The sequence below is a fragment of the Gossypium hirsutum genome, chromosome A09, assembly GCF_007990345.1.
Source record: "Gossypium hirsutum isolate 1008001.06 chromosome A09, Gossypium_hirsutum_v2.1, whole genome shotgun sequence".
Classification (NCBI taxonomy): Eukaryota; Viridiplantae; Streptophyta; class Magnoliopsida; order Malvales; family Malvaceae; genus Gossypium; species Gossypium hirsutum.
In genome coordinates, this window is record NC_053432.1 from 64115363 (window position 1) to 64187451 (window position 72089).

At 33.5% G+C, this 72089-nt stretch overlaps 3 protein-coding genes, 2 long non-coding RNA genes and 1 other non-coding gene across 10 annotated transcripts; 1 reads left to right on the forward strand and 5 right to left on the reverse strand.

Moving 5' to 3' along the window:
• Positions 1-7223: 7223 nt before the first annotated feature.
• LOC107889053 (uncharacterized) lies at positions 7224-8954 on the reverse strand. The gene is made up of 2 exons (XR_005901098.1): positions 8170-8954; positions 7224-7854 (listed from the first exon to the last, which is right to left on the reverse strand). It is a non-coding gene; the product is annotated as an uncharacterized lncRNA (long non-coding RNA).
• An 8618-nt stretch (positions 8955-17572) lies between these two features.
• On the reverse strand, positions 17573-20096 carry LOC107889050 (vicilin-like seed storage protein At2g18540). 3 transcript variants are annotated; one of them, XM_016813348.2, is made up of 6 exons: positions 19894-20096; positions 19274-19628; positions 18711-18760; positions 18563-18615; positions 18044-18479; positions 17573-17946 (listed from the first exon to the last, which is right to left on the reverse strand). In XM_016813348.2, the coding sequence occupies exons 2-5, from the start codon at positions 19507-19509 to the stop codon at positions 18057-18059; spliced, it is 762 nt and encodes a 253-aa protein (XP_016668837.1). In that variant the 5' UTR covers positions 19510-19628; positions 19894-20096; the 3' UTR covers positions 17573-17946; positions 18044-18056. The 3 variants fall into 3 exon arrangements, with proteins under 3 accessions (XP_016668837.1, XP_016668836.1, XP_040932355.1); XM_016813347.2 differs by having other exon boundaries at positions 17573-18479; XM_041076421.1 differs by having other exon boundaries at positions 17573-18479; positions 19274-19516; positions 19894-20092.
• A 1472-nt stretch (positions 20097-21568) lies between these two features.
• Positions 21569-27725, reverse strand: LOC107889051 (DCN1-like protein 4). 3 transcript variants are annotated; one of them, XM_016813351.2, is made up of 10 exons: positions 27403-27535; positions 26536-26634; positions 26116-26200; positions 25116-25190; positions 24995-25031; positions 23570-23653; positions 23386-23446; positions 23185-23291; positions 22681-22746; positions 21569-22065 (listed from the first exon to the last, which is right to left on the reverse strand). In XM_016813351.2, exons 3-10 carry the CDS (start codon positions 26172-26174, stop codon positions 21970-21972), a joined length of 585 nt encoding a protein of 194 aa, XP_016668840.1. In that variant the 5' UTR covers positions 26175-26200; positions 26536-26634; positions 27403-27535; the 3' UTR covers positions 21569-21969. The 3 variants fall into 3 exon arrangements, with proteins under 3 accessions (XP_016668840.1, XP_016668838.1, XP_016668839.1); XM_016813349.2 differs by lacking the exon at positions 26536-26634 and having other exon boundaries at positions 27403-27725; XM_016813350.2 differs by lacking the exons at positions 21569-22065; positions 26536-26634 and adding an exon at positions 22134-22193 and having other exon boundaries at positions 27403-27717.
• A 1059-nt stretch (positions 27726-28784) lies between these two features.
• LOC121206117 (uncharacterized) lies at positions 28785-30088 on the forward strand. The gene is made up of 2 exons (XR_005901100.1): positions 28785-28922; positions 29812-30088. It is a non-coding gene; the product is annotated as an uncharacterized lncRNA (long non-coding RNA).
• Positions 30089-31959: 1871 nt separating this feature from the next.
• LOC107889049 (transcription factor TFIIIB component B'' homolog) lies at positions 31960-36601 on the reverse strand. Its single transcript, XM_041076422.1, has 11 exons — positions 36259-36601; positions 35881-36173; positions 35506-35610; positions 35350-35419; positions 34945-35264; positions 34410-34833; positions 34227-34327; positions 34042-34085; positions 33762-33954; positions 33064-33410; positions 31960-32251 (listed from the first exon to the last, which is right to left on the reverse strand). The coding sequence occupies exons 1-10, from the start codon at positions 36302-36304 to the stop codon at positions 33312-33314; spliced, it is 1695 nt and encodes a 564-aa protein (XP_040932356.1). The 5' UTR covers positions 36305-36601; the 3' UTR covers positions 31960-32251; positions 33064-33311.
• Positions 36602-64443: 27842 nt separating this feature from the next.
• Positions 64444-64550, reverse strand: LOC121207492 (small nucleolar RNA R71). The gene has a single exon (XR_005902582.1). It is a non-coding gene; the product is annotated as a small nucleolar RNA R71 (small nucleolar RNA).
• Between the last annotated feature and the right edge of the window lie 7539 nt (positions 64551-72089).

The window sequence follows — 72089 nt, forward strand, 5'->3', positions numbered from 1 at the left end:
GAAGATCACACTATCCAGATTTACTCCGATAGATTTTGTTAAACATCTTTTTAATTTATATGGCATGTATAGGGGTTGAAATGATAATGAAAATTATGAATGATTAAGTATGCAAAGTAATTTGAATGTGATGGTTGTGTTAGATAATGAAATATACATGTTTTAGCTTGAAATGGCTGGTTAGTTGGACTTTGTTGATATATAAATGTGTTTTTCTGTAGGAAGACAGTATAAGGGTGAGAAAAGTGGCCTTATATGGCCTATTTTCGTCCACACGGGCAAACACATGGGCGTGTGTTAAGGCTGTGTGTCCTCTGTATCTTAAAAATGAAAAACAAAATGTCCAGGTTTAAACACACAGCCTAACACATGGGCGTTTGGCTTGGCCGTGTGACATACAAGGGTTCTAAACATGGCCATGTGATACGGCCGTATGAAGTTTCCACCTAAAAGGTGAAATATTAATTCTCATACGGCCTAGCAACACGGGCGTGTGCTTAGTCTGTGTGACCCAAGTTTCTTCATGGATGCAAGTTAGAGAGTTACACGCCCCAGAGACACGACCATGTGGGCTACACGACCATGCCACACGGGCGTGTGACCCTTATATGTGAGAAAAAAATAAAAAAATATTGAAAATTTCCCTGATGATCCAGTTTAGTCCCAACTCGATTCTAAAGCACGTTATAGGCCGCGAGGGTCTATTTAAGGGACGTTTATAATAAATCATGGTAATTGAACAGTAAATGAGTAAAATTTCTGTAAGTGTTCCGTATTTCTCCGTAATGCCTCGTAACCCTCTTCTGACAACGGATACGGGTTAGAGGTGTTACAGAACACCTCTTTGACCCACATTGAATAATAAGTTAAAGTAACTTAATAAATTACCAACTCTCCACATAACCCGTACACAAGCTAATATTCCCTATTGGTATGCCAACTGTGTCCTAAATCTTCTACCAAGTTTACAGAGCATTTTACATAATCAACTTATAAATGTAACATTCCAAAAGTCATAAAAATTCCATAGTAAATTAAGGGCATGTTCATAAAATTGAATCTCGTAAAATCAAGTCAATAAAAAATACGTTTAACTTTCAACCATTCTTGGCATGTCAATATCAATACATAAATTTCATATACCACTTCCAAATACATATATAGTCATATTTTCATACATACACATCTACCTTTAACCTTTTTAAACTATTAATTAATTTCTTATTAATCAAACTAACACCTATAACAAGATAATTATGGTAAATTCCATGAGAAATTACCCAAAATCAACAAAAAATGGAAAACTCCCCACTTTCCACTTCAATCAACAATCTTTTTCCACTTGATTTTCTTCACCAAATATACAAAATATCATAAATATTCATAAATATACTATAATACTAACATTAAATAACCACTTAAATAGATCAACTAGCATATAGATTCTCATAAATATGAAATGGAATATCAAAATTATGTAAAATCATAAAAACTCACCTCAATATCTTCCCTTTCTCACTCCACCACAAATATTCTCTCATGAAAGCTTAAACCTTAAGTGTGGATGATAACAATGTTGGAGAAAAAAGAAGAAGAAGGCTCAAAATGATCTTCAAATGTTAGTTTTACAAGAAAAGTAAGAAAAAGTATTGAGATTTTGGAAAATTTTGGAGAAGAGAAGCTTAAGAAGGAAGAACAAGTTTATTCTTTCTTAATCTATAATGGCTGGCCAAGGATGCTAATATGTGGGGGGTTCTTTTACCCTTTTTTATTATGTGAAGATTCTAAAAATCAAGACTTTTATATGGAGTTTATCCTATGAGATTCTTTCGATAACTGCGTTTAAGGATCCTTCTAACCTCGTTGACCATTAGTGTCGAGAGGTTTATGAGATTACTTTGCATGCTTTGAGGGACTGTCATGTTTCAATACCCGCTCTTATTTTGAGGGGTAGATATAAGGCCATTATTTCTTTTAATGCCTACTCTAGTGCTAATTGGTTGGAATTTTTTATGTGAAAATTAAACAGATAGTTATGGCAAGATTTTGTATACTCCTGTGGGAGCTATGGAATGTCTATAATAATGAGGTGCTACAGGGTGGCCTCACTCTGCCTCATGTGGCATTCACTTGTCCTTGTTATTTCCATGAAGAATTCAGAGTTCACAATCTTCTAAATAAGCCTATTTTACCTAGATCACCAAGGGAGGATAGATGGTATGCACCTTGTATAGGTTCAATCAAAATCAATGTTGATGCCGTATGGGATGAGGGAACAAGGTCGCAAGGATTGGATGTTTTATGCACGATGACGATGGGCTCATCCTCTATGATACAACGTGCTTAGTGACTGGCTATTGGGATGCAACATGGGCGAAGGCCCATGCTATCTATCTGGGGCTTGAGTTTGTAAGAGATATGGGTTTTCATAATGTAATTATTAAGTTGGATTTTTTTTTGTTATTTCTAAATTTCAAGTTGTAAGACCAGGTTTAACTCATTTGGGTCATTGTCTTTGATTTCTCTTTTCCAATTCATTAGCTTTCAGTTATGTTAGTGGATTTGTCCAATAAGGTAGTCGATAAGATTAAACGTATGGTTTGTGTTGTGAACATGAAGTTTAATTTGGAATGGATTACCCCCACGAACTTCATGATCTTGTAATGATGGATGTTATTTGATTTAATGAATTTATTGAATGACCTTATCTTTTAAAAAATTTGTTGCACCGACTTTGGCATTTTTTTAAGGTAATGTTTGGAAACTAGTATTTTAGAATTTGGGTTGATTGGCTTGAGGTTAATATTTCATCTAACACTTGAGTGAAGAGTCCCCAAATCCCTTAGCCTATTGTGTTCACATTTACCTTATGGGAAATTTGGTTATGTCGGAACGCCTTGGTTTTTGACCAAAATTTACCATTAAAGAGGTTTGTTCAAAGATTGCTTGAGAGTGTTGGGAAATTTGTTGCTCTTTCTCCCTTGGTCAAATTAAAATGGCTTCCTGATTTTGTCTCTATCTCTTGGAAACCTCCCAACCATGGATGGTTTAAACTGAATACGGAGGGCTCGTTTGTAGGTAATTTGGACCAAGTGGGTGTAAGGGCCCTTTCTCAAGACCACTATGGTAATTGGATCATTGGATCATACTGTCATATCCCTAGAGCAACTAGTGTTGAAGTGAAACTTTGGGCTCTACATGATGCTATTATTTTAGCCTGATAATTTAATATCTCGAAGCTTGAAATTGAAATGGCTACTACTACTGTGATTTATTTTATGAAAAGTAGCTCTAACTATAATATTTTGCTCTCTTTTTTTATTAATAGGTGCAAGACACTCATCCGTTTTATAAGTATTAGCTCATTGATGCATGCCTTTTGTGAATGGAACAAATGCATAGATGTATTTGCTTGTATGGGGAGCAATTTTCAACCTTGTTCTCCCTCGGATAATCTTGTTGGTAATGACTTGTTTCGTTTATGCTCTAACCCACCTGGTTGCTTAATTCATCTATTGCCAAATTATGCCCAATGGACAATTATGAATTAGACTTTAATTTATTTATTTTATTAAAGATCGTTCCCTTTTCTACAAAAAGAAAAGAATTTGGATTTAGATTTTTAACATAGTGTAAATTGAGTAACAAACTATTTAGAAATGTAACATGCAAGATCATTTCTCAAATTCATGGATTTGCTAAAAGTCTATTTAGTAATGAATTTGAAATCCTTTACAATATTGTTGGATTTGACAAATTCATGTTTTTTTAATTTTCTAATTATATTGTATTGAATCTCAACTAGTTTGTCCACTTCACTCTTATGATTTTTGCAACACCCCTAACCTGAGTCTGTGGCCGGAATAGGGTTACAGAACATTACCAGAGTTTACAGAACAAATAGACAGAAATTTCAAACATTTCACATCACATAATATACATGTCAGAAACCAATAAAAAATAAACATATTGTCTCTTATACAAGCCTTTGAGGCCCAAAATACACATTAGAAACAAATCGGGACTAAATTAGAAACTCAGGAAATTTTTCAAAAACATTTAATATTTTCAACACTACAGGGGTCACACAGCCGTGTGACCAGGCCGTGTGACTCACACGGTCAAGAGACACGCCCATGTCTAAGGTTGTGTAACTCACTGACTTGCATTCTTTTTAAAAGATACAAGGGACATACGGCCATGTCACCTGGCCGTGTGTCACACATAGCTAAGACACACGCCTGTGTCTCTACCCGTGTGGACGAAAATAGGCTATTTTATAAGCCATTTTTCTCACCCAACAAGGCATGTAATTGTGCATATAAACAAGTCATATTATGGCATCCAAAACAAGTAAAATCAATCCCTAAACATGTAGTATATTCACATACATCCAATATGCCCTTAGGCACCTTAAACGACAAATACAAATATGTTTAACCATATAATCCATGTAACTAAGAAATCAACCAACTTTTATGTCTAATCGCATTAATACACAATATGTAAATCATTTACTAAAACTTACCATTTGGTACCAATTTTACCACTTATTCAATAGCATCAAATACATATACACTCACTATAGCATGGAACCAAATCACACCAAGTTATAAAACGTACCTCATATGCATTTTCAACTGCTATTTTACCTTTTTATCATTCAACCACAAACCATTCCACACATCAACATTTTAAGAAAAAATATGCACATATCAAAATACCAAAACATAAGCCTAATGAGTGGCTAAACTCAACAAAACACATATAGGCCAAAATTTAGCCAAAAATAACCTATACATGCCATTATAACTAAAATCAAAACATTCAAAAGTATCGATAGAATCAATAGATAGTGTGATATAACTGTGACAAGCTTCCAACCCAATCGAACTTTTGACAATCTAAAAAGTAAAAGAAAACAACTACGTAAGCAATAAATGCTTAGTAAGCTCGTATAAACCTTAATCATATTAATTCATTTCAAATATGAAATTTATACACATCAAGGATAATCCAATATTGATACCACAGGATTCATGAAGCTATATTCAACAATTCACAAGACGAATAAATCTACAGCATCACTTATACATATCATCCCTAGCATAGTAGGATTTTAAATAACATTAAACCTTACCACTCTTTCATGAGCTCAAGCATATTTTCATTTAAACACTTGTCATTTCAATGCAACTTATAATTAAATATATTATCATTCAACCAACATCTTGGCACTTGCCTAAGCATCAAACAACAACACTTGTTAGCATACTTGAACATATTTCATATAAATTCAACACCGGTAACCTTTTTATCTGAACATGTCTCACTTGAGTTTATTACTTGTCTCAACTTACATAATTTCCATGTATTAACATATCAAAGATATCCATATATGTACATGTCATGATACATATCATTCTCTTACCATTTCTTCATATACATATATCATCCATTTCAATATATCAATATGTCATGTACTATCATTTCCGTGTATTTCATGTATATACCAGTATTAGTTTGTATCGAACTCATATCGTCTCGTAACAGAACATTACCCGTTGAGCCATTTAGAATATTGTTGAATACATGTGTAGTACACACAAAGTGTACAAAATTTTAATCCGTCAATTCATGTACATGCGCGCTCATACAAGCATGTAAACGGGAAGCTCTTTCGAGCCATATAACAGGAAGCTCATGTGAGCTGTATATCGGGAAGCTTTTGCGAGTTAAATATCAGGAAGCTCAAGAGAGTTGTTAATCGAGAAGCTCATAAGAGCCAAGTATTGGGGAGCTCAAGAGAACTGTGGTGTGTCCACAACACATGCAGGATCACAACCAAATCGAGAACCCTAATGACATATCATTTGTATCTTCCGAATTTCTAATATTCAAATGGGACTCGATATTTGTCAGATATGCAATCGATAATTATACATGAAATTTATACAAATAACACACAATAATATTCAATTTAAAACAAATAATTGAACAATTTAGTTACACAAACTTACCTAGCTAAATTACAGAAATATCAAGATTAATGGGCATTTTGGTAATTTTTTATTTTCCTCTATTTTTCCACCTGGTCTTGATCTAAATTAATAATTTCATTCAATTTATTAATTTAGACAATAAAAAATCATTTCATGCAATTTGGTCATTTTTGAAAATTTTACAAAATTGCCCCATAAAGTTTTACTTTTATTCAATTTAGTCTCTAAGCCCAAATCATGCAAATTAACCATTTTTAATGCAAACCCATGCTAGTCTAATATTCATGACATTTAATACAGCCCATTTTTCGAATAATTTCACAACAAACCCTTGTTTTTTTACTATTTCAACAATTTATTCCCTAATCAGGAAATTCATCAAAATTACTTAACAAAATACTTTTAAATATCAACCAACATCTCAAATTCATCATTTAATAACTAAAATCATAAAGATTCATCAGAGGAAACTTCCAAAAAATTTTAACAAAATAAAAAACTAAGGTTAGGTTTAGTTAGACCTAATTGTAATAATCTCAAAAACATAAAAAATACAAAAAACGGTAAGAATTGAACTCACATAAAGCAAAAATATGCAAAACCAGTTCAAGGAGCTCTCCCTATGTCTGTTTGAATAGAATATGGGGAAAAAAATGTCTAGAAAACTTTAAAATCTAATTTGTTTATTTTTAATTTCAACTTATTTACCATTTTGCCATTGAATGGCCTTTTTTAATTATTTTTTTCTTCTTATGCCACCTCATCTTTTAATTTAGTCATAATTTTTTCTTAAGTCCTCCCTCATTTATTAATTAACCCATTTAGTCACTTAATTATTAAATTTGTAAGTTTTACATCTTTTTCAATTTAGTCTTTTTTAATTAATTAACTTTCGAAACGTTAAAAATTTTCAATAAAACTTTAATACTACCTTAATGACACTTTGTAAATATTTATAAAAATATTTATGGTTTGATTTATAGAAACGAGATCTCGATATCTTATTTTCTAAAATCACTTGACCTAAGTTTTTATCACTCAAACCTAATAAATCATTATAAAACATAAATTACCAATTCAAAAATCTTTTTAAAACTCTATTTGGCTCGTAAATATTAAATAATAAAATTTACGAGCTTACTTGTTGGATTTGGTGGCCTCAAACCACTATTTCTGGCACCACTAAAAATCGGGCTATTACAATTTTGATACATGCACGGATTGAGTAAAATTTTATTATATTTCATTCATAGAAGCTGTCAATATTCAACTTTGAAAAGTCAATAAATTTGCAATGAATTTTTAGATGACATCCAAGACTTTTTTGGGTTAAGACATCTCAATAGCATTCGAATATCTATCTCTTAGTTTCAAAACGCAATTTGAATCACTCAATTTCGAGTTCGAGAGCTCAAGTTATGACTATTTTAGTAAAGACTATGCGAGAAGAATTTTTGAACGAGATTATTATGGAAATTACGAGTTTCGAGCTTTAATTTTAGTTTAAATCATATTGGGTCAAATTTTTAGACTTAATTTTTATTATATATGAATCCAATATTGTATTTATTAGGTCTTATTATTTCATTATTTATTTATTCCAAATTTTAAATTTGTTTAAGTATTTTTAGTTTAGTTTAAAACTACTTTTTATTTAGGTTGTAGGACCCAATTTCTGCCCGGGCCTAATCAAAAAGGCCCAAAGCAGCCCAATTTCCGTAGACCTAGCCCACAACCATCTTCAGCACCACCATGCACCCACGTTCTCCACCACTGTAGCTTCCATGTGTGTGTAGCCTGCACGCTCTACACCAGCACACCCACGAACGGCTTCTCTCCACGCCATACACACCTGCACTAACAACTCATAGCAGTTGACAGCAGAAGAAAATGGCAGCAAGGAATTTGTGTTTTCTTTTTATTTATTTATTTATTTATTTCGGCTATAAAATCGACTAGAATGAAATGTACAAGGGGTTTTTTTTCCTTTTTACAAACAATAGCAAAATACAAAGAAAACATTGAAATACAGAGAAATCAAATCAATTGAGGAGGTTGAGTTTATTCATTTTCCAATTTCTCTTGCTTTTTTCCCCTTCTTTTTTGAGTGTGGTCTTGCTTTGTGATTGCAAAAAAAGTAAAAGAATAAGGAAGGGAGAAGGGGTACCAGAACACGTCCTTGAATCAGGGTCGAAAAGCCCATTTTTAGGCGCTGTTGGCCACCGAGTGTGGCGGTGTTTCGGTCTTGCGGTGGGGGAGAAGAACCAATAGGCGCATGGAGATTGGAATGAAGCCCTAGCAGAGTAGAAAGGGGGAAAACTTTTTTTTTCCCCTTTTGACTCACGACAGATAACTTTGGGGAGGGAGAGTTTTCTTTTATGCATAAACCAAAAAGGGAATTTATGTGTTAGGTCCCTCCCCATTTGCGTTGACTTTTGATTAAGCCTTGACTGCATCTTATTTATTTTTAAATCATCTCTGGAATTTATGCGCTACTTCATCTAGGTCCTCCTTTAAATGCTGCGTCTCAAGACCAGGGATATTTGCGTTTTAAATCCCTGTTTATATGAGCATATCCCTTTTTAGCCTTTGACTTTGTTTTAGTAATTTTCTTAATTCGTAAATTGTCCTTTAAATCTTATTTTGGTTTCAATTGAGTTTTTTAGTTTATGCTTTATTCTTTGTAAATTTTTTCCCTTCTAAAAAAATTGCTATATATATTATTATTATTCGTTTTTAAATTTTTTTCCCTTGATAATAGTATTTTAAAGTTATTTCATAGACCTTATGTTGTTTTAATTTGTTATTTTTTTTCCGTTTGTATAAACTTTTAAATTGTTCTATTATAAAATTTTATTTGTATTTTGAAGTTTTCTTTTATACATATCTCTTTATTTTGGAAATTCATATGATATTTATTTTAAATAATTTTATGCATTGATATGTTATACATTTTTGGGTATATATCTTTGTTTTTGTATTCTTTTGTGTATATATATTTTCTTAAATAGATCTATTTGTGTTTCGTATTTTCTATTTTTTATAATCTATATATATATAATTTACCCCTTTTTTAAAGACCCTATTTCATTATGTATTATTGTTTATTTTTAGACCTTTTATATTATTATTTCTGCATATACATATATTTTTACGATAAGTTTTTCTTCATTTTATGCAAATTATTTATTTAAGTTGGTATATTATATAGAAGGTATTCTGGTTTCCCTTTTACCTAATATTCATTTTAAAATTCATGCATGCATTACCCTTTGATATATTATTCATTTTCCTTAATTTTTTTATCTTTTTTTTCCATACTACTTGTTTTTAAATTTTTTACATGTAATTTGTTGGCTGTATATAGATGATTTCTAATTTCTTTTTCTTCACATGATTCATCCTTTATTTATTTATTTACTTGTTACATCTTGCTTGTATCATAATATTTCTTTTAAAATTGTCTTTTAAGTCATTGACCTTCGAGTATTTGTATTAGTATTTATATAGTATATGATATTGATAAACATATTAATTTACATGATTCTTGTGTTTAATTTGGTTTATTTCTGAATTGATCCCTGCTTAATTGGTGTTTTTATGATTTAATCTTGTTAGGGATGCAATTGGTCAAAAACGAGCAAAAAGGGGCCAAATTGAAAGACAAATCGTTGAATTGGGGCCAAATTAAAAAGATGGAGAAAGCCAATGATTTATCATATATTTTAACTTTGTAAAAAGCTAAAAATAGGAATATATTATGTTGTTTTATTATTTATTATTTTATTTTATTTTATTTTTATTAATTTAGGTTAAGCTATTTTTAGTAACCCCGTGTATATAAATAGGGGCTTTTAGTTCTTAGGAAATCATCCATTGTTTTTACATTCCTATTTCATTTTGGAATTGAATTACTCTCTCTCTTGTATTTCCTTCTTCAATTTGGAATTGAATAATCATTTTTTCTCTCTTTAATTTGACGTTACATTTTGTAGGCTTGTCTCCAATTTTTGTTTCTTTTCCATAATTGGGTCAATTACTCTCCAAGTCCTTTCCATTCATTTCTTCACCATAATCATCAATCTTCTTTCCAAGCTCACAAATCATAAACAATTTCATGCTTAACTAAATTCTATCTTAGCTTTAGGTCGATGTTCTTTCCGGTCGAGAATCGTGAGATTCTTACTCGCGTTTAAAATCCTTCCAATCGGTATTTACATTTTTCTTAAGTATCGGGATTGACAACTCATCCTTTAAAGACAATTCGATTTTAAGTCAAAAAGAGCTCGTTGGGTTGGAGTCGTGTTTTCTGATAGTTGGAGAAATGAATTGGTCGTGCTGTATTTGAATCTCCGAGAACAAATCAAAGAGGAGGTGATCGGGTTTAAACGACCCACGCGGTTGAGGCCGTTAATTTCAATTGGGTTCTTCAGAACGTAAGGTTACTGAAATCTTGAATCGCGAACATGTGTATCTCGGTTAGACTATCGATAAGGGTTGGTTTGCAGGACGTACCGGGACCAATTACGAAAGGAAGAATTGGTAGTCAGGACGTTCTTAATCACTATAACCAGCTTTTCGTTTGAATGAGAAGATCAATTTTCGAGGATCGATTCTCAACACGGAATTTACCGAGTCTAAGGCTAAGGCTTATTACATTTGATTGCAAATCCCAATTTAATTTCTGATTTATTTAATTATTTATCTTAACAGTTTTAATTATTTAGTTTCTAATCAATTTCAAAATCCCCGCTTAACTTATTTATTTGCTTATTTTTCAGCTGGTACGTTTTGAGTTGTGGGCACGACTCTAGCCGCGACTCTTGATACGACATTCTGTTCATAAGTCAAACATGGAAGTTTATTAGATACCAATCCTTGTGGACTCGACCCTACTACCACTCTTACTACTATTTAAAGTATTTAGTAGGAATTATTTTTGGTGGATTCGACACCCATCAAATTTTGGCGCCGTTGCCGGGGATTGGAGATATTTTCTAACTTTTGTTTGTCTACCTTATGACCAGATCAGAACCGGGAAATCTAGAGTTTGAGCCCAAAATCGATAAATTGGCCCAACAACTACGAAGAGAAGCCATACGACGTGGTAAACGGCCAAATCCCGAATTTGAAACTATATTTTACACCGAAGAAATTTTTGACGAACCAGACGAGATGACCGAACAGACAATACGCCAGCTCACAGCAGCACCAGATGAACAACAACCCTTATGTATAACCTATCCGGTAGGAGGAACGCCGTTTGAGCTAAAGTTGGGTTTGATCCACCTACTGCCTACTTTTTGTGGACTACAAAACGAAAATCCGCACACCCACCTTAAGGAGTTCCATATGGTGTGCACAAGCATGAAGCCTCAGGGAGTAACAGGAGACTAAATCAAACTTCGTGCTTTTCTGTTCTCATTAGCTGACTCTGCTAGAGAGTGGTTATTTTATTTGCCTCCGGGATCTGTCAACACATGGTCGACATGTCTCGTTTGTTTCTTGACAAGTTCTTCCCTGTAGCCCGAGCGACCTAACTAAGAAGGGACATCATAAGAATCTGTCAGAAGGACACTGAATCACTCTACGATTACTGGGAGCGATACAAAAAGTTGGGTGCTAGTTGCCCACAACATGGACTGACTGAACAGTCACTCTTGCAGTATTTTTATGAGGGATTACTCCTGATGGAGATGAAGATGATAGATGCTGCAAGTGGAAGGGCACTAGTCAATATGACTCCTCAAAGAGCGAGAGAATTGATTTCGACCATGGCTGCTAACTCTCAACAATTTTGACCGGCCACAGAACCCACGAAACGAGTTCATGGGTTAAGTTCTCTATCTCTAGAAGATAAATTTAAAATTTGACTAACATTGTTCAAAATTTGCTTACAGATAAGACGAGCCCAGCATGGTTGTGCGGAATTTGCACTAAGCCAGACCATCTGACGGACCCATGTCCGATTTTACATGAGAATTCGACAGAACAAGCGAATTCTGTCGGAAACTTTCCAAAACAGCCTTAAAGGCGATATGAACCCTTCTTGAACTCGTATAATGTAGGGTGGAAAGATCACCTGAATCTCAGTTATGGGTCGAATTCGTTGTTCAATCAACCGTTCCAACAAAAGCCACCATAGAATCAACAGATACCACCCCCAAAGTCATCTTTGGAAGCCATAGTGGAAAGGTTAGCCAACAGTACTGAGAAATTCTAACAAAAAACTGACATGCATTTGCAGGAGTTGGACAAGCAACTGAGCAAACTCGCACTCACGGTTAGCCGTTTGGAGTCCCAAGGTAAGTTGTCGTCCCAAACTGAGCCAAATCCTCGACACAATATAAGCGCTATAACGTTGAGGAACGGGAAGGTTTTGAGCCCGTACCTGGCACGAGTTGTGCCCACGACGCTGATTGAGATGAGAAGAAACTTGACACAGAGACTCCAATAGAGTCAGCACCACAAAGGTCATTTGTAGTACCAACTCCATTTCCCGAAAGACTTGCCTAATGTAAGAAGGAGCGAGACGAGAAGAAGATCATCGACACCTTCCGAAAGGTGGAAATCAACATACCTCTTCTCGATGCAATTAAGTAGATCTCACTATATACAAAATTCCTAAAAGAGTTATGCACGAGTAAAAGGAAACTTTTGGGCAATGAAAAGGTAAGTGTCGGAGAAAATGTCTCCGCCGTTTTGCAACGGAAAATACCACCCAAATGTAAGGACCAAGGTATGTTTTTCATATATTGTAAAATAGGTAGTGTCGGTATTAAAAAAGCAATGTGTGACTTAGGCACATTAATTAATGTTATGCCTTTGTCAATTTATAAACTACTTAACGCGGGTTCTTTAAAAGAAACATGTGTGATTATTCAGCTTGTAGATAGATACGTAGTGCATCCGGAAGGAGTGCTGGAGGATGTTCTTGTTAAGGTAAACGAGCTGATATTTCCTACAGACTTCTACATCATCGACATGAAGGATGACAACTCGGTCAATTCATCTGAGATGCTTCTTGGAAGACCATTCTTAAGTTCCGCACGAACGAAAATTGATGTTTGGAGTGGAACACTTACCATGGAATTTGACAATGAAGTGGTTAGGTTTAATGTCTATGAGGATATGGGACATCCCAATAATAAGTCACAAATTGTGCCTTGCAGGAATGTAGATCTCGATGTTAAGCAAGAGGAATTATCGATGATAAAAAAACCAATACGTGAAGCTGTCATGAAAGCCTCAAAATTAGAGTTGAAACCGTTTCCAGAACGTATAATGATTTCGACAGAGAAAAATGCAAACTTGAACAGAGAAGCTCAAAGGCACCTCAATCCACTAATGATAGGGGAATCCAGGAAGGGCTTCAAAGATAATGGGCAAAGGTCGAAACTTTTCTGCAAGAGCATCCAAGTGCACGAGATGGAAAAATTAAGTCTCAATGAGCCAAACGGATAACATTTAGGGTCGTTGAGCTAACAACGTTAAACAAAAGTGCTTTTTGGGAGGCAACCCAAATTTATTTTCATTTATTTAATTTTGAGTTTTAGTAAGATTTAGGTTGTAAATAAATAAATTTTTATTTAATCTAGTGAATTTGTTGTTTTCAAGAACGTAATGGAGGTTTTCCAGAAGTAGGATAATGATGGTGGCGTGGGCACGCCGTGCTAAATACTAACAATTATTTCCCAACGCCGACAACATCGATTGAAACACATGGGGAGTATTCTTAACCTTTCTCTTTGCTTGTTGTTTGAGTTACTAAACTTTATTGCATATAACACATGCTTGAGGACAAGCATAGATTAAGTAGGGGGGTTGAGTTGATAAGTAAATATGCATGACTATTGCCGCATGTCTCTTTTTTGCATGTGTTCAATCTTACGTTGAATTCATTCGATAGTTTATTTGACATTGAACCTTTACTCTCATACTTAGTTAATTTGGACAATTGGGCAAATTTTTTATTTTAAAAGTTCAAGTATATAGAATAGTCGACATTTATGTTTTAAAGTTGATATATGTAGCTGAATTTTTCGTATAAATTGACTGTTTGAAAAAAAATTATATTTGCTTGTGCATGAATAAATAAATAAATAAAATAACTAAAGGTTCAAGTTATGAGTGAAGTTTCGAAAACGTGACCGGATTGAGTAACCGAGGTAAGGTGCTTGGGTTGTTATCTTATCTCGCGTAAAAAAGTTCGAATGACAAGTCGATAGCTTACAAACATTCCGCTAATTGAGGTTTCAAAAAAAATTTAATAAATAAATAAAGACTGTTTGAACTGAGTAACCGGGATAAGGTGCTTAGGTTGTCATCCTAGTTCGCGTAAAAAGGTTTGACCACATCAATAATTTTATTTTTTCTAATGCGTAGTTAATTAATAATGCCTTGCAAATTAATTGGATTCAAACTCAATTTAATGAAATTATTTAGTTCACATATTTCAAAAAAAAGTTACACTTGTTGATCAAACTATATATTTTGAGCATTTATTTATTTATTTTTCTAAGTTGTTTACATTGATTATGTATGCGGAAAAGAGGCTCGATTTTTAATAAATTGTAGAATCAATTTCAATGTTTGAAAGGATAACATGCTTGAGGGCAAGCATGAGCTAAGTAGGGGGAGTTGATAAACATATTAATTTACATGATTCTTTTGTTTAATTTGGTTTATTTCTGAATTGATCCCTGCTTAATTGGTGTTTTTATGATTTAATCTTGTCAGTGATGCAATTGGTTAAAAACGAGCAAAAAGGGGACAAATTGAAAGACAAATCGTTGAATTGGGGCCAAATTAAAAGGATGGAGAAAGCCAATGATTTATCATAATTTTGACTTTGTAAAAAGCTAAAAATAGGAATATATTATATTATTTTATTTTATTATTTATTATTTATTTTATTTGTTGCCATTGCATGAACCCTAATTTGTTCCTTTGTATTTCCTTATTACTTTTGATTATTCATGTAATATTATTGCCATGTATTTTTATTTCATGCTCCATATTATGCTTGATGATTATTTTTATATCAAAATTTAAATTCCAAATTTTCACCCAACATCGATTGCTTTTTACCCTTAAGTAAACCAAACGAATATATTTTGAGCCGATTTTATAATTGCTTATTTGGAAACTCCTCAAAACAAGGCAATGTTTCGTGTTTGGAAATTCGCGAAATCGTGCCTTAACGTTCTGGGTTTCGATTTACCGTTTGACCAAATAACTGAGTACCCTTTTAAAAATTCATATGTGAGATTTGGAAACCATGAGGTGATTTTGATTTCGAGGGTTTAAGTTGTCGCATCCAAACGTGCTGGATGTGATATTCTATTCCTTCGGAACAAAGGAATCTTAAAAGTCCAATTCGAGTTATTCAAATGTTTTAAAAGAAATTCCATTTCAAAATATCTTTTAAATTTTAGACATAAGGACATTGTTTAATCAATTTTGTACCAATTCTGGGCGTAACGAGGGTGCTAATCCTTCCTCGTACGTAACCGACTCCCGAACCCATTTTCTCAAACACGTAGGCCAAAATAGATATTTTAATAAAATAAAATATTTTATTAGATGATCCGATCGCACCTAAACAAAAAGGATTGGTGGCGACTCCAAACTTTCATTTTAAAAAGTCGATTCCCGTTTTTTGGAAAATGGTTTCGACATAGGTTAAATAGCTTAATTATCTTTTCAAATTGTGAAGATTATCTTCAAGCTTTTTCTTGCAATATTTTCTTTGTTGGAGGAAAAATTAGAGACGTTTAAAAGGGGTTGTGGATTCATCTGGTTTCCAAAGTTCCTTGAGATTTCTGCACTCCACTTTCCATCTTTTTCATCTATCTTGTTTCGTTTCTTTGTTATTTTATTTTTACTTAATTGTTTCTAATATTTGATTTGGATTCCTTATTCTTTTTCTATCTTAATTATTTGTTTTAATTGCTACCTTTTTAATTCTTAAATCTAACTTGAATTTGTTTGCATTTCAAGTTGTTTTGAACTTCGAGTTCTCCTTCATTCATCTACAGCACTGGACCAAATTCACGACTTGGACAAATTTACAATCCTATTTCTTGCGCATCCTTATCACATTTACATTATTATTGAAATCTAAATCCAAAATTTCAAATCTATGGTACTAAGCATAAACGATTTTTTAACATTTGCGACATTGACTCTCCTCATATGTCAAGTATCATATTTTGACTCATCCAAAAACAGATTTGCATTAACGAATGCTTGAGGTGTGAAGTAGTTCAAAGAGATTTCGTATTGATCTCCAGTCCTTAGCCAAGGCAATTAGTCTAAGTTGATACAAGAAGATGTGCTGCTAACATAGATAACCGAATGTAGACATCATCTGACACCCTTTTAACTTTTATTTAGAAGAATCGAATTACACATACCAACCACTAAAAGGTTATGTTGAAAATGACTTTTGGCTCTTCCAAAAATTGAGGATCATGACAAGTTGTTAAATTCCCCTCACCATCGACGAATATAATCATTCATGAATTAAGCATTTTTCAATTGAAATAGATTATATTGCCAACTTAATTGGAAATGAAGAGGTCAGATAATTACCACTGCTTATTAGAATTAAAGATAAACTACGCAAATGATCACTCAATTATACTTGTATTTTTGTTTTGATTATCTAATTTTAAAAAAATTTTAATTTAGACACTAACATTTAAATCCATTCCTGTTTTGGTCACCTACCATTAAATTAATATAATAACACATTTAATCCCCAACACTTACATAATCTATCAATTTTATCCTAATTCTAAATAATTTAATAAATTTAACCATTCTCATTTACAAAATCTATTAATTTAATTCTCAAATTTCCTAACCAAAACTTTCAATTTTTAAAATAAAGGTACCTCACACCTATAAATTTGTAAAACCCAAAAAAGAACAAAAAAACATATGTCAACTAACAAGCCATTTTTCGAGTCAATTTTTAATTATTTATTTTTTCTAGAGAAAAAAATAGATTCATCCCACATTTATAAGTTTTTAATTATTTTCTTTTAATTTTTAGATCCACGATAAACAATACAAATCAATCATAATTTGATTTAATTTTAAATTATTTACCAAATTAATTAAAATTACATTAGTCAAAGTGAAAATTTATTTTTTAAAAATATTAAATTATTTATATAATTTTATTACATTTTCTGTTTTTAAAATTTATATAATCTATTACTTTTAATGATGTTTAATTAATTTTTCTAGCACTAACTTCATAAAAAAAATATAAACAAAAAGAGTTAAAAATAATTTCAACTATAAATAAAATAATTAATAGATGTGAAATACCTCAATTCTAAATGTTGAAAGCTTTAGTTAAAAAGTTTAAGGATCAAATTGATAGTATTTGTAAATGTGAAAAATTTATTAAACTATTTAAAATTATAATCAAATTGATTAAATATGTAAGTACTGGTGAGTTATTATACAAGAACAAATTTATGCGTTTGCCTAAATTGAAAATTTTTAAAGTTGAATGACCAAAACAGGAACTTAGGTGATAGTTTACACTAGAATTAATAAAACAATGCCCCAACTCTAACAAATGGAATTCCTTTGGAAAAAAGCACACGACATTCAAGCTATACCAGGAAAACAGAGTAAATGCAATCTATGCACATCGACATCCCTTACAAGCAATGCAAACGGATAACCTATCTTCATCACCTGTGCCACTAGAGAGAAGTAAAGCACACACTATATCCTAGGGTCAATAAACTTTGGCGCAAGTGCTGTATGCTTTTCTTAAAAAGAGAAAGAACGAAAGTTTTGTTTGTATACCACAAAAGGCTCTGCATCATCTTTTGGCATCTTGAGAAGGTCCTCCAATCCGGTTCTCACCCTTTGATCCTTCCGGGAATCAGAATCTGGTGACACACTTCTTGCATTGCTAGGATCAGCATTTGGTATTTGTCCCAATAGACTTTGTCAAAGTGCTGTATGCTTTTCTTAAAAAGCGAAAAAGAATAGAAGTTTTGTTTGTATACCACAAAAGGCTCGTCATCTTTTGGCATCTTGAGAAGGTCCTCCAATCTGGTTCTCACCCTTTTGATCCTTCCGGGAAGCATCAGAATCTGGTGATAAACTTCTTGCATTGCTAGGATCAGCGTTCGGTATTTGTTCGATAGATTTTTGTTTAATAGCCTTGTCTTGCACCACAGCGGAACTGCTAGACTCTGATTTACTTTTGTCTTCACCCGGTTCACTAGCATTTTGCTGAGTTTTAGTTATTCTAACTGCCGATTGTTTCTTTGACTCAACAGCGATTTCCTTTACTGCCTCCTCTAGCTTACCTAGTCTCCTTTTTACCTCGAAAAGCTCTGGATTAGGCGCAATTTGGTACACCTCTTTATCTTTCTCCTCTTCTTCTTGCTTCCTTTTCATTTCTTCTTCTTCATCGTGCTTCTTTTTCTCCTCTAGCTCCTAAGGTGAATGAAACAGTTTTAGGTGAAAGAAAATGAGCTTACAGATAGAAAGAGACACAGCAAAAAGGAAAACTTAGTTACCGCTTCCATTTTCCTCATTTCATAGCGAGCATATTGAGCTACCAAGTACAGAGCTGTTACAGAACAAATATAATTTTTTAAACCAGCAGTAAACCATGAGATCTTCCAAATATAAAATCAACAGAGTTAAGCTTGTTAGTTGAGATACCCAATGAAGGCATGCACGCAAAGAAGAGCTGCACCAAATGGAAATCTAGCCTGAAATAAAATTAACATATGGAAGCATAAGTCCCCCAACAACTATAGAAAGATGCCAAGAAGTTAACTAAAGCACTAATTATGAGAGAAGACAATGCTTTCACTCAATAAAATCATTTTAAAAGATCTTAGCTTCTCAGATTAAAGATATGCCAGAGTTTGAGAACTTCATGAATAATGCAAGGACTGCAACTCATTCAGAGCATTGAACTGCACATAACAAGTACAGGGACAGTTTGGTTTGGATGAAAGATCTATTAAGTTACAAAGGAAGCCAAGTGGAACCCATTTGATTTTTTAATGATAACAAGTAAAATGTGGAATTGAGGAGAGCAAAAAGATACAAGGTGCAAACTGTATCATGTATATCTCATCAACTTCTCATCACATTCAATTGTATAATGAAATGCTCCATGAAGAACTTAATTACTTAAAACTATTCAATTTTAGCAGCCTTAATTTTTATTCCAACCATTGAATTAATCAAGCAAATGCTAAAACAGAGAGTAATACCCAAATTTCTTTTTCTTTGGAGGATGAGTGAAGAGGATCTTAGCAGCAGTCAAGAAGTCAAGATTGTCAAGCTGACGATACGACTCATTGAAAGTGCTCACATTTGATTCAATCTTGCCATCAACAATGTCGATATTGTTCTTCTTCTTGTTCTTGCCATCTTTGATGCTGCTGCAAAAGGGTCTTGTCTTGAAATGGGTTGAGAGTCGAGCACAAATACTTCTGGCGCGAAACATACCAATGCTAGGGACAGTAGCTTATGCAGTCAGGACCATATCATACCCATTTTTAAGCTTGAAACTTTAACTGCTAATAGCAAGTTTTTCTTAGTTCTTCAAGCTCCATAATACTTTATCTATAAAAATGATCAAAAAAAAAAGAAGTTGAAGAAATAAAAGGAAATATTTAAATGAAATGGAAAAACAAATCAATTCTTTTTGTTGGTAATGGGTTTTGTACTAAGATAGAGAACTTAGAAGAAGAAACAATCAGCAAAGGAACAAAGTTTGTTGCATAATCAGACAGCTTTGTCATGTCACAAACATTAATCTCAAAAGAAAATAAATAAATAAATAAACAAACTGTGTTGAAAAGGGAAATGAAAATGCGGTGTATAATACCATATTCAACTCTTAAACACTCTGTTCACAGTTCACACACCATGCCACCTTCGTTGCCCGGACTCGGCAATTTGGGGTGCTGTACCTGAATCGACGCGATCCGACACGGGCTACGGGTCAGATCCGGAAAAAAACCAGCGGACACGGCGGTGGGTGAGAACTGCGATGAGAAGGAAAAAAAACTGATTTGTAGAGACGAGAGAGAGGGACTATTAGGGTTAATAAATGCTGTATTTATACGGTTAAACTACTCAGTTGGTCACCCAACTTTTAGAATACTTGCACTTTGGTCATCTAAAAAATCCTTGCAATTTCGTCACTAAATTTTTAAAGCATTTTCATTTTAATCACCCAAACCTTAAATTTAATAAGGTGGTTGACTGTGCATGCTACATAATATGTTGACACTTTTATTTTGATCATCTAACTTTTAAATCATTCTTATTTTGGTTACCTAAAAAATTTATAATTTTTAAGTATTGACCAAGATAAAAATAAATTAAGGATTAAAGTAAAAAAGTTGTAGAAATTAAAGTAATGCATTATGTAGACACCTAAATTAATTTTGAACTCATTGGGCATCGATTTTATTGAATTAAAGGGTTATATTTAAAATTGACTTTTTTAAGCTAATTCAATAACTGAGTTAAATTTTAATTTGATAAACTTTGATTTTAGAATTAAGGTTAGGGGTACATACGGGCTAAGCTTAATTTCTTTTTAAATTGAGCGGATAAATTCAACTTTTGATGATTGAAATTTGACCGTTCATGGTAAGTTTTAAGTTGAGCTTTATCATTGAATAATGTTGGAAATTGATTATAATAAATAAACGTGAAATGGAGATGAGATTGAACTCTTTTCCAAATTTGAGCTTGATTTCGTTTTTGGTTCAAAATTAATAAAACTCGAATTTTTTAATGCAAAATTTCTATTTTAAAAGTCAATTATCTGAATCAATGTTATACAGAATGAAGAAGCTCAAGCTTATTGTATCAGAGAATTGGCGTAGTTAGCTAATTTATTACTCGCTGGAATTCACACAATGCCTGAACCTAATGTCCAACAGATTGCATGGCTATGCCTGAGAATGTTGTTTTTGACATAAAAATGGCAGTGCTGGCTGCTGATTACCGTCCAATATAGGTACAAAAAGATACATCTTTGAAGATGAGGATGGTCTTTGCAGCGATAGATATATGAAAGGAGTATAATTCACCAATTTGAGTGAAGAAAATAGCTTCTAAAGGAGTGGATGATCTGAGAATATTGCTACAATCCAGAGCAGGAGTCTAGTATCTAAGTTACTACAACTCTTCATTTTTCTTAAAATATCCGTGTCTGATATATACTTGGACATAAGCATGAAGATATGATACTCCAAAGACCCTCCAAGTACAGGAAAATCCTTAAAAAAAACTGAACATACCCATGTAGGACACATAACCGTGTCTAACACGCAACGATGTGCGGGGAACATAGCTTAGCATCTTAGCTCAGGCATGCCTGCAATGAAGCCAATACCTTCCAGGGAGATTTATAAAAAATGCACCTCTAGGTCAACAGGAGCTAAATTTATAAAATATGAAAAGAATCAGAATAAAATTTGAACAAATCTAAGATGCCTTAATCTGATAAATATAGTTTTGTTCATAATATAACATCACAATCCAACTGCATTGAAGATGAAGACATTTTACTATAATAAATCTAGTTAGACCACAGTTTAGAAGTATTACTGATGGGTGCTACAATTCAATATATTGAGACTCCCCAATATATTTGTAACAAGAGGTAATTTTGGAAGGTTGGTTTTGAATAAGACTTCCATGTTTTCAAAAAAAAAAAAATCCGCAATACAAACATTCCTGACAACAAATTATTCACAACAGTTTTGATTAAAGAATGGTGTGCTTGGAAAATCTTTCAAGTTGACTAATTTATGCCCTATCGGGAAAACTACATAAGGCTCTAGAAAAAGGGAGCAAAGAAAAGGGGGAGTTTAAACTATAAAGCACCAGCCTTTAGATAGATAGATGGAGGTTACAGCTGAGAAGTTGACCAAACCAAATAATTTCAGGTCTGCTTCGACTGCATCCACTCTACGAAATTATCCAGGATCAATGGCCAAGCAAGGTCCGGATTATAATTACTGAAGTCCGGGAAACTTATCTGTTAAAAACATCCAAAAAGGAAATAAGGTGAGCACTTCCTCAATTATTAACCAGTTCCTACTATTTGTATTGTTCAATTTTTTATGCCAGAGAAAGTGTAGTTGCAAGAACTGGAAATTTTAACCACTAAAGAAAAAGTATACCAAGCGGTTTAGAAATCTCATCCAGCACAAAATATAAAGAAATCTATCAATGAAAAAGAAAAAGTACTCAGAGAAAAGAGCTCTCATGAGCAGGGAATCAATTATAACCCAAAATCTGCAGAAAGAGAGGGCACCCCTTCAGTCTCCTCTCTTTTCTTAGTCTACGAATATGCCATGGAACTTCTACTGCATACTACCAAATTGCCGTTAATGTCTTCATTTTTGAATGTACTGAATATGGCATCACATTCCCAATAATCCTTAACTAAAAAGTATTCCATTTGAAAGATATTGGTAAAATTCAGTCACTCCAGATTTTTTTTCTTTCACGAAGTGATGTCTGTGTGAGCATATCTTAAGAAATGCACAGAACTATTCACTTTCCCAATATTTTCTTTTTTAAATAAGGGAACATCTACACGTGGGTAACACAATAGAAAATTCCATGACAAAGATAAACTTTGAGGTACCTCATTGCAGAACCGAAAAAAACCCATCCATTGATCCATGTTTATGACCTTATAATCACTCTGAATCTGCATTAACAACACAAGCATAGTTAAGAGGATACTTTCTCTTCCTCTAATCTGGATGGGTAAAACATAGCACCACATTAGAAATGGGCAAATTGTTTCCATAATCTAGCATATCAAGTTGTCAGATTCAATGACCATTTCAGCAACCACTTAAAGCTCAAAGATTAAATATTAAGTTAAAACAATAACCCTATTTTCCACAAGAAATTTTGATGAGCTCATCAGCATAACAATGAGATCCATATGAATATAGACTGCACAGAATCATTTAACAAAATAGATTCCAAAATCCTAGCAGCTAAAACTGAAATGAACTCACTCCCCCACAATAACAGATGAGATTGAGCACATATAAACAGTAACATCCCAGAAATCAAGAATGTGAAGCATAAACAGCTACAACTTCCAAGGTTGCATTTAACAATAGTAGCAACCCACCTTCAAATACTCAATAAAATAGTCAACTTGCGCTCGGAAATGGGATCCTAAAACAAGATCCAGCAATTGACATATACTCTCTATATCTATACTCTTTTGTTTCTCCTCTGCAGCAGTAAATTTGAGGAAGTCAGGAGGAGTGCTATCAGGAAAAAATGTATTTAAGCATCCACACTAGGTATCATAATATTATCATAATACCTGTCAGGCAATAGCAGAATGAATAGGAATAGAAATCCTCAAATTTTGATGGTCTCTTGACCTATTTAATATGAGACAGAGCATCAGCACTTTCATAGCATACCCCTCAATTATAGTTCATGTGAAACAAGCCTATTGAATATCATGCATGCTTTCAGATATCAAGTTGTTTAGAATTTTCTACCTCTTTCTCTAGCTCTGGCAGGGCCTTCCTTAATTTACTTACAGTGTCAGCTCTCAGCGCTTTCATTCCTCTTCGCCATTCCTCCTATAAAGGTAAGATTCTAATCCATTTTTGAACATATAATTTAACTAAAACCATATAAAAACACACAAATACAAATATATACTCATAGAGAGCTTGGAATTTAAGGGACAAGTATATTAATTGCGCCAAACAGAATGCATCAGCCAACATATATCCATGTTATTAAGATACTCTGAGGAATCATAACTGCATTAAGAAGAAGAAACTTCAGTCTACAAAATGCGTTTTTTGTGGAGAAACTAGACATTTTCACAACTCATAGATATAATGATTAAATCATAAAGATTAGATACTAATCAAATCAACTCAAGATTTAAACAACTAAGTTAATCGGTTGGGGGTAATATTTAAGCTAATAATAGTTAATTTATTAAGGTAAAACATATATATGAAAGCTAGGAGTCAAAAGGCTGTTAAACCATGAAAGTTAAAGGGCTAAGTGTCGTCTTAAGGAGATGACAACATTCCCCACATTGTTCATGGGGCAGCCGACTGTTGTAGGGGGTAAGGAAGTGTGAGATTATTCTAGACAATAGGAGAAAAGAAAGAAAAAGAGGTGTGAGAAGAACAAAGAAAAATTAGAGAGAAAGCTTTACAAAAGAATCAGCTAAACTAGAAGGTAAAAAGAGAGAGGCTTAAATTGTGACCTTCAATTGGTTAAATCCTTAGATTTCCATTCTTATTTGAGTGAGAAAACTATTTTAACCTTTTGCTATCGAAAGGGAGGAGAGAAAAATTGAGAGAAATCAACCATATTCAGTCAACTAGAAGGGGAAGAAGTCTAGCTTGAACCGTTGCATTTTACCTTCTTTTCATGAACCTTAACTTTAAACTTTGATGATTTTTATTATTATTAAGTTTATGTTGTGTTGTTGCCATTGAAGGGGGAGTTTCAATTAAGGATGGTGTAGGAAGAAGTCAAGGATTCATAGTCAAAACACTAAGGGAGAAAGGTAAGGGAGCTAGTTAATCAAGTTGAAGAAAAAGAAGGTGGAACAGTTTAGAAAATTTACTATCCTGTACTGGTTGAAGGCGTTGATAATCTTGAAGACAAAATCTATCAAGTAAAGTTGTCCATAAAAGCAAAGTTAGGACAGCCATTGATATGAATCATGCTTCAATTTTTACTCATGAAGAAGCTCTTCAAATTATTTATACGAATTGGGACAATCATTGATATGAATCCTTTAAGAGTCAAGCAATGGGTTTTTGGACTCACAAGGTATGACAATTAACAAAGGACAATCAACCTAATAGTAATCTTATTCAATGAAAATATAATAGATTAAACTTGCCTTTTGAAATAAAAGCAAATGAAGATGGTAAAACAAAAATTCTTACCAAGGTGAAGTATCCTTGTTTTTCTGCTTTCATTTTCCTGCCATGAAAATGTAGCATTTAACACAAAAGCTTAAACTAGAAGTTACAAATGGATCATCAGATGAATCTATCCGAAACTTACCAAGCAAGCATCAAGATCCTAACATCTGTGTGATCAACTTCCATATCAGAACATAAAGTTTCAATCCCTTCTGGGCTGTTCAAATAATGTATCATAACATTACAATGCATTTCAAAAATAGTCAAGTGTACAATGATTTCTATAATGATAACATCAATTTTTAATATCCATCACTTTAAAGATCATATATAAAAGACATAATTCATTTTTCAACATCAGCATTTTAGCTTTACACAGGAGTCTTTTGATAGTATTAAGAATTTCTAGAATAAAGTTACCGATATTATTTGTACATGACTGCCTAAACTTATTCCATTATTATTTGGGCACTTCTATTATAACTTTATAAGTTGTTCTAACTCTTCAATTTCCCAAAGAACCATACCTAATTGGCATACCTATGGAGTACTAAACTTCCAAGAAAAAACTAAGAAAAGATAACTATATCCTTGTTGTAAACACATCTACATGTAGCACTCACTACAGAGTCCAAGCTACATGGAAGCTAGTGCATAAAAAACAGTTAGCTTGAATTCTTAGATTTTGGAGCAATTTATCATCTGATAAAACCCCAAAAACACTTCTTCACACAAGAAAGTGCACTTCTTCAATTTCATAAAAAGCTCCTCTTTTTCAGCACCTCCAAAACTTGTTGCAAGTGAGATAAATGTTCTTCCTTGCTTTTGCAACTATTTATTCAGATAGAAATGTACTTGCAAAAGCCTACAAACTCAACGTGGGGCTAGCAATGAGATCCTTAAAATAGTAAAACCTATATGAATGACAAGTGAGAAAAATTCATATAGTTTAATCACTATTTAGGACCTAACTTCAATGATATTGACAGATGTTTACAAATTTTCAACATGCAAAACTATCTAGAATATGGTAATCTAATATATTAGTAATTATCAAAATCCAGAAGATACCAAAGAAATCTCTCCAAAATTACAAGGTAAGACCAATATCACAAATTGAACATGTGCTACTAAGTACTTACTCAATCATACCGAGAGACCTATTGGCATAAGAATGAAACAGGTTGTCAATCCGTTCCATCTCTTTTGAAGATGCCCTACTTGAAGCTGAGAAATACAGAACAGTGTCAATTCATTTACCACATAGCCTTACAACAACTTAGATAATAAACTTGAGCAATAAATAAATGTTAAAAGCATTCTAGCTACATCATCTACAATGAGGTCTCAAGTCTCATGCAAGGATTAAGAGCTTTATGTCATCTTTCAAGGTAGGCTCAGGTAAATTACATGTCAATGAAGTATTTAAGAACCAACTATTAAGCTTGCTATGATTGATTGGTCTCCTAGATTAGAGTGTATGCTTGGTTTAACAAATTAGTTTTTGGAACTCAAAAACACTGTATAGTTCTCATGTGAACCCCTATCGCTAAGTTCTGTACCTGTTCTTGCTCTTTGAAATTTCTAAATGCATATTTTTTTCTGAAAATCCGCTGGAGCTTCAAGCCAAATTAGTAAGCTTTTTGTTGCAACTTGCGACCCTGTTTGATGTAAGACCTCCACATGTGCTTCAGAACCAGTTCAGATTGCATATAATCTGCCGCTATTTCTCATTTCAATTAAAGAGAATTGATAACTAGTTGACTTCTACTCCTATGAGGAACTGCTAATTATTTTCTCCTGCTCTTAATTAGAATATCTGCTAGCCATAATTTGAAGTTTGATAGAATCTAAAGCTGAAATCAAACCTGTCCTTTTGTCGTCAGACAAAACAAACAGACAGAGCCGAAGAAAGGAAGATTTTCCACTATGTTTAACCCAAGCCGAGAAGCCCCATCTTGCCAACAAGTAGATTATAGATGTAATATATATTGATATCAAGACATAATTTTTATCAGTTAGGCTCAACGATTTCCTTCAGTTGCTTCAACTTCTCTAACTAAGCCATGTCAACACCAATTTCAGAGTTAACTACCCTAAGAATGAAGCTATTTTCTATCCTTAAAATTAACAGGAGTGTTGTGTTCGAAGATTAAACACGAGATTTCACCTTCCAATCCAGTAATCTAAGGATTTCTCTCGTTGATTTTCAATTCCGTTCAATCATTTTCCCGATAATTAATTTCACACCTGCACCCCCAATCTTTCTACTTACTAAACTAAATTTCATGATAGCTCATCGTATCAATCAAATCCACCAAAATTACATAATTCCTTTACCGGGCTTTCGTTTTTAATTAAATCATTTCCAAAATCAACCATAAAATTAAGAGAGAGAGAGAGAGAGAGAGAGAGAGAGAGAGAATTACCGGTGCGAAAGAGATCGGAGGGAGAAAAGTTAATGGAATTGGTTGAATTGGGCTGACCGGCTTTCTTAGATGCAGAGCGACGCATCATAAGCAATACAAGCGAAGCTTCGTCGCTCGACAAGGACGAACAAAAATACAACTTAATAATCTATCTGCCTACCGTCAATTGGGCAATTGGCCTTACTTTTATTTTACTTTTTTCATCCGCCGAGCGACACTATTCATCAAATAATTTAACTCAAATTTATTTTGGCTCGATTGAATTATAAATTTGAAGCTCCTTTAATTTTATTTGCTTAATTATTTGATAAAAATAAATTCGATTCTCATCTTCAATTTTAAACTTAATTATTTATATTTGAATTTAAGTTTACCTTCGAAAATTTTCAGTATTAGTTAAAAATAATAAGTTAAATCTGACTTGTGAGATATTTGTTCAACAAAAGAATTATCATTTTTTTTAAATTAGGGTAAACTACAAAAATAGTCACTTTTGTTTGCCTCAGGTTACACTTTAGTAACTTATGTTTGAAATGTTACGTTTTAGTCATTTATGTTATTATTTTGTTACGAAGTAATAACTCTTCCGTTAAGTTCCGTTATCTCCCTGACGGTAATCTTACGTGGCAATCCAACTAGATTTTAAGTGCCTATGTGACATTCCAACTAGATTTTAAGTGCCACCTTGGATTTCCAAATGGGATGAGAATAGATTTTTAATTAAATAAATTTAATTAATTAAAAATTTTAAACCTTAAAATATTAGTTGAAAAAACCTTCATCTCCTCTATTTTTTTTTAGCTTTCTTTTTCGTTTGACTAAAAAAAGCTATTATCATCAGAATTTTTTATTCACCTCCAAAAACAAAAGAGGATTCAATGGAGGGTCCAAGTATGTCTTCTTTATCGACAAATTTATGTTCTAAGACTTAAAATCAAGTGGTTTGTTTGTTCAATCCAATTTTTGTTTGTTTATTAGTTTGTTCTAAGACAAATGTATGTCTTCTTCACGTTCTTGAATAATTGGTTTCTCAATCTGATTTTTTCTGATCTGAACCGGCTCGTTTGTTCACAATCCTTTGTGAGTATTCCTTATTTTTCTTTCTTATTGTTGATTTTGTGGTGATATGGAACTAATATAAAAAAAAGTTACATTCTCAATCATCTGTTCTGCATCTGTTTTGGCTTTTTTTGATTAATTTCATTTTAGATGGAATTATTTCACTTATTTTGCTTTTCTTGAATGTGCGAAATCTTGTATGGAAACTCGTAATCTATCACTCTATCTTTTGTACTATCGTTGTTGTTAATATAGAATGGATTCAAGTTGTATACTTTATTGAGAAAATAAAAATCTTTCTTATTAATGAATACAAGGACAGACATCCCAGCAGCCACAATAGCATCAGCAACTGATGTCTCAGATGCAATCACAGCCTACTCAGTTGAAGCAACAGCTGGGTTTACAAAAGCAGCCCAATCAAGTACAACAAAATATGCAGCAGACACTTCAAGCATCAGGTCAAAATCAAATTCCTTGCTTCAATTGTATCAATCACAGAGTTGTTTCAAAGACATCATCAAGTATGTTTTTGAATTTTTACAGTTACATACTGTTGCTCTTTGCCTTATTTCTTTGTTGCTTTTTGATATTGTGTTATTTAGAATAGTCTGAAATTTCTAGCAGTTTGTTTGATTATGTTAGGTTGGTTCCACTCAATTCCTTTGTCCAACATTTGTATCTTTGTTCTTCCTAATAATCTAACTTTCAAGATATTCCCAACATGAAGCTCAACATGAAATATATGGTTAGTAGATTGCAGTCTTTGAAATCGGCTTGTTACTGTTTGTGCATCAAACTAGAGGGTAAACATGCTTGCAAATGTTAGGAGTCTTGTTTGGAGAAGGATGCACAAAGAATGTCCAAATAAGCAAGTAATTACAGTGAGGCATTTCTTTCCTGCATGAAATGGTCTAAAGGGCGTCAAAACTCGATTGTTTTAGTGGTGTCTTCGCTCAGTTTCACTGCTTCCGCTGAGACATGAGATTTGTGCTATAGATTTAGTTAAGTTTTATATTTGAACTGTACATCCCTTGTGTCTAATTTGTTCCACAAATCATTTTAATGCTTTAGTCTGATTCGCCCTTATTAGCTATATTATGATTCCCGCGTCTCCCTTTTTATGCTATGTGCACATTAATTTTCTTTGAGAATTGGTCATATTCTACTCAAATTTACCACTATTCCCTAAGTTATTTATTTCAATGATCTTTTAGACATGCAACAAAATCATATTGATTGATATTAAGTTTTTGAAATCTGCAATCTTCACAAGCTTGCAGATTGATATTAAGAACTGTGGTTGCTTATAAACGCTCCCTTGTCATGTTGATGATCAAGCTGCTGCAGTCCCACCTACAAATGCTTTTTTGCTTATGCATTGTGGATCCACTCCTACTAAGAGCTGGTTAGAAGAATCTAACAGGGTCGAAAAGGACGAGGAAGAAATCATGGGTGTAAATAAAATATGAACCAGACATGTAAATTTGAAATTAATTACCAAATAATATGAACAATTTCATACTATAAAAATTAGAATCTTTTGTCTCGTAGTTAACAATTATTTTCACTCAATTGGCATTGTAAAAAGGAGAGAAAGAAATAAACAGGCACTACATTACTTTGATCCTGTATTTATACATTTTTTTTTACTTCAATTGGTTGATGATTTGGTCTGCAAAATGAAAGTAATCAATTTTAATTTCACATGTGGTTGTCTTTACCATGAATACCTTACACATAATTTATGAAAATTTTACTCTATAAGTTTGCTCCACAAGATATATATTTTAGTTTATCTATATATATTAGTGTGAGGATGAACATTCCATATGGCTTGTTATAAATCCGAGTATTAATAACAACTGTAAGATATTAAAAAGTTCATTGACATATATTACAAAGGATAGTCATCCTTCCCCTAGTTGAAGAATGTAATTATAATAGTAAATCAAATGCATAATTTAGCCGGATGAAGTATGTATTAACAAATATATTCATACATCCTCCGGGTTATGAATGTAAGTTGTATAAGGAATTACATGAAAAAATGTGCAAAAGTTGAAGGCGAATTTTGGACTTTCTTGTTCCGGGTGTTTGCTTGTTATAAAATCGAGTATTAAAAATAACTTTACAATATTACCAACTTTCATTGACTATATAACCCACGAGTTTGCCTTAAATATTAATGTCGACATCGTTTATGTGTTATTAAAATAAAACAGAACTGAACATTCCATATGGCTTGTTATAAATCCGAGTATTAATAACAACTGTAAGATATTAAATAGTTTCGTTGACGTATATTACAAAGGATAGTCATCGTTCTTCCGGTTGAAGAACGTAATTATAATAGTAAATCAAATACATAATTTAGCCGGGTGAAGTATGTATTAACAGATATACTCATACGTCCTCCGGGTTACAAATGTAAATTGTATAAGGACTTAAATGCAAAACTGTGTAAATGTTGAAGGCGAATTTTGGACTTTCTTGTTCTAGGTGTTTGCTTGTTATAAAACCGAGTATTAAAAACAACTTTACGATATTACCAACTTTCATTGACTATATAATCCACGAGTTTGCCTTAAATATTAATGTCGATATCATTCATATGTTATTAAAATAAAATAGAACTGAACATTCCATATGACTTGTTATAAATCCGAGTATTAATAACAACTCTACGATAGTAAAAAAGTTTCATTGATGTATATTACAAATAATAGTCATCCTTCTCCCGATTGAAGAACGTAATTATAATTGTAAATCAAATGCATAATTTAGCCGAATGATGTATGTATTAGCCGGATGAACTTAAAATCTAGTTGGACTGCCACGTAGGATTACCGTTAGAAAGATAACGAAACTTAACGGAAGAGTGACCACTTCGTAACAAAATAATAACATAAGTGACTAAAATGTAACCTGAGGCAAATAAAATGACTATTTTGTAGTTTACCCTTTAAATTATATCTTTTTAAGCAAACTTTTTTAGGAAAATACAAGTACAATAATAATAAATATATTTCATCCAAATTACCACAAACAAAATTAACCCTATATATAATTTGTGCAAAAACCATTTAACCACATCTGCCAAAGTGTCTTTGGCTACAAATTTTATTCTTGAATTTAACCTATTCTAAAATTTTAAAATTAAAGCATATGAAATTGAAAGATTAATTCCACTAAATATTCCTCAAATTTTAAAACATTATAATTCAATCCTCAAATTGTTCATGTTATTCCAACAAATTCCTTCCGTGGATCATTTCGCTAATTTTTCATTACATAGTAACACATATCACCATTTAACTACAAAACTTGTTTGATATTTCATACTTCCCTTTTTATTATTATTATTTTTCTTTAGTGAAAATTGAAAGGAAAAAAAGAAATTGACCAAATCCAAAATTTTAATTTATTTCATTATTTTCATACTTTTATGAGATTTGTTAAATATATATTTTTAAGTTTCTTTTATAACATATAAGCTGGATCTAAATTTTAAAAGCTTAAATATACCATTAAAACTAAACATAGTTTTAAGAAAAAATCAATATGTTCACTTCTGTGATTTCTTCTAAAATTTTAAGAAAATCTACACTACCTTTCGGGGTTTGGATTCCTAAAATGCACTTTGATATGAATTTAGTATTTCATCATCATCATCCTCATCCTCATCATCCATTTCATTGGACTTCAAACTACTATGGTCTTGGGTAATATCAGCTTCTTGATCTCCAACTGCTACATCCTCATCCTGCTTGGATTTCGCTGCTTCCTCCTGCAAGTACATGAAGATGATGCAGAATTTAATCAACGAATAAGCGGTCCATCTAAGTTCCCTTATCAAATAATCATATAATAACTGTGAGATTATTTCAACCCCAATCAAAGAAAAGGAACATAAATGGAGCATGGTTGTGATTAGCAAGAAGGGAGTAACTGAGCCATAATGTGAAATACATGGAGAGATTAGACACTATCTAGATCGAATGTTTATGCTCATCTATGGGATTGAATAGTTTTCGATTTATCTATATTGCTCCGAACTCTTCATTTGTGTCCAACACATATCTGGACATGAGTATGAAGGTACGATCTTCCAAGAATCCTCAAAATACATGGTAATCTTGGAAAAGAAAAGTAAACATACCCGAGTCTGGGTAATAAGGTGTTCATCGCTAAGAAAAGTAAACATACCCGAGTCTGGGTAATAAGGTGTTCATCGCTACCTAAGTTCATTACAACTTCACAATACTAAACCCTTGCAAATGCATACAACCATTCTGTACCAACACTATCCGACACATGCATTAGTACTACGATCTTCCTACAACCCTCAAAATACATTATCAAAACATACTAGAGTACCCGAGTAACATAGGTCCTTATCACTTTCTATGTTCTCAACAATTTTGCAATGTCAAATCCTTGTAAACACGTATTACCCATTCCAATCGATTCATATTCCTCAGGTGGGACATATGAACTCCTCAACATGTTCAGCACACACTGTCTCCACATCATCATAGCATCACTGTAGATTATTATCCTATGAAAAAAATAATGATAGTCAAAGAAAAGTAAGCTTACATTATTTTCGGGAGTGACCTCTTCCTCTTCACGTGTTAAATCATTGGAAACATCTCCATGAGCCTCCGGATCTGCACCAGAAACTTGTTGCAACTGCTTGATCACCTTTGCAAAATAGGAATGATCTGCAAAATATTTTATAATATTACTACACACTATTTTGTAAGCATGCAGAGCTGACAATAATAAGATTGATGAAGAATTGATGCAAGGACAACAAAAAGGGAACTTCACCGCTGGCTCATTAATCAGTCTTCATTCTTAAATTTTAGCTTGATCTGATGACGACTTCTTCCAGGAAAAAGTTGTTGTATCAATGAAAAATCAGGTCCAAATTGCCGAATAGCCTAAAACGCGTTACACCAAATATCATGTAAAAAATCAGATTATAAGCTCATTCTTAATAGTCGTCAAAAGTATCCTGCAAACCTATGTCTCTTCATAAAACCTTAAAAACAGGATTCAAAATAACTTTACCACACTGATCCAGAGACAAGTCCTCTCGACCAATATGCCAACAATGGTCCAAATACAACTTTTCCATTGCTAAACCGAAACAAATTCGTAGCAACACAGACACACGCATAAAAAAGGAAAAACATTTTCCTTTTCTAATTTTTTTTTTTTACTTCATTGATATAAAGTTTAGTCAGTTTCTATTGGAAGCAACAAAGATGAAAAATTCTTCAAGCACATACCCCATAAAACAACTCTGTGTCTTGTTTTGACCATCTTGCTCTGGGTTCTTTTGTCATGAGAGTCTGGTAATTAAAGTAGCTGTCTGATTGGGCGCTACCATTGACTTGATCATCCATAATACCTTGGTCTTGTTCTGAAGCAATAGAGCTTTCTTCATCATGAGCATTTTCTTCATTCAATCTCTTTTGAGTACTGCACAAAAATAATATAACCAAAACCATAAATCAATGGACTGCAGACAATGTTGGAAATGATTACGAAAATGAAAAATTCATGTACCTTTGATCGGTCAAAGGTTCTTTTAATGCTTTCGCCTCTTTCTTCTGTATAACATGACAGATATAGGTCATGAATAGAACAATAGCAATGCATCAGAAAAGATAAAACACTAATATTCTAATGCTAAAAGTCTTTGCAGGGTTGGGGGAAGTATGGTATCTTTTATACAAAGACAGAATATGTACCGCTATCCGCTCCTTATAATCTGCTAATAGAATGAGATCCTTCAAGGCCACCTTTGCAAAGTCAATTTCGTCCTCTGGCGTGGTTAGTAAAGACTCATCCACTGGAAAATAAAACGGACATTAGAGTGGAAAATATATAACAAACAATGCCTCACAACTTTAATGTCTAGATGTTGTAACAACCAAATCTCCTCTTTCTACGAGTTGAATGAGAAAATTTCTTCCGCTGTTCTTTTTCTGGATTATCTGATGCTTCATTGGCTTTCTTATGCTTTTGAGCTTCATTAGCTTTCTTACGTTTTCGAGGAGGTTTTTCACTTTCCTTCACAGGTTTCTTTGACCTCTTAGAAGTTCTCCTCTTTGGAGATGCATGCTCCACATTAAATTCATCATCATCATTGTCGTCTTTATCCTCATCGATAGCATAACAACTGGGGAGTTCAGCAGCTAGGCCATCGTCATTACAAGTCCCATCCTCAAGATCATCAACAATATGTGGAGTAGTCACCTGCTCTCTCAACTGCTTTCTTGCTTCGCCCTTTCCATTCACCTCACCACCAGTGGAAGACTGTTTGGACTCTCGAGAAGGATTTGATACTAGAGAACTCTAAAAACCAACAGAGGAACATAAGCATAGCATCAGATAATGAAACTTTAAAACGAGTTTTATCCATGTCCAAATTAGATACAGGAAGAGTTGTGGGAGAAAAAAGAATACCACTTCTGTAGGCATGTCAGGAACATCTCCAGAAAGATCAACACCTGCATTAGAAGCTACTGCAAGGTTTGCCAGTTCCTCATTCACCGGACATTCAGAGGTAGAAGGATCTGGAGGAATAAAAGAACCTAAATCCACAGGAGCGCAATTGGGAACATGATCGGATGGAAAGTCAGGAATTGAGCCCTCTTCAAATGCTGTTTCAGAAGGAACAAACTGAGCAGTTGCAGGATGCATAACCCACTCAACCACAGTAGGTGGTGAGGCAGGTACACTAGTTTGTAGCCTAGGCTTGGGTTTGAATTTTCCAGTACGCCTTCCTGAACATCAACAAAGATATCAGAAAGGCACAAAAAAGTCCTGCAGAGAAGTCGCGAATAACATAGTAACCTATCTATCACATACCAGAGGCAGTTGTCATACCAAACATAATATCTTGAGTATCAACATCAGGAAAGACTCCTGCTTCCTGAAACTAAATAAATAGTCGAACTAAATTAATCCAAGGTAGTAAATACAAACAAGAAATCCTAAAACTTCTATGGAAGTACTGATCTTCACCTCTGTCCGAGTTCTTTCATGATCATTCCGATTATCTCCATCATTAGTCGAAGACTGAGTAAGTAATGGATCAAGACATTCCAAGCCAAAATATAAGTCTGTATTCTGAAAATAATGCCAATATGTTAAATATTTTTCCTTTTCCCTTCAGATGAAATCTATGTGCCAAAATCTACCAAATAATTTACACAACCTCTAAAAAAAAAAAACACACAAATTCGCCAATAGTACTATTCTATGTTACTTGAACTTGGACTTGAGTGTGAATATAGATATTGCCTCACAATTTAATGTTAATATATATATATATGAGGATCCATGGAGGGTCATATAATATAATTACTAATGAGATACAAACTATAGTTTTTCTTTTACCTCCCCAACTGTTCTTTCAAAGCTCGAATTCGTATCATTGCAACAATTCGGAACGGCAGCCTCGGCAAGCAGAGAATCTGTGACGGTTACTTGGGATGGGTTTATTAGTTGGGAGCCCTTACTGTCATATACAACGTTATCGGGCTCCACAACTTGAACTGCATTAATGGCTGTGGATGCTACCGTCGTGGCCTCATCCTTCAAGATTACAGGGGGTTTTGAAGGGATTGAGCCAGAGGTTCCATCTTTAGCTTTACATTTAAACTTGGGTTGAAACTTGGCACCGGCCCGAGCTACAAACCGATTCACAATCTAATTGAAACAACCAAAAGAAAGAAACAGAAGAACGACAAAGAATTGAAGGCTTTTTTTTCTAACCTTGGGTTACAACCGGCTCATCCTGAAAAAAATCAGACTCTTCCATTGCTTTGAACGCTGAAATTATTGCTTTCAAACATTTGTTTCAAATAAATGAAAATTGATTATGAAAATCAATTAAATCCACCAATATTACATATACCCAATTTTTCTATCTAAACAGTATTAAAAAATCTAAAAGGCAAAATCAAAAGTTTTGCAAGAAACAAGAAGTTGTCAAGAAGTTTTTTTTTTTTTCTTTATATGGAGTCGTTTTAGAAGTTTATGTTCGGAAAGAGAGGGTTTTTTTTTTCTTGGTCTTCAGAGCATCGACTCCAGATCCGAAAGAGATAAAAGCAGACCTGGAATTTTAGCCCCGCCAATTGAGGGTTTATTTATAGGTATAATTTTGAGAATAGTCCCTGTACTGTTCAGTTTGTGCAGAATTAATCCCTTTATTTTTATTGCTCAATTAATGCTTTTACTTTTCATTTTCACCATTTTAGTTTTTGGCCCAACACTTTCCATCAAGTCCGTTAAATTTAATTACACCTTGGTGGTGACGTGGCACATAATTTCTAGTAAAAAATTTTAAAATTTTAAATTATATGCAACATCAAAAGTTAAAATATTATAAATGAAATCTTTTCTTTTACATTCATAGCCACCAATGCCCAGCCCAAAGCATTTTAAGGTTTGAGTGGCTCTTTGTAGGATGTTATGATTAAAATGTGTGGGAGAATGCCTCTTAGTTTGATCAAGTACATATTCGTTTCGACGACGTGATGGTCATTTTGTCCTGACGAGCAACAAGGTTTCGTCCCAACAACTCAACGGTTTCTCATGTCTCGACGACATATTAAGTCACGCCACAACGTGACAACAAGCAGTCCAAGTTTTTAGACTTTTTTTCTCCCGTTTAAACTCTATTTTAAATTCTCACTTAAACTCTGATTAACCTAGAGTTATTCTAGTCAAATACACTACGGATTTCAGCCTATAAATAGGTCTTAGTTATCCTAGGTTATACACAACAGAAATATTTAGATTGAGAAAATTTTGTTCTTTGTTTTGAAAGGTTTTTCTTGTGGGGCTTTGGGTTTTCCTTTAATTCTCTTCATATCTTATACTCTCAATTATTATAATGAAATCTCCTTTTGCCCGTGCCTTTTTATCACCTTTTGAGGACTGATATTACTACATTAATTGATCCTGGTTCCACACATTCGTATATATGCACAAATTTAATAAATGTTAAAAATTTACTTACTGAATTCACTGAATTTGTAGTGGAAGTTTCAAATCCTTTGGGTCAATATGTAAAGGTGGATAAAGTTTGTAAAAGCTGTCCACTTATGGTAAAGGGTAAATGTTTTTTGGCTGATTTAATGCTACTGCCTTTTGATGAATTCGATGTGATATTGGGAATGGATTGGTTAACCCAACATGATACAGTGGTTAATTGTAAGCAAAAGTATATTGTGTTGAAATGTCAAGACAGTGAGTTACTTCATGTTGAATCTGACAAGCTAGATGGATTATTTAATATGATTTTAGCAATAGCAACACAGAAATGTATGAGGAAGGGATATGATGCTTATCTTAAATATGTTTTGGATACTAAGGTAATCGAGTCAAAGATTCAATCCGTGCCAGTTGTATGTGAGTTTCCAAACGTGTTTCCGGAAGAATTGCCTGGCTTACCACTTGTTAGAGAAGTGGAATTCTCTATAGATCTAATTCCGGGAACAACACCAATATCAATAGCACCTTATCGGATGGCTCATGTCGAGTTAAAAGAGTTAAAGGCGCAGTTATAAGAATTAATTGACAGGGGTTTTGCTCGACCTAGTTTCTCACCATGGGGTGCTCCGGTGTTAATTGTAAAGAAGAAAGACAAATCTTTGAGGCTGTGTATTGATTACCGGAAACTTAACAAAGTCATTATAAAGAATAAATATCCACTGCCTTGAATTGATGAATTATTTGATCAGTTGAAGGGAGCTACTGTATTTTCAAAGATTGATCTTCTTTCGGGTTATTACCAGCTCCAAGTGAAGGATTCAGATGTCCAAACGATAGCTTTCAGAAATAGATATGGTCATTACAAATTCTTACTGATGCCATTTGGATTAACAAATGCACCAGCAGTGTTTATGGATTTAATGAACAGGATTTTCAGACCGTACCTAGACAGGTTTGTTGTGGTATTCATAGATGATATTTTAGTTCATTCTCGAAGTGAAGATGAACATGCTGAACATTTGAGGATTGTGTTGAAAACTTTACGGGAAAAACAATTGTATGCCAAGTTTAGTAAATGTGAATTTTGGCTACGAGAAGTCAGCTTTCTTAGTCACATCGTATTTGCTGAAGGCATTAGGGTTGACCCGAGCAAAATTTCAGCAATTATTAATTGGAGTCCACCAAAGAACGTGTCAGAGGTCAGAATTTTTCTGGGCTTAGCCGGATATTATCGGAGGTTTGTTAAAGGATTTTCAATGATTGCTTCCCCGATAACTCTTTTTTTGCAGAAAGATGTAAAATTCCAGTGGAATGATAAATGTCAGCAGAGTTTTGATAGATTGAAGACTTTGTTAATTGAAGCACTTGTATTCATACAACCTGAATCGAGTAAGGAATTCGTAATTTATAGTGATGCATTTTTAAATGGTTTAGGTTGTGTTTTGATATAAGAAGATAAAGTAGTTGCCTATGCTTCAAGACAACTTAAACCACATGAATGAAATTACCCGATACATGATCTTGAACTGGTAGCCATAGTGTTTGTATTGAAGATATGGCGACATTATTTATATGGTGAAAAGTGTCATATTTACACTGACCATAAAAGTCTGAAGTATTTAATGACACAAAAGGCTTGAATTTGAGGCAACGCAGGTGGCTCGAGTTAATAAATGATTATGATTTGATTATTGACTATCACCCGGAAAAAGCCAATGTAGTGGTAGATGCACTGAGCAGGAAATCTTTGTTTGTCTTAAGAGCAATGAACACCCGGTTATCTTGTTCAGACGGACATTTATACAACAAATCTATGAAGCACAGAAGAGTGACAACGAGTTGCAAGTTAAACGGAAGCAATGTCAAAAGAATTCTTATTCAGAGTTTCAAATTGGGTCTAATGATTGCTTGTTGTTTAAAAACAGAATATGTGTACCGAAGAATTCAGAATTGGTACAAAAGATTTTGTATGAAGCTCATAATGGTACAATGTCAGTTCATCCTGGTTAATAAAATGTATAATGATTTTGAAAAGATGTATTGGTGGCCGGGAATGAAAAGAGATATTTCTGAATTCGTAGTCAAATGTTTAATATGTCAACAAGTGAAAGCTGAGCATCAGGTGCCTTCAGGGTTATTACAGCCAATCGATATACCAGAGTGGAAATGGGAAAAGATTACCATGGATTTTGTAATGGGATTACCTATGTCACCAAGAAAGAAAGATGCCATTTGGGTAGTTGTTGACCGGTTAACAAAGTCAGCACATTTCATACCGGTACGTACGGACTTTTCATTGGATAAATTAGCCGAATTGTATGTCTCTAAAATTATTAGATTGCATGGTGTACTGGTTTCTATTATTTCTGATAGAGATCCTCGATTTACATCTCGATTTTGTTATAAATTGTAAGAAGCACTGTGGACACAGTTGCATTTTAGTACTGCATTCCATCTTCAAACTGATGTCAATCAGAACGAGTGATCCAGATTTTAGAAGACATGTTACGGTGTTGTGTGCTTGAATTTGAAGGTAACTGGGAAAGGCACTTGCCTCTGATTGAATTTGCTTATAATAATAGCTACCAATCCAGTATTAAAATGGCACCGTATGAAGCTTTATATGGTCAAAAATGTAAAACACCATTGTACTGGACAGAGCTCAGTGAAAGGAAGATTCATAGGGTTGATCTAATTCGAGAAACTGAGGAAAAAGTAAAGGTGATACAAGACAGCTTGAAAGTAGCTTTAGACAGACAAAAGTCTTATGTTGATCTTAAAAGAAAAGAAATTGAGTTTGAGATTGGTGATAAGGTATTCTTGAAAATGTCACCTTGGAAGAAGGTTCTCCGGTTTAGCCATAAGGAAAAATTAAGTCCTCGGTTTATTGGACCATATGAGGTCATTGAAAGAATTGGATTGGTAACTTATCGGTTAGCTTTACCGCCAGAACTTGAAAGAATTCACAATGTTTTTCATGTGTCAATGTTAAGACGATATCGATCAGATCCATCTCATGTTATCTCTCCAACAGAAGTGGAAATTCAGCCCGATATGACATATAGTGAGGAACCAATTAAGATCTTAGCCCGAGAAACAAAAGAGTTGAGAAATAAAAAGATAGCATTGGTAAAGGTTCTTTGGCAGAAACATGAAATTGAAGAAGCTACTTGGAAACCTGAAGATATCATAAAAAGGCAGTACCCAAATCTCTTCACTAGTAAGATTTTCGAGGACGAAAATCCTTAAGGGGGGAGAGTTGTAATAGCCCAATTTTAGTGAAATCGGAATAGTGGTTTTGAGACTAAATTTCATAAAATGATAGGTATTATGATAGGAATATTGCATGAAAATTGTTATCGGAAAATTTTATCAATTATGTGTCTAATTGCAAAAAGGACTAAATTAAATAAAATTTCAAAGTTGAATCCTAAAAGTTATAAGAATTAAATAGTTATAGAATTAAAAGTGAGAAGTCTTTATATAGCAATTAGACCATTGATGAAAAATATGTAGATATTTTTATGAGTCATCCATGGAAAAATTGAAAAAGGTTAAGGATCAAATTGGAAATTAAATTAAATAAAGTATGATAAATGATTAAATAGAATTAAACCCATTTTATATCATCTTCTTCTTTATAAAATACATGGAAACCTTAGGAGAGAGAAAAGAAAATTTTCAAGCTTGATTTGGTAAGTTCTATGTCACGTTTTGAGTGATTTTTATATTTTTTAGATCGGGAAAGCTTACTTTCTTTATTTGGGTGATTAAATTGAAAGAAAATAAAAGTTTAGAAAATTACCCATGGATGAATATGCTGTAAATTGAAAGTCTATGATAGGAAATGAAAGGTTATTAATAGAGAAATCGTTTTTACAAGGTGATTTTTAGTGAAAGCATGTGTAGGGACTAAATTGCAAAGTAGTGAAATTCTTGAAAAAATTATAAAATTTATGAAATACATGTGCTGTAAAAATTATATTGAAATTTTGAATAAGCTTGGAATAATAAGTAAATTGCATGAATTTCAATTTCCAAGCCTAGGGACGAAATTAGAATTAATTAAAAGTTTAGGGGCAAAATGGTACTTTTTCCTAAAATGTGAAATGGGCTTGATTGAATGTAAAAATCATAGAATTGATGATTAAATTTATTTATATAAATCCGAAAGTTTCGAACAAAGAAAAAGATCGAGGGAAAGAAAAAGTCTCGAACTAGTAAATACGATTGATTGTCAAGGTAAGTTCGTATAACTAAATTAAGCATGTAAATGTATTGAATTGATTGTTGAATATTGTGTATTATGATTTGAAATTGGTATGTAGATGTAATAAATCAACTTTGATTCGCGAGGTGTAAATGATGAAATATTGCATGAATCCATTTGAATATTGATTTCCGATTGGACAGGTGATTACCGTGCAGATGAGATTCTGCATATGTTGCAGTAAAGGTTGTTCCAAAAGGAATAATCTTTTGGTCTCATTATGAAAAGGAATGTAACCCGAAAGGGTAATACTTGAAAAGGATTTGTGTACCCAAATGGTACAATTTGAAAAGGTTAGGTATATTTTGTGTATACCATATGAAAAGGAAAGGTACACTTTGTGTATACCACGTGAAAAGGAAAAGTACACTATATGTGTACATTTGAAATGGTTATGTGCACTTTGTGTGTACAAATTGAAAAAGGTATGTACACTTCGTGTGTACCACTTGAAAAGGGAATGTGCACCTCGGGTGTACAATTAGAAAATGAAAGGTCCATCAGAAATTCAAAGATTCAACGAAAATGTATTAATAAATGAAATAAGAAGAAATGACATGATGAGCTCATCTATGCAAAATAATGTTTTTGAACTAACTAATTTGGTTGAATGATTGCGTATAGGCCATATTTGCTAGTTGCTAAATTGATGGATAAATTGCCTTATGTGTGATTTACTTGTTATATATGAATGATAAGTGTAGTTTGGTTGTATGAACTTACTAAGCATTAATGCTTACTAGGTTTATATTTTTCCTGTTTTATGGTGCCCAAAGCTCGTGAAAGTTGGAATTGGGTCAGAGCTATCATCACACTATCAATCCCTTCATTTTGGTAAAATGATAAATCTATTTTGTTATAATGGCATGTATAAGCTTTTGAGGCCAAATGATGTAGTAATATGTTTGTTTACAACCTAGCCATTGGAATGGCTAGTAATATGTATTTTGAGGTAATATGGTATGTTCATGTTCTATAAGATACAAATCACCTTTCATAAAACATGATTTACAAACTAATGTAAAGGTAACCTTTAAGGTATGTTTAAAAGTTGGAAATGTTAGATTGAATGATGGAAATTGGTTAAATTGGTTGGTATATACTTGTAGGTTTTCATGCAGGAAAATGGTTAAGTTTGGGTGAGAAATAGGGCTAGGAATTGGCCTTATTTCATCCACACGGGTAAGACACACGAGCGTGTGTCTAGGCCGTGTGTGACACACGGACAGCCTACGGGCGTGTGAAAAGATTGTGTGTCCCCTATATCCTTAAATATGAAGTCAGGATAGTACACGGGCAAAAGACACGGCCGTGTGAAGGACACGGGTTTCAAGCATGTTCGTGTGTCAAAATTATGTGAAAATGGCTTAAAAATGGTGAAAAATCAATGTACCACACAGCCTAGCCACATGGGCATTTGCCCAGGCCGTGTGCCCCTTTGATACTTAAGAAATTGCAAGTCAGAATTCCACAAGGGCTAGCCACAGGGCCATGTCCCAAGCCACACGGGCGTGTGCCCCTATCTTCAAGGATAAATTTCTAAAGTTGCCAGTTTAGTCTCGAACCACTTCTAAAGCATGTATTGGGTCTCGTAGGCCCATATTAGGGACTTTTTGATGAAATTTGAAAAGTTTTGATTTGAAATACAAATTTATGACTCGGTTTTGTACAAATGCTAATGTATAAGTTCGGTAATGCCTCATAACCCTATCCGGTGACAGATTCGGGTTAGGGGTGTTACAGTCGAAGGCAGCATCACACTATCGAGCCATTACCCTTGGAGTAATTACCCTTGGAGTATTGACATGTGTATGTTAAATGTTTTCAGGTGAGTGGCATATATAGGGACTTAGTTTTTCTATAATGAATATTGTTGTGATTAGACAAATGTTTTTGCTTATATTGATTTGTTGTTTATAGCCAAGAGATGTAGCTTATAATGATTTTCGCTTGTAAGCCTATTTATCCATGATATGTGTTAATGTCTTGTAATTGTGCTAGTTTACTATGTATGAGAAGTATATGGCATATTGTAATGCCCCAAATTTCGGTAATTTTGATTTTTTGCGATTGTTGACCATGGAAATATCGAAACTTTACTTTTGATTCTTTTTGGTGTAAATGTATATGGTTAAGAGGTTATGTGCTTTGGGGTGTGTTTGAGAGGTCCCAAGTTCAAGCTTTAACTTGGGCTAAATTTTGGTTTTTATTGAATAAAGCCTGGCTTTTGGTTAATGGGCTTATAAGAATTTATTGGTAAAAACTTAACAGAATGGGCCTGCTGGTCTAATGGTTAAGAGGAGTGTCAGGCTGCTCAAGGTCCTGAGTTCGAATCTTGGCAGTGGCTTTGGAATTATTTTGCTGCAAGTCGTGGCTAAGAGTTGGGTTTCATCAGAATTCTGAGTTGGGGGTTTAGGGAAAATTAGGGTATTTTCCTTCTTTTAACAAGAGCTTTTCTAGGCTGTCTTCTCTTTTTTTCCTCAAAATCCCCCTTGCTACCTAAAATTCTCTTCTCTTTTCCTCCCTCTCCTTCGTTTTTCTTCTTTTTCGATAAGCTAAGGCGTATTGCTAGCGGTTCTTTTGATTCGGTAAGTATCATTTTTTTAAGTTGCATGATTTTCTTTGGAGATCGTTTAAGAGGGTTTTGTTTGCTGTATAGGGGATGTTTAAGGTTATGTGGGTCATTAATCGGGGTTCTAAATAGCGAGGAATCACCGTACTCATTGAAGGTAAGTAGATCTTTCTTTTAGGATTTGGTAGTTCTTAAGGAAGTCGATTTAAGTGATTGATATTGGGCTTGGTATTGTCGATTTTAGGCTTTAGAGTGCTCGTGGTTGGATTAGCAGCGAAAACAAATCAGGTGTGTACTCCAATTGCGCAGAAAACAAGTTTCGGCGAAAGCCAAAAATGGCCTGTCGACGCCATACGGTCGTGTGGTCTGCCTGTGTGGTAGCCTGCGTCGCGAGACACGGGAGTGTCACTGACGAGCCAGGCCGTACGTGCGCCATACGGACGTGACGGACACGGGCGTGTAGTGGCTTGTAGGCTGTGTGTGAGGCACGGGCTCAGGCAAATGGGCCGTATGGGCTACACGGGCGTTGGGCCACACAGGCGTGTGGGAAACTAGGCCAAGCCGTGTGATCCACACGGGCAAAGCCAATTTGGGCTATGTGACCCACATGGGCAAGGCACACAAGCGTGTGAGCTCAATTTTGTTGAAATGTTCCGTAAGGTTGCACGGGTCGCCTAAGTCGACTGTGACCTGACTGTAAGGGCGGTAAGCGTTACTTAGTCCCTATACTCTGGTTGGTTACTGAAAAGTATGTTAATATAAGCATGTGTATCTATCTGACTCTATATATCTGCTCTAACATGATGTTGATATGATCTGTTATGTGCATAATAGCATGCCATGATATTTATGATGCATTGCATTGGGTTGGGATTGTTGTGAAGAGAAGGAAGTCTGAGAGGCGATTAGCCTGTTATCTGGCAGCAATGCTGTATATATATATCTGCTATGTACTATTTTACAGTACTAGTTGGTGTGTAGGGTTGGATGGGTTGATTAAATCCCGATACTTGGTGTGTAGGGCTGGGTAGGTCGATTCTATCCCCACATAGTGTGTTAGGTTGGACGGAGATGGTGTGCAGGGTTGGTGGGCATGTGTTCTGATATCTGATCTGTTGCATGTGACATCTGTATGGCTAAGGCCGAAACATCTGTATTCTACTATCTATTTGTATGTATGCTGTTGTGGGGATGTACACATTTAGTTTGCGAAAACTCACCCCTTTGTTTATTTTATTTGTCAGGTAATCCTCAGCAGTAGATAGATCGGAGTGGCGGAGGGCTCAATTGTGACCACTGGTAGACATTTAATGGTCTTATGAGTAACACTTATTTTACCTGTTTAACTTTAAAAGTTGTTTTGGGGTTGATCATATATTCAGACTCAAACTGTTTTTGGGTTTATTTTGGGGATTTTAAATTGTTAAGTTTATTTATTTATTAATGGTGACACAATAAATGCTTTTCCAACTGATGTTTTAGCTTCCGCGATAATGAAATGTTTTCACGTAATAATTGAAATAGAGATTTCCCGACTTAAGTAAAGATAATAAACTGAACGACTTTTCACTTGATAAGGTTTCCAAAAAGGGTTTTTGAAAGTACTCTCATGTGATGCCGTCAAATTCGGCCATAACGTCTTGGCCGGGTTTGAGGGTATTTTATGGTTGTGAAACTAACTATAAATTCGACTAAGGCAAGCACACCTATCGAATAGTAGTATAGTTATGGTGAGACCGGAATATCGTATCCACGAGGACTAAAAGTACTAGTAGTTACTCTCTTTTTATTATCTAGCCTAAGAATTTAAGGGTGTTTTTAAACTAAACTAATTTCTAATTTATCAAGATCACGACAGAGGCGAAAGTTGGAAAATATTTTAGGAAAACCAATTAAGAAGACAATACCCAAGAAAAAATCCACCTAGATTTCACTTATTACCTTTGACTTAGACGATTTATTCACTTGACTTATTCCGTAGAAATCCCTAATTTATGTTAATATCTCTCTCGAGACTATAAACAACTGACTCTAGGTTGATTAATTGAGATCTCTTTCTAATTAAAACCCTTATTATCGCATTAACTCGATCTATGGATTCCCTTATTAGATTTGACTCTAATCCGGCAGATTTATGTCGTCTTATCTCTAGGATTGCATTCAACTCCGCTTAATTATGAATGATCTACTCTTAAACAGGGACTTTGCTCCACTGAATAAGCATATCAAAAACCTGGATTAATATCCTTAAATATTAAAACAAGAATTAAAACTCATAATTAAGAATAAGAACGAGTATTTATCATATAAATCAAAGCATAATAAGATTCGTCATAGGGTTCATCTCCCTTAGGTATTTAAGGATTTTAGTTCATAATATTAATAGAAAAAATCTCAAAGTTTGGAAAACAACAAAACATAAAGAAACCCAAAGAACTTCTAGGAAATTGGATGGAAATCTTCAGTCTTGACGTAGATCCTGGCTCCGAGGTGATTCCGATGGCTATTCGCGAGTATTTTCTGCCTCCAACTCTCTGTGTCCCTCTAATCCTCTTCTAGGGTGTTTATATAGGCTTTTGAGTGCTTCAAAACCCTTAATAGTGCCTTTTTTCTGAATAGAACTAGGCTTGGGCTCAATAGAGACACGACCGTGTGCCATACCCATGTGAAAGTGCTCAGGTCGTGTGCAATACTGAGTTGGTTTTTAGTTGACATGGCCATGACACACGGGCGTGTGGTCTACCCTTGTGTAACACAGGGGCGTATGGGTCACCCGTGTGGAAGTGCCTAGGCCGTGTAAAACACTGATTTAGGCCCAATTTGTCCGTTTTTGGCCCATTTCTTGCTCTTTTTGCTATCCTAAGCTCTCTGGAGTATAAAACATAAAATTAAAGGATTAGGAGCATCGAATTCACTAAAACCAAGGAGAAATCATTCATAAATATGCCAAGCATAGGTAAAAATATGTATAAATTACGGTTTATCAGTATTACACATATGTACACGATGAATGCCTTAGGACTGTTCGAGGCGGTCATGGTCATGGAATGATTGTGTGATATGGTAATAAGTTATTAGTACCCTGAACATGGATGTTGATGTATAAGTTAATAACCATAATATAATGGTATAAGTGATTAATAAGATAACAAGGTCAAAAGTATGTGTGTGCATGTGAAAATGACAAAAAGGATTGGAAATTAACCTAAGTTTTGACCACACGGGTAGAGACACAGCCGTGTGTCTGATCCGTGTAGAGGACACGGCCTCTCGCCACAGGTGTGTGCCTTGGTCATGTGCCCTTAAACGGTTGCTGATGTCACAAACAGAGAGTTACACGAGCGTGTCCCAAGCCACACGGACGTGTGTGACCATATGGCCCATCCCATACGGGCGTGTGACTCTCCAAAGCAAGAAAATTTGTTAATTTGCCCAAAGATTTTCAAAGTTCTCGGTTTTGTCCCGAACCACCCTAATGTATGTTATAGGCTTCGAAGGCTGGTATAAAGGACGATATGCATGTGTTTGAGATGTTTCAATTTTGGAGAAAAAAATTTGTGGCCCGATTTTGCATGTTATGGATGTTTAAGTCTGGTAACGCCTCGAACCTTGTCCCGGCATTGGATACGGGTGAGGGGTGTTACACATATATTTTACATACATTCTCCACATTACATACGGTATCATACAATCAGATATCATGTTTTCAAGTATTATTTAAACAATATGGACCTTACAAAGTGGCTAAATACACATCACAAATAAATACGACCCTAGGTGAAATTTCAAGAAAATAGGCCAACACGTCAATGTCACCCATACAAGCCAAAAGTTCTAACACATAGCATGACACACGCTAGTATGGCCCACACGACCCAAAAAGCCCAAACCGTATGGGCCAGGCTGTAACGACCCGATAGTGTCTTTGTTTTCGTAAAACGGATTCGTAAATATTTATTTAAAAATATTTACGAAATTAATTGTGTAGTTAATTTGGTTTTGGTTAGGTGAATTAGCTTAAATTAAGAGCAATTAGTTAAGAGGACTAAATTGTATATAAGGTGAAAGTTAAATTGTAGACTAAAGAAAAAGTAAAGGGACTAAATAAGCAATTAAGCCTTAATTAACAAGTGTATTGTAATAGTAATTACATGTGTACAAATAATATACATATGTATATAATAATATATGTATACTTAATATTTAAGTAAATATTTATTATATTATATTATATTATATTATATTATATTATATTATATTATATTAAAGAATACAACAAAATAAATAAAAGAAAAAGAAAGAACAAAGAAACGAAACAGAAAGGAAGAAGAAAAAGAGAAAGAAAAAGGAGAAAGCTAGGGTTTCAAGGGTTCAAAGCTCAATTGGTTAGTCAATTTAGTCCATTTTCTTGTAATTTTTATGTTTTTAAAATCCTGACAGGGATTTAAATAGCGGTTCGATGTCGATATAGCAGCCACTATATAGCAGTGGCGGCGCCGTTCGAAATCGCTACTGTTGAAAATAGCGGTGTAAAGCGGAGTCACACCAATAGTGGTGGATCGCGGCCGCAATTTAACAGGTAACGGCCAATTGCAGCAATAACGGGCCGCTATTCCCGTTATTTTTTCATTACACTAAAATTAAAAAAAATCCAACTCCTCTAAAAAAAATCAATAGAAATTCAATGAGACAAAAGGGAATATATTCCTCACCTGCAAAATCAGATAGTTTTCAATCAAAAAAGGTAAAAGAAGTCCAAATACAACAGAAAAAAGCAATCAAAAGCAATAGAAAAATATGAAATTCTCATATTTCAGTTTAGAGTCTAAACTCCAAACCAAACCAAACAAAATCACAACACAGCAGAGCAACCATTGAACCTGAGAAGTAAACCCTTATCACTTGTTTGTTTTTGTCTTGATTCTTGCTTGTTTTTGGTGTAAAATGCAAATATTGTTGTAAGTTCAGGAGAAGGTTTGGGAGTTTGGCTTCTTCCTTTGGTTGTCGGATGCTAGGTTTTGGAATCGTTACAGTTTCAAAAGGCACTGGTATCTCTCTTGTACAACCAATGGTTTCTCATCAGGATTCTTGATCCGACCATCTCTAATTCCCAACTTAATTGTCGCTGGTCTAGGGATGGCAGAATTCTTTTCTCATATATAATCGCCCCTTACAGCTTTCTTGCTACTCGATAGAGCCATAAACTTCTTGACCTACATGCAATATAAAAAGATAGGAGACCAGTCAAATACTAAAGCACATGAGAATCACATGATAAGATACCCGGGATGTAACATTAATTGGTAGCCTGAACCAACCTCGACAGTCGAAAGCTCCTCAAGTGCCTTTGGCCCTTTATATCTTTCTTTGCAGCTAGCTCTTTGGCTTTGTTTAAAAGAGAATGACTCTGGTAAAAGTGAGCATCTAATTTCTGAAAATAAAAAATTAAAAGTAATTAAAACGACTCCTCAACGGAAATTGTTTAAAATTTTTCATTATGGAAAACCCAGAAATACATATCACACAAGAACTCATAATGTCATCACACAATCAGGACGAAAACTGCTTTAGAGAAAACAAAGAAAAAATGATAGAACTTGTAGTGAAGGGGAAAGGTTTTGGAAGGATGGATCATGGATGCTTTGAATGGGTTTTAGTGTAACACCCCCTAACCCTTATCTGTCCCTGGAACAGGATTACGGGGCATTACCAGTCAGTACAGTTCATTTACGGTTATTAATTAAAATAATTATTTACACTTATCACAAATTTAACAAATTATCAAATAATTCAAATTTATACCAATCAAGCCAAATCCTATTATATACCATTACCAAACCTAATTCTAAATATTTCATCAATACATTGACAATTCAAAATACACACACATAAAATATCTTAGGTACATGTAAAAAAAGGTCAACAAAATCTGACCGTTGCTACATCTGTAACCAGAAGGGACATTTTTCAAAAAATTGTCCAAAGAACAAGAAACAAGCCAAGAAGATTGCACATATAGTAAAACAATTAGGAGTAAAGATTCAAGAAAATGATGATATTGAATCTGTCTTCTCCATTGAAGATGAACCATCAGACAAGACGATTTGTGCCATCCCTACTTGTGATTCTTCAGAACCAGAATCAGACTATTCCGATGTACAGATGATACAAGCCAAAGCTCAGACTATTGACAGAACCATTGACACAGTCCCAGTTCTTCATGTACCTGTCAAGATCTATTTAGACAAATATAGTAAGCCCATTACTACAATTACCTTCATAGACACCGGCGCAGCAGAAACCATCATGAACCCAGATGTTTTACCTCCAGAATGGTGGAAACCCCATATAAGGTATTTTGATTCTATTGCTGATGTTTCTTTTGCTACTCATGTGATAAGAAAACCAATTACTATCCAATTCTTCGTAGGCTGTTGTGTGAAAACCGCAGTATTGGGATCAAAAATCCCCGAAAAAGATATTGTAGTAGGCTTTGACCTCTACAAAAAAAGCCCAGCATCTTAGAATACTCCCTGAAAGAGTAAGATTCAAAAATCTTTTCCAACCCTTTGTCAGAATCCCAAAACTTTTTGTCATCCAACCTGAAAAAATCCTTCACATTATCCAGGAATTAAAAGCCCAATCTTGTGCAGAATCTCATTTTGAATTCCTGAATAAATGCTCAAACCCTTTGTGGAAAAACCCAGATTTCTTCATTAAACTCCCTTTCAAGAAAAATGAAGACATTAATCCAACAAAGGCCAGCCACCAGGGAATGAATCCAGATCATCTAATGCTAGCAGAAAAAGAAAGTAAAGAGTTACAGCATCAAGATTTGATTGAACCCTCAGATTCTCAATGGGCATGTGAAGCCTTTTATATAAATAAAAGATCTGAACAAATCAGAGGAAAGTTAAGACTGGTAATTAATTATCAGCATCTTAACCATTTCTTCCAAGATGACAAATTTCCTCTTCCAAAGAAAGACTTACTGTTCTCAAGTCTAGCCAAAGCAAGAGTTTTCTCTAAGTTTGATCTCAAGGCAGGTTTTTGGCAATTAGGAATTCATCCTGATGACAGACCAAAAACAAGATTTTGTATTCCTAATGGACATTTTCAGTGGAAAGTCATGCCGTTTGGATTAAAGACTGCTCCTTCTCTATTCCAGAAAGCAATGATAAAGATTTTTCATTCTTTGATGGAAAATGCTTTAGTATACATTGACGACATTCTACTCTACAGCAAAGATGTGGATTCTTATGCACAACTCCTTAAAGGATTCAAATCCCTTATTTTCAAATATGGGATAATACTGTCAGAAAGAAAAATGCAACTCAACAAATCAGAAATTCAGTTTCTCTGAATGGATATCAAAGAAGGAAAATATTCTTCAAGACCACACATTGCTTAAGAACTCCTCAAATTTCCTTCAAAAGATTTGTCTTTCAAGCAGGTCCAACAATTCATTGGGATTGTTAATTATCTTAGAGATTTTATACCTAAAGTTTCTAAGTATATTAATCCCCTGCAAAAGCTACTTAAAAAGACCTTCCTCCATGGTTTTCTTCTCAGACAAAAGCCCTCCGAAAATTGAAGGAAATTACCTAGGATTTGCCTCCACTTCAAATCCCCTCAGATGGTGAAAGAATTCTACAGACAGATGCCAGTGATAAATATTGGGGAGCAATCTTGCTTGAAAAAAGAAATGACAAAAGACAACTCTGTGGATACAAGAGTGGGAGATTCTCAGAAGCAGAAATTCATTACCACTCCACATTCAAAGAGATCCTTGCAGTCAAGAAAGGTATGGCAAATTTCAAATTCCATCTTCTGAGTTATCACTTTTTGGTAGAAATGGATATGTCTTCATTTCCACAAATGCTCAAATTCAAACAGAAAACTGTCCCTCACCCACAACTCTTAAGATGGGCAGAATGGTTTTCTGAATATAGTTTTGATGTCAAAAATGTACCAGGAAAGTAAAATATTCTTGCTGATCTACTTTCCAGACCCAAAGAAAATCTAGAAGTCTTCGCCTATAAAAGAATTTTTTGGCCTAGACCAATTATGATGTATCGACCCTATCCTCATCATCTACCTCTCCTACCCCTTACACTGTCACTCCTAATCTCCATCCTGAATATCCTCCAGAAGTTTTTACTCTTGTAGAAAGAAATTGTTTTCATCAGAAAGCTAGAGACATGATGTTTGAGTATCAGATTCAAGTTTTCAAGAATTTTGGGGGACTTATTCTTAAACCTTGGGGTATTCATCCAGATTATCCTTTCATACACCCAATAAGGTTTAGATTTGTTGAACAACCAAATGAATTAAAATGGTATTTATGGTACTTCACCCATCTTTACCATATTGCCATACAGTTCGACACCCCTGATCTCCTTTATTACTTGAAAAAAGCCATCAGAGGAAACATTGAACTAGAACAACAAAATTTCTTTACTTTCCTTAGTTGGTTCCATCCTCTCCCACAATGGCTTCAAATTATTAAGCAACACTGTAATCAGGCAAGAGGTAATTATGGAAGTTATATGATTATAATCTTCTATAAGGCTCAATACTTTGTCAAATGTGAAAAAGCAACCCAGCTCAATTCCTTCCCTACATCTTGGATTCATATATCTCTTGAAAATGAAGTCTTCAAAGATGATGTTCAATATCGAGAATTACAAAAGTTTCTCTGCCAGCTCAATAGGATTATTCCATTTGAGATATGGCCACCTCCAGATATTGATGCACCATAGGACACCTAGCCAAGGACACACACACCCCATCATGAAGCAGTCCTAAAAGCTCTCCGTGAATATCATGAAGGAATCCCTGACCCCACAGAATGGTCTCAAGATTACCCGTGAAAATACAGTCAAATCAGTCTTGCTAAGATAGAATTGCATGATGAAAAAGAGAAAGTAAAAGACGAAGAAATGACCTGCTGCTGTGAAGATTCCATGGATAGTACTCAGCTTCCCCATTCAAATGCAAACAGCTGAAAATCACTTGTCGGGAATCTTACTTTAACTAATTAAAGTATTTTGCTTTATGTCAAATAACGTCTAATATCAGTCCTGCTTTTACTTTATGTACTATTTACTTTATGCTTTAATGACTGATGCTTATCCAGAATACTGTTTACTATTTTGTTGTATTACATCTCCTTCAACTATAAAAGGAGGATGTATTCCCATTCTAAAAACCACGAAGAAGTTCTAAATAAAAAAAAAATCCAGTGTGTTTTCTCTACTTATGGCTTTCTAAAGATTTTTCCTTTTCTCTAAATCATCTTCCTCTTAGAAAACTTCAGATGAGTTTACAAAGAATTTACAATAAAGTATGCTCTGTGCTTGCCATATAATGGACCCTGCACATCAGAAATATTGAAATTCTGATCAACCATACTTATATTGATGTGGATAACATATGTCTCTTGAATTAAGACTTTGTTGCTAAAAGGCAGTGCCTGTTGAATAACCCGTGTGGATGAAGGGTTTAAGTTTTGGCATAGCATACTTGCAACAATTCCTTCTTTCTTGCAATCCCTGTGTCTATCCACACAAGTATATTAATAGTACATATGTATTCACTTATAATCATACATTTGTCATAATTTAATTTATTTATTACAATCTTATAATATAATTATTTAATTAATAAATACAAGTATTACAAATGTATGCATTTTTATTAATACACTTATATCAAATCATCATCACACATTTATCTTTCTTTAATTCATTTATTTATTTACTTTATTTAATTAATATACAATAATAATTTTAATATAATAATATTTACTTAAATAATAAATAAATACATACATGTATTTCAAATATATGTATAATATTTATTACACATGTATATTTTTATTACCACACATTTGTCACTATTTTAATTTATTTAATAATATAATAATTTAATATCAATTAAATAATAATAAATTAATTATTCTAAGAAATATTTTAGATTTTTCCATCCGCCTAAATTAGGACAAATGGCATAATTGCCATTTTGGTCCTTCACATTTTCTTTTAATATATAATTCGACTTTCACATTTTATTCAATTTAATCCTTATACTTATTTAGCCTCAATTTAAACTAATTCACCTTATTAAACTCTAATTAATCACTCAATTAGCTTCATAAATATTTTTAATAAATATTTATGAATCCATTTTTCAGAAACTGAGACTTTAAAATAAACTTTTCCGATAACTGTAAAATTCGGGTCGTTACATTTAAGGTTAATTTTGGGGGTTCGGGGTTCCCAATTTTTTTTTGTGTTTTTTGAATTTATTGTTGATGGTGGAGACTTGAGAGGAAAGCTAATGGCCTACCTAATGCTTGATTTTTTTCTACCAGCTGTCCAGCCATTTGTTTTTTTATATTATAAGATTTTTTTTATTTTATTTTTGGGCTTGTGGATTTCTATTTGATTTTTGCTAGATTTTATGTCTATTTTAATTTTTGTTTGGTCTCTTATGTGCTGCCCATTCTTTATATCCAACCCAACAATTAACTTCTAAAAGCACCTTAAACCATCTTACACTTCAACTAAAAATATCAATTTAAAATTAAGTTATATATTTTTATTAGAATTAAAATGTGATTTTGTATTGGCTTGTATTTTGATAGTTCTCAAAAGGATTAAATTGAAATTTTGACATTTTTTAAGAAGAAATTATAATTTTACCATATATTAACTTAAGATTTTATAATATTTTACCAATTGAAGTTAATTAGAAATAAAATAAAGTAATTGATTATTAAATTGATAGAGACAACAGGTCAACCAAATGAATTATTTTTCTTCATATTAAATTATAAAACATTCAAAATGTAGTTATGACACACGAATAAGATTTATATAAAAATATATATTTATTAAAATTTTATATGAAAATCAAATCAAATGAAATTGAAGTTTTTAAAATTATAATGTTTATGGTGAAATCAAGTAACATCTAAAACAATCACTTAAAGAATTGGAGATTTATAAGTTAGAATTGTTTGGAGAGATCTTACTGAAATAAAATTTACTTTGACGACAATCATATTATTATATTTTTTAATACGAAAGCTTCAATCTTATCAGATTTATAATTTTACTTTATATGTTATTTTTTAATTAATATTGTAATTATAATTTATAATGATAATTATTTATTATTTATTATTATTATTTTAAGATTTCATAACTTTCATTACTCAGGGTTTGTTCAGGGTTACACACAAAATTAATGAAAAATTATAGCCTCCATCACTTATGACTTGTATTATAAAAGGTAAAAAATCAAGACAAATTAATTCATCATGTTTTTCTTCATCAAATCCGATAGATGACTTCAATTCAACATTAGATAAATCTCTATTGATTTTAGTTTGCATAATATGAAAAACTTGAATTTTTAAATTTGATCCAATTTGAATTTAAATTTTATTAAGATGGAACAAAACAAACTATTTATACAAAAAACTTTGGAACCAAGTAATAATGGGTTATGGTGTATTGTTGTTTTTAAAAAAATAAATAAATTATGGATTATGCACTAAATTTAAATTTTCCATATTAATGATTTTTTTGTATTATATTATTGATAATATAAGTAATGAGTTGCTTATATTTCTAAATATAATTTTATGTTTCTTATATATAAATAAAAATAAAGTATGCCACCATGTGAAGAGTTCCCGACTAAATGATTGGAGAGTGCACCAAGTAATGATATAGGTTGGCACTTTGGAACTCCAGTGCCAAATACGAAAGGAAATGTCGTATGTAAACTTTGTGGTAAAGTTGTGAAAGCAGGAATAACATGATTTAAAGAGCACGTTGCTCATAAAACTGGCAATGTTGCACCATGCCCTAATGATAGTGGTATGTGATACTTTATTATTATTTTTAAATGTTGTTGTAAATTTATCAATAAAGATTATATATAATTGATAATAATATAAAATATGAATTATTTTTATTTTATTAACAGATGTTATTAGAGAAAGTATGATGAATATACTGAAAGAAAGCAACACAAAGAAAATAGACTAAAAGAGGAGAACAGATGAATTCTTATCTGAATTAAGAGGAGAGGAGGATGAACTCAAGGAATTCATTGTTGAGGTTTCTACTATAAGGCAAGCAACTGGAGAAAGTATCCAATTACAACACGAGTGGCACAGAAGGGAAGAATTCAGACGAAATACTGGTGGTTGGAATAACATTTATGAAGAAGGGCGATCTTCTCATGGATCAACTAGAGAATATCATTGAGAAAGAACAAGTAAATCCATCCCAAGTGAGTCTGAGTTTACCTTAAAGGGAGCTATACCTGAATTGGCTAGAAACAAAAGTCCAAAGCAACCAAAGATCAGTGACTCTTTTTTAAAGACTTTTCAAAGAAAGATAAGTGAAGCAGTGTCTAAATTTTTAATATATGAAAGACTTCCTTTTCAATTAGCAAGCTCTCCATGGTTGTATAACTTAATTCAAATGTCAACAGAAGTTGGACAATGTGTAAAGCTCCCAACATCTTATGAGGTTTTAGATGTGTATTTGGAGTCAGAGTATCAACGAGTTCGTTATTGGGCAAATGGACTAAAGACTCATTGGAAAGAATTGCGTGCAACTCTAATGTGTGATGGTTAGACCAACAGTTTGAATCAAATGCAAATCATTAATTTCCTTGTTTATTGCAGTAAAGGAACCATTTTTTGGAAATCGGTAGATGTCTCAAGTGTTCGTAGTAGAGATGCTGAATGCTACTACAGTTTGTTAGATTCAGTTGTAAAAGAAATTGGAGAAAATTACATTGTCCAAATAGTGATTGATAATGATGTAGCAATGAAAGCAGCTGGAAAAAAATTAATGTTGAAAAGAAAAAATCTATATTGGACCTCATGTGCAGCTCACTGTTTAGATTTATGCGTTGAAGATATTGGGAAAAAGCCCAGTGTAGCAAAAGTGTTAGATGAGGCAAAGAAAGTGACTTGTTTTATATACAATCACATTTGAACTGTTGAGTTGATGAATAAGTATACACAAAGGAAGCAAATAATTTGACCCGCTCTTACTTGATTTGCAACTCATTTCATTCAACTTGAAGATAAAATAAGACAAAAGCAAGGTCTGAAAGTAATGTATAATTCAAAAGTCAGTATTTTATAATTAGTTAAAATAATTACTTAAATATAGAAACCTTTTAATGATTTTATTAGTTCCAAATAATTTAAATTATATTATTTTAAAAATTTTCTTATGAATATATAGGAATTTAAAGAATCTAAATGGGGACAACAAAAGTCAGGGCCTGCTTATAAAGCCAAAAAAATTGTTCTGGAAAAAGATTTTTGGAAAAAAGCCAATAACCTCATAAAAGTTTACGAGCCCCTAATAAAAGTATTGAGACTTGTGGATAGCGATGAAAAACCAACAATGGGCTTTATTTATGAGGCTATTGATAAAGCTAAATGAGCAATTCAACAAGATTGTCGATATTTCACCGAGTACGAAAAGATTATTGACAATAGATGAAATTTTATGCATTTCGACTTGCATTCAGCTGGTAAGATAAAATGTTTCATATAATTAAGAATTATTTTTATATTTTATTATTTTAAGCTTTAGCTTATTATTATTTGATGATATTCTTATAAATTATACTTAGGTTATTTTCTCAATCCTCAATTTCAATTTGGGGTGGAGCATTCTGAGAATGTACTAATAGAAATATTAGAAAGTACACGATCAGTAATTGAAAGATTAGAACCTTCTATTGATACTCAAGTCAGAATGGTTAATCAGGTTAGATTCAAGTACTATTATTTGTAACATAGTTACATAATTTGAACTAGAATTATTTTTTTTATATTTTTACTCTATCTTTTATTTATGCAGTTGTTACTATTTAGAGATAAACATGAGACATTCGGTACTCCACAAGCACAAAGAGCTTGGAAGCAAATGAATCCGAGTAAACAATTAATTAAATTATTTAATTTAATTTATATTATTTAATTATATTGTACATTTTGAAGTTATTTTGAAATTTAAATAATATTATGTAGCTAAGTGGTGGATAATATACGGCACATTGTTCCCGAATTACAAAAATTAGTAATTAAAGTGCTTAGTCAAACAACTTCTGCATCAAATTGCGAATGAAATTATAGCACATTTAGTTATATTCACACCAAGACAAGAAATAGGTTAAAGTATAAAAAACTTGAGAAACTAGTGTTTACCTATTATAATATGAGGCTTCAGATAAGGCATAAAAAAAGAATGCGCATTGATGATATAAACGCTAGTTTTAATCCTATCAGCCTTGATAATATCTTTGAAGATGTTGATCCACTATCAGAATGGCTTCATAAGAAAAAGAATCCATTATTAGATGGTGAAAATGTCGGTGTGTTGCCAGTGGATACCTCTGATTATGAATGGATGTTGATCAATCTCAACAACAAAATTTGGCTCATTCAAGTTCTAGTTCAACGCCACGTCAGAGTGGTGATGGACCCGATGGTGGTGGTTTAAGTCCAATTGATAAGGATGATGGACATAGTGGTGATAGAGGTGAAATTAAGTCTTCTAGTCTGTATGGAGGAGAATATGGGGTTGGTACCACTAGTGGACATTTCCGTGATAGATTAGAGTTTGATGGAAATATATTTCCTGAACCTCGGAGAGATAGAAGTGAACCTAGAGCTCCATCAAAAGGAAAAGGCAAGAAACATACTTCTATAGGCTATTCATCTTGTAGGAGATCGAGTTCTAGTAACCTTGGGTATAGTGATTCATCTACTAGCACTTAAGGTTTTTATCCACTAGAACAACCTTCATATTTTCAACCTTTAAATGGTTATCCACAACTATATGGTTATTATCCACCATTTCCTAATTATGGTGTGCCATACCAACCTTAAATGCATCCTTCACCACCAATGTATCACCTACCTCCACCTCTCATGTATCCTCCTCCTCAAATATATCCTCCATATCAATTATATGAAAACCAAGGTAAAAATGTTACTTTTTTTTAATATATTTTTGGACAAAGACCAAGAGAATCAAGTCAAGAACGCTTTCAAAGTGAAGGTGAAGGATCTGATCCTCCTCGTCATTCCACTAATTGGTGAAAACTAAATCATACCACTACTATTATTTAAAAGGTATGTTTTTTTTAAAGAAAAATTTTGTTAATGTTCTTAATTTTGATGATATTGAAACATTTAAAATATATCTTTAGATAAATGAATAGAGTATTTTTTATGAAAAGATAATTAAGAATCGAAGTATGTTAAATTATATATGAAAGTAGAATGAGAGTGAGAATAAGTGGTAGGAAATATGAATAATTAATGAGAGTCTATACATTTATCTATTCCATTTTTCCTTTTGCAGCATAGAATGTTTATATCTTCACCATCTTCAAAGCTATCAAGAAATATTGAAGACATCTCTCAGGTATGAATTTTCAATTATTTTATCTATAAAAACTTTCAAACTTATTAAATATGATAAATGTTTAATATTTCTTATTTTTTTACTTTGTTATTAGTTAATATAACATTCTTAGAAAATTCGTAAATAAATATAAAAATAATTAATGATTATACAAGTTGTGTTCTCATATCATATTAATAAAAGTTTATAAGTGTTAGAAAACACTCTAAAAATCATTAAAAGTGACTTTTTATAATTATAATTATAAATATTATGTTTTACAATAAGTTGTGCGAATTTTAAAAAAATTCACGACCGCGATACATGCAATGACCACAATAGCATCCTTTATGTCCGTAATCGCGATAAATGCAACGCGACCAAAAACGCGGCCACGACCGCAATTTAAATCCTTGAACCTCGATATTAAATACTAAGTGACCTATGTTAAAATTTTAGAAATTATTGAATTTTTAGATGTTGTCTATGTTGAATAATTTGTGTATTAGGTACTAAATTTATAGATTTTTAAGTTAGAAATGAAAAAGGGTTGAATTGTAGAATAAATTATAAGTTTTGAGTATTAGGGACTAAATTGTGAAAATTTCAAAATTTAGAGATTTTAGTGAAATTAGAGAGTTAAATTTAGTTTAAAGTGGGAATTGAAGGTTTAAAATGAGAATTGAATGAAAATATAGAATTAATTGTGAAGATATAAATTTAGTCTAGGTTTAGGGACTAAATTGTAATTTAGGAAAATGTTGAGTAAAAATTTAAATATTCAATGTGAAATTGAATTGTATTGTATTGATGAATTTTGATTGTTTTAATTCCGTAGCTAACATTGTGCCAAAAATCTCGACTAAGAAAGGAAAAGATAAAGTTGACGAGGAGTAGCTCAAAAATTCTGGTTTGTATTTCTATAATCCGAATCTAATTATTAATTGTTATATTTTAATTTAATATTTATGGTAAGTGATTGAGGTAAGTAATTAGCATTTTGATATTGAATTGAAATTATAGGAATCTGTGATAAATGTGAAATGTAGATATTGGATATTGATTGCTTTTGAAATGTGGAAATAAAACCCTATTAACTGTACCGGGCTGGGTCGAATATAGTTGGCATGCCATAGGATTGGAAGAGTTCAGGGATTACTTTGACCTTGAGTCAGTGAGACACTGGGTGTCAATCTATTACTTTGGATTAATTCGATGAGGCACTGGGTGCCAATTTACTTTTGTTTAGTCGATGAGACATTAGGTGTCAACTTATTACTTCGAATTATCCGATGAGGCACTGGGTGCTAAACTGGTGTGTTTTGGTTGGATCCGTGTATCCGTCCAATTCTGAGTCGTGTTAATAGGGGTAAATGAATAATAAAGTTTTATAATTAATATTGGAATGGCATGGTATATGGAATGAAAATGAGACATTGAATTGAAATATGGATTGACACATGAATTGTGTATTCATGAATTGCATATGGAATGAACAATATTGTTGCTTTAATGATATGTGTATCATATTGTGAAAAGTTATTATATAGCAAATGATGAGAATTGAGTATGGTATGAATGATGTGTTTATGAAGTGAAAAATTGAATGGCTAATGTCATTGTATAAATTAATGTGGTTTTTAATATTCAATTGTACTTATAATTAAAATGTACATATTATATTATATTTTGTCTATAAATATTCGGATTATAGAAATACCACTGAGTTTTTATTCAGCGTACAGTTTTATTTTTCGTGCGCAGGTCGATTCAGCATCCAACAATGATATCGAACTCAAACGTAGTGATGTTTTTCCTTTTGTGTTGGCATGTACCTAGTGTGTCTAAATATTAATCATTTTGTGGATTGATTTTAAATAAGATTATAAGTTAATATTGATTGGTTATACATATATAAATATGTGTTTATATTTGAGGTCATATTATGGCATGTTTTAAATTATTGCATAAATGAATATAGGAAAAATTAGGTTGAATTTGGTATATTTACAAATTTGATTTGAATGATGTTTAAATTAATCTGCTTTGATAATATAATTGTGGTACCTATGAGGGTACATTGGTTAGACATCTAGGTTGATTATTTTGACATGTTTTGAAGATATTTGATTTTGTTTCGAATTGGTTTAACAATTGATTTTTGAGTTGTTTAGTATTCAAGATTGCAGGGAATGGTAAACTTGATGTTTAAGGTTCATTTTGAGTCCACACGGCCAGACACACGGGCGTGTGACTGGACCGTGTAAAACACACGGCTAACACGTTGGCATGTGGTTTGGCCGTGTATCCCCTGCAACTTTCAAATTTCAAAACAGAATGCTCAGGTATTTTCATATGGGCGTGTGTATCCCCTAGTTCTTTGAAAATTTTTGATGTTTTCGGAAAAATTTTCTGAGTACCCGGTTTAGTCCCGATTTATTTCTAACATATATTTTGGGCCTCAAGGGCTAATATAAGGGACAATATGATTGATTTATGACATGTATGTTAAATAATATGTAATGTCTATTTTTTATCTGAAAAGTCCGGTAATGCTCTGTAACCCTGTTGATAAACCATAATTTATACATGTTTTTATCCCATGCTTAGCACATTTATGGATGGTTTCTCCTTAAATTTGGTGAATTCGATGTTCCTAATTCTTTAGTTTCATGTTTTATACTTAGATGAGCATAGGAGAGTAAAAAGAGCGAGAAACGGGACAAAAACGGAGAAAATGGACCCACATGGGAAACCAACACGGCCTGGACTTCCTCACACGGGTGTGTCACATGGCTATGTCCCTTTGGTAGGATAGAAGCACGACTTACACGGGTAGACTACACGTCTGTGCCTATTCAATAGCCTTAACCACGGGCTGGAGTAATCGCACACGGGCGTGTCACACGGGTGTGTCCTTGCAGAGCCCAAGTATAACCCTATTCGAAAAAGGCCACTTTTGAGGGCTCTTAGGTATTCTAAAGCCTATTTAAACACCGGAGGAGGCACTTGGAAGGGGGAACAGAGTAGGAGGCAAGGAATTACTCAAGGGAAGCCGATTGGTCCATCTCAGAAGCCGGATTCATCATCAAGACTAAAGATCTCCCTTCAATTTTCATTCAGGGGTTTTGGGTTTTCTTTATGTTTTGTATTCATTATTCTTCTTAGATGTTTTCTTCTATAATTATGAACTAAACCCCCTAAATACCTACGGAGAATGAAACCTAAGACGGATCTTGTTATTATTATCTGAATTGTATGATAAATATTTGACTTGTTCTTAATTATGTGTTCTTAATTCTTGTTTTGATATTCCAGGATATTGATTCGAGTTAATGCTCTTATTCAGAGGAGCAATAGACCCTGTCTAAGAGTAAATTTATCATAATTAGGCGGAGTTGATTGCACGCCCAGAGATAGGGTGATAAGATTTTGCCGGATTAGGGTGAAACCTAATAAGGGGATCCATAGATCGAGTTAATGCAACACTAGGTGTTAATTATAAAAAGAGATTTCAATTAATCAACCTAGGGTTAGACGTTATTAGTCTCGAGACAGATAATAATATAACTTAGGGATTTTTATGGAACAAGTCAAATGAATAAATCGTCTGATTCAGAGTCAAATAACAAGTGAAGTCTAGGTGGATTTTTCCTTGGGTATTGTCTTAACCAATCGAATTTTCCCAAAAGCTTTTTCCCAATCTTCTCTCTGTGCACTCTTAGTTTAGTTAATTAGTTTAAATAAACAAATCTCTTAATTTTTAGGCTAGATAATAAAAAGAAAGTAATTAATAGTACTCTTGGTTCCTTTGGGTTCGACAATCCGGTCTTGCTAAAGCTATACTACTGTTCGATAGGTACACTTGTCTTCATCGTGATAATAGTTAGTTTCAAGAATGATTAATTATAAATATTTAAAACCTATCACGAATATCACGTATCAAGTTCTTGGCGCCGTTGCCGGGGAACTAAGATATTAGGAACACTCAATTTTTATTACTTTAGCCATTCTACTTTATTTGTAGTTTAATTTTTTATTTTCTTTTCTAATTTTTCTTTTATTCGTTCCTGGCAAGTTTTTATAGTGTATGACTAGAAGAAACCCGTCGAGACCATTACTGTTTGATAGTGAGATCGATCACACAGTTCGCAGAAACCGAAGAGAAATAAGGCAAAGCTTATGATACACAGAGGAAGAGCAAGAGGACGATACTTTAACCACAACCAAGGAGATGGCTGAAAACCAAGAAAATCCACTACCTCCTGCGATTACTACTAATCATAATCCTACTCCACGCACTATGTATGATTATGCTAAACCTTCTTTAATAGGAGCTGAATCGAGCATAGTTAGACCTGCTGTAGCTGCAAATACTTTTGAACTGAAACCTAACACAATTCAAATGATAAAGTAATTTGTTCAGTTTGATGGTTTGCAGGACAAAGATCCCAACGCTCACTTGGCAAACTTTTGGAACTATGTGATACATTTAAAATTAATGGCCTTTTTTATTATGCCATTCACCTTCAGTTATTCCCTTTTTCATTGAGAAACAAAGCTAAACAGTGGTTGAATACGTTACCATGAGGGTCAATCACTACTTGGAACAAATGACCGAAAAGTTTTTATTAAAATATTTTTCGACGGCTAAAACAGCTAAATTACGTAATGATATCTCTTCTTTTGTGCAGATGGATTTAGAAACACTCTACGATGCCTGGGAGAGATACAATGACATCTTGAGAAGATGCCCTCACCATAGGTTACCACTCTGGCTACAGGTTCAAACGTTTCATAATGGCCTGAATCCTTTGACGCGACATATGGTTGACGCAGCCGCCGGTAGGACTATCAATAATAAAACACCTGAAGATGCTTATGAATTTATAGAATAGATGCCACTGAATAATTATCAGTGGCAAGTCATAAGGACAAAGCCAACAAAAGCAGCCGGCATTTATAACGTCGATTCGGCCATCATGCTCTCTAATCAGATAGAACTCTTGAATAAAAAAAATTGACGGTTTTCTTAGTTCTTCACAGGTTCACCTAGTAGTACAGTGCAAAGCAAGTGGAGGTGGATCGAGCAATCCATATTACCCACCCTATGGCCACAACATGGAGAACGAGCAGTTAAATTACATGGGTAATAATCCTCGATCTCAAAATAATCCTTATAATAATACTTACAATGCAGGTTGGAGGAACCACCCAAATTTTTCATGGGGAGGCCAAGGAAATCTGCGACCACCACACTTCCAGGCTTCCAACAACCACCCTACCAATAAGAGAAAAAGCCAAACCTTGAGGAGATGCTAACAAAATTCATCTCGATGTCAGAAACTCATTTTCAGAATACTGAGACAGCACTTAAAAATCAACAAGCGTCGATTCAAGGGCTCGAAATTCAAATACGACAGCTCGCCAAACTAATTTCTGAAAGACCGCTAGGAAGTCTACCTAGTAACATTGAACCCAACCCGAAAGAGCACGTGAAAGTAGTTACACTAAGGAGTGGTAAAGTATTAGCTGAATTTGAAAAGAAGCCACCACAAGAAGCTGACAGAAAGGAGGTAGGACCCGAAAATAATGACAATCTAATGCCAAAAGAATATAAACCACCAATCCCATACCCAGCAAAGTTGAAGAAAGATCACATGGATGCACAATTCGGTAAATTTCTTGAACTTTTGAAACAACTGCATATTAACTTACCTTCTGTTAAAGCTATATCGCAGATGCCTACATATGCAAAATTTTTAAAGGTGCTTCTAACAAACAAAAGGAAGTTTGAAGACTAATCTACAGTGGAACTTAATGAAGAGTGCTCAGCCATACTCCAAAATAAACTGCCAACCAAACTGAAAGATCCAGGAAGTTTTACTATTCCCTACTTAATTGGTAGTTTGAATGTTGATAAAGTACTAGCTGATTTAGGCGTCAACATTAATTTGATGCTATATAAAGTGTTTAAACAACTTGGTCTAGGGGAAGCTAAACCCATTAGGATGAGTATTCAATTAGCTTATAGATCTATTAAATATTCTATGGGAATTATAGAGGACGTACTTGGAAAAGTAGATAAAGTTATATTCCCTGTTGATTTCGTTGTGCTTGACATGGATGAAGATGTTGAGGTGCCTTTAATCTTAGGTCGACTATTTTTAGCTACTGCTAAGGCTGTAATTAATGCGGGTGATGGTAAATTGGTACTTAGAGTAGGTGAAGAAGAAATTATTTTTAAAATTTATGATGCCATAAGATTTTCTAGAGAACAGGATGACTCATGTTATTTTATCGACTCTATTGATCATGCTACTCAAGAATCTTTTCAGAAAATCGTACACAAGGACACGATGAAACTATGTCTCGCTCAAGGAGAGGGGGTGGATGATGATTCTGAAATAGGAACCGAACTAAACTCCAATGAAACCTCCCCAAAACTAGAAGAATATGAAGGAATTAAGGTAAAAGATGAACTTAAGCAAAACCCTTTTATTGACGAACCTCCCAAACTGGAACTTAAACAATTGCCGAATCACTTGGAATACGCATTCCTTGGAAATAATTTTACATTACCGGTAATTATTGCATCCAACTTGCAACCCAAAGAGAGAGAGGAATTACTCCAAGTATTAAGAGAGCATAAAAGGGCCATAGCTTGGAAAATTTTTGACATTAAAGGGATCAGCTCTTCTTTTTGCACCAACAAAATTTTAATGGAAGATGAATATAAACCATGCGTGCAAGACCAAAGACGACTGAACCCCAACATGAAGGAAGTTGTTAAAGCTGAGGTAATTAAACTCCTAGATGCTGGAATTATTTATCCTATTGACAGTTCTTAGATGAGTCCAGTGCAGGTTGTTCCTAAGAAAGGAGGCATGACTATTGTAGCCAATGAGAAGAATGAATTAATTCCAACATGGACAGTCACAGGTTGGAGAGTGTGCATTGATTATAGGAAGCTAAATGATTCCACGAGAAAAGACCACTTTCCCCTTCCATTCAATGACCAAATGTTGGAAAGATTGTCAGGACACATGTACTACTGCTTTTTATACGGACTATCTGGCTATTTTCAAATCCCAATAGCTCCTGAAGATCAAGAAAAGACGACATTTACATGCCATACGGTACGTTTGCTTATCGTAGAATGCCTTTTGGATTATGTAATGCTCCTGCTACTTTTCAGCGCTGCATGATGGCCATTTTTGACGAACTCGTAGAAGACGTCATGGAGGTATTTATGGATGATTTCTCGGTTTTTGGTAACTCTTTCCATCTTTGCCTCAAAAATTTAAAACGAGTGTTAATAAGATGTGAGGAAACAAACATTGTGCTTAACTGGGAAAAATGTCACTTTGTGGTTCAAGAAGGCATTGTGTTAGGACATAAAATTTCTAGTAGAGGGATTGAGGTTGATAAATCTAAAATTGAAACAATTGACAAACTACCTGTAGCACCCCTAACCCAAATCCGTCACCGGAATAGAGTTACAGAGCATTACCGGAGTTACCGATTTATTTATCAGATATTTTATTTCATCTAACGTTCATATTTGGAACCAATTAAAATCAAACATATTGTCCCTTAATGTACTTATTTTTTTTTCGATATGTTGTACTTGAATTTATTACTCATCTCAATTTAATTAATTTCCTTGTATCAACGTATCAAAGATAATCACCTATTTACATGTCATGATAAATATCATTCTCTTGCCATTTCTTCATAAACATAAATCAGGAAATTCATTATATCGATATTTCATGCATTTAAAAATACAATTCAAGTTACACTAACTTACATTGTTACTTGTTCATGTTTATAATTTCATTAATCCGATATCTTTTTTTTTTCCACGTTCAAGTCTCGTATTCGAGTCATCCGGATCTTTATAAAGAAATTTGATCGCCGTCTTCATTTATTTCATGTTCTAATACATTCAATTGATGCTCTAAACAAAATTACCATTTTACCCCTAAACTTTTTAATTAATGACGATTTCTTCCTTAGGCTAAAAAATAAAATTCTTTCAATTTAATCCTTATTTCCAGCCGTTATTCTCAAACAAATTGATAACAACCCATGAATTCTATAAAATATCAAAATTTTCCATAATTTCAACAATTTTTAATTTAATCCTTAAAACATGTTTTTCCCGATCTTAAGCTAAATTAATAATTTCATTCAATTTTGTAATTTTAAATAATAAAATAATCCATTTCATGCAAATTGGTCATTTCTAACATTTTTACAAAATTACCCATAAATTTTCACTTTTATTCAATTTAGACCTTGAGCCTAAAACATGCAAATTAGTCATGCTATATGAGTATTCATACATATTTTCCTCCTCCTCCTCTCCGTTCCACATCCTTAATTTATATAACATGCTACAAATAACAATATCAATAATTTCACTATTTACTTATATGTATATTCAAAACTGTCCATTTGCGTCATGTATCTTCTTACCATAAAATTTTCAGAATTTTTGGTTTAGCCAATAAGTACAGTTTATTCTTTAAGGTCACCCTTATTCTGCTGTCTTACAATTCCGACCCTTCTTAACTAAAAATTAATTATCTCATTATACAGAATTCAAATGATGTTCTCGTTTATTTTTCTTGAAAATAGACTCATTCAGAATTCTAATCATATAAATTTAAGGCCCTAATTATTTTTCTCCAATTTTTGATGATTTTCCAAAGTCAGAACAGAGGAACTCAAAATCATTCTGACCTTATCTCACAAAGTTTACTATATCTCACAATTTACAATTTCATTTCTTACACCGTTTCTTTTATAAGAAACTAGACTCAATAAGCTTTAATTTAATATTTTATTTAACCTCTAATTAGATTCCCACAATTTTGGTGATTTTTCAAATTTAGACTATTGCTACTATCCAAAACTATTTTAGTGCAAGGTATTATTTACCATGTTTATAACACCCTTATTTTCTTTCTCTACACTATTTTTCATTACTTTCTCTTATTTTCTCTTCACTAACATGACAAGAACATAATACCATATATAAGAAAACTCTAAATCAACATCAATTCCATGCTTTTTCAACAATATTAAACTTAAAAATATATTGAAATCTTGATGTTCTTACCTTTTCTTATTGACTTCAATCTTTAACTTGATTTTTCTCTCTCCTCCAGCTTTTATTTCTTGAATCCAACTTGATATTCTTGCTCCCCATCATCTCCTTGCTATCTTTCTCTCTTGATGGCTATTGAAATTCTTTCAATTTTTAGGTGAAAATAATGAATTTTTGGTGGAAGGACTAACTTGTAAAGAAAGAAAACTTTTTTTCTTCTTCCTCTCTCACGTTAGTTTGCATGGGAAAGAAAAGATAATGATTCTTCATCTTTCTTTCCTTATATATACTAAATAAAATAATAATAAAATAATAAAATATCATTTAAAAATCAATTTAAAGTATTAATAAACTAATATTTATTTATTTAATTTATCTAAAATATCTCCAACATCATCATTGTCTCTAGATTTCTCTCTCTTTCAATTGACCATTTTGCCCTTAGTGATCTTTTAAAATTCCATTCTTGAGTTATCACTTAATTTGATAAAATTACAATTTAGTCCCTCATAATTCTTTACCTATTCAATTTGGTCCTAATTCATCAATTTTCCTTGGTTTCTAGATCATTCCACCCTTAAAATATTTTCACTATTAGTCCTTCAACTTTTCATATTTACACTTTAATCCCTCAAATTTTGAGTATTTACTCTTGGGCCATAAAACTTTTCTCACTTTTACAAATTAGTCCTTTCTTAAATCAATATGTCATAATATACTTCCCAGTGACATAACTCAATTTTTCCTTTCTTGACATAACTCAGGGTGTTACACTACCTCCCCCTAATTTAGTTAAGGCTATTAGAAGCTTCTTAGGACATGCTGGGTTTTATAGAAGATTTATTAAAGACTTTTCTAAAATAGCTAAGCATTTGACTAAATTACTAGAAAAAGATGTGCCTTTTAATTTCGATCAGGAGTGTTTAGAAGCATTTAATACTTTAAAGGATAAACTGACTAAAGCTCCAATTATAATTGCACCTGATTGGAATTCACCTTTTGAACTAATATGTGATGCGAGTGATTTTGCAATAGGTGCAGTTTTGGGACAGCGAAGAGATAAACATTTCCAACCTATCATTTTGCTAGCAGGACTTTGACATCCGCACAAGAAAACTACACCACCACGGAAAAAGAGCTGCTAGCTGTGGTTTTTGCATTCGATAAATTTAGGTCATATTTAATATTGTCTAAAGTTGTCGTTTATACTGACCATTCCGATCTTCGCCACTTTTTGACTAAAATTGATGCAAAACCTCGACTCATTTGATGGATCTTATTATTGTAGGAATTTGACTTGGAGATTAAAGATAAGAAAGGAGCTGAAAATCTTGCGGCTGACCATCTCTCCAGGCTTGAAAACTCAAGTACCAAAGAACTAGATGACATTGAAATAAATGATTCATTCCCTGAAGAATAATTTTTTGCTATATCTGATTCTGAGGTACCTTGGTTTGCAGATATTGCAAACTTTTTAGGCACTAATATTATCCCAAAAGGGTTGATACATCAGCAAAAGAAGCGATTCTTCACTAATGTGAAAAACTACTTCTGGGAAGACCCTTTTCTTTTCCGTAAATGTGTAGATCAAATCATTAGGAGATGCATTACAAGGACAGAAGCATTGAAAATCTTGGAACATTGCCACTCAGGACCGACTGGAGGACATGATGGTGGAAATAAGACCGTACATAAAGTCCTCGAATCAAGTTTCTATTGGCCCACTCTATTCAAAGACGCCAACAGGTATGTTACTTCTTGTGACAAATGTCAAAGGATAGGTAATATATCCAAACGTGATGAAATGCCTCAGACATATATGCTCTCATGTGAAATATTTGATGTTTGGGGTATCGACTTCATGGTTCCATTCCCCAGTTCATTCGGGAATAAATACATCTTAGTATCTGTTGATTATATGTCCAAATGGGTTGAAGCCCAAACTTTACCTACAATGATGCTAAAGTAGTAGTACGATTCCTTAAGAAACTTTTCTCTCGATTTGGTACACCTAGATCAATTATCAGTGATAGGGGTACTCATTTTTGTAATGCCAATTTGACAAGACCCTCAAGAAATACGGAGTTCATCACAGAACAGCTACCCCTTATCACCCTCAAACTAGTAGCCAAGTCGAAGTAGCGGACTGAGAGCTTAAATGTATCCTAGAAAAGACAGTAGAATTAAATAGGAAGGATTGGACGATGAAAGTAGATGATGCTTTATGGGCTTATAGAACTGCTTTTAAGACTCCCATAGGAACATCACCTTACAGACTTCTTTATGGGAAAAATTGTCACCTACCGTTTGCGTTGGAACACAAGGCATTCTAGGCTATAAAATTTCTAAACCTTGACCCCAAACTTGTAGGTGAGAATAGGTTGATGCAGTTGAACGAGTTAGATGAGTGGCTAGCCAATTCATATAAAAATTTGAGCCTATATAAGGAAATGAAGAAGTGCCGCCACGAAGCTCGTTTGAAGCAACGAAGGCAATTTGAAGTTGGAGATCTTGTCCTGTTATATAACTCAAGGCTCAAATTGTTTCCCGAAAAGCTTAAATCACGATGGTCAGGTCCTTTCGTAGTTGAAACTGTGTTTCCATATGGCACAGTAGAGGTAAGTCACCCATCACAAGGCACTTTTAAGGTAAATGGACATCGTTTCAAAATGTATAACAGTGAGAATTTCAAAGACGATAAAGAGGAGCTACGGCTCCACGAAGTTACCTAAATATACCCACAAGGTAGAGTTGAGCTTAGACTATAAACAAGCGCTTCTCGGGAGACACCCCGAGCACTAACGGTGTTAAGTTCTTTAAATTTTAGTCTTTAATATTTAATTCACTAATTGATTCACTGAACACAGGATTTTCAGAACCACACGGCCAGGCATACGGGCGTGCCATAGGCCGTGTACATACCACGGGATGCAACACGGCCGTACGATAAGGCCGTGTGAAAACAAAACAAAAATGTTTTCCTAACACTGGATCTGATAAAGTTACCACGGCCGTGTGCCATGGTCGTAGGCAATCCTGCCAAATTAACACGGGCGAGCGACACGACCGTGCCCACCGATCGTGGTCGAACCTGTCAAAATAACACAGGCGTGTGCCTGCATACACGGGCGTGGGAGAAGTGAACGAAGATAGACACAGCTGTGTAACATGACCGTGTACACCTATGCG

Coding starts and splice junctions, on each gene's coding strand:
- LOC107889050 (XM_016813348.2), bottom strand. CDS start 19,509: ATGTTTCGCGCCAGAAGTATTTGTGCTCGACTCTCAACCCATTTCAAG. Junction 18,761..19,273: donor CCAAAGAAAAAGAAATTTGG/GTATTACTCTCT, acceptor ATTTTATTTCAG/GCTAGATTTCCATTTGGTGC. Junction 18,480..18,562: donor AAATGAGGAAAATGGAAGCG/GTAACTAAGTTT, acceptor CATTCACCTTAG/GAGCTAGAGGAGAAAAAGAA.
- LOC107889051 (XM_016813349.2), bottom strand. CDS start 27,490: ATGATGCGTCGCTCTGCATCTAAGAAAGCCGGTCAGCCCAATTCAACC. Junction 25,032..25,115: donor AGGATCTTGATGCTTGCTTG/GTAAGTTTCGGA, acceptor TTTTCATGGCAG/GAAAATGAAAGCAGAAAAAC. Junction 23,654..24,994: donor AACAAGGATACTTCACCTTG/GTAAGAATTTTT, acceptor TTACCTTTATAG/GAGGAATGGCGAAGAGGAAT.
- LOC107889049 (XM_041076422.1), bottom strand. CDS start 36,304: ATGGAAGAGTCTGATTTTTTTCAGGATGAGCCGGTTGTAACCCAAG. Junction 35,420..35,505: donor ATGAAAGAACTCGGACAGAG/GTGAAGATCAGT, acceptor CTATTTATTTAG/TTTCAGGAAGCAGGAGTCTT. Junction 35,265..35,349: donor TGGTATGACAACTGCCTCTG/GTATGTGATAGA, acceptor GTTGATGTTCAG/GAAGGCGTACTGGAAAATTC.